The sequence below is a fragment of the Petromyzon marinus genome, chromosome 82 (assembly GCF_048934315.1).
Source record: "Petromyzon marinus isolate PM22_M1 ecotype Great Lakes invasive population chromosome 82, UKy_Petmar_22M1.pri1.0, whole genome shotgun sequence".
In the NCBI taxonomy this organism is placed as follows: Eukaryota; Metazoa; Chordata; class Hyperoartia; order Petromyzontiformes; family Petromyzontidae; genus Petromyzon; species Petromyzon marinus.
In genome coordinates this window covers 2295187-2367275 of record NC_133747.1, presented here as the reverse complement: position 1 = coordinate 2367275, position 72089 = coordinate 2295187, and positions in this window count along the sequence as shown.

The following is a 72089-nucleotide window of genomic DNA, read 5'->3' as shown; positions in this document are numbered from 1 at the left end:
GCATCATTCTTTAGAATGAACGGTCGCCCCTGCTCTGTGAGACATTTGAAAAGATTGTTGGTCTCAGGATACGATGCCGATTGGAGAAGCAGGATGTTTTTTTACGTATGTACGTTGAACCTCTTTAGCACCGTTGGAGGTGAGACAGCATCTTCGGTTAGCAAGGTAGACTACACACGTTGTGAAATAAGTTCAACACACATGGATACATTGGGATGAAGAACATCAGAAAGATTTGGACTCAGAATCTCATTGGTACCGACTCGGGGGTCTGCCGTCACGGCCACTATGAGCCACTCACCATGCCCATCACAATGCAGGTGGCAGTGAGTACGGGGGCACAACGAGCGAGAAACTGCTCGGTAGGCGAAACACTCTGAAGTGATCATCGTTTAGCCAACGGCTCTCCCCCCCACCACCGCCCGCTCATGTTAAAATCTGAGAAGTAAGTTTTAGCACTACACCTTTAGCACTATACGTTGATCAATTGATCGGTCTCCGCATGCCATGCAAAACATTTTTTTGCTCGTTTTGTGGGTTACAACAAAATGGGTACAAAAAAGTCAAATTGTTCGTTATCACTAATAATCATCAATGAAAGAACGCTCGTTAAACGAGGCAACGCCATTTCACTCACTGGACGTCTTCTCTTGAACTCCAGCAGAAGCGTTTATTCCTCCAGCAGACGTAAACACAAATTATAGCAGTCACAAAAAAAACAACAGCAATGATGATCCCAGCAATGGCTCCAGCATTCAGCCCTCCAGGTGTTGGAGTTGTGGTTGGAGTTGTGGTCGGAGTTGTGGTTGGAGTTGTGGTCGGAGTTGTGAATGTTGAAGCATCAGGATCTAATGAACACGCATCCACATGCATACAGAACATGACAGAGATTAAAGATCCCCCATATAACTTTAACAGACTGTTGGGTGCAAGTGCTATTAGCGAGTAGCAGCACCACGCTTAGCCACCGTTGTCTCCTCAGTGGCGATGTTTAGGTACTCATTTGAGGCCGAGTCGACCTAGGGGAGGCCCAGGACCGGTTCAGATCATCGTCACCAGTGTTGGCCCGGAGCAGGGAATCGAACTCTGGTCGCCGGATTCGTAGCACAGCGTGCTAACCGCTACACTACCACTCCCCACAAAGACAAAATTCTCCATATATAGCCTTAACAGACTGTTGAGGCAAGTGCTGTTATCGAACACCTATGAAGGCTGAAATGGCACACGAAGGAGTGGGTGGCCAGCACCATGCCTGGCCGCCTTTGTCTCCCAGAGTCGATATCTACACATTGCACCAGGTACTTACTTGAGGCTCCGTCAACCTATGGGAGGCCCATGACCAGTTGAAATAATCGTCACTGGTGTTGGCCGGGAGTGGGAATTGAACTCGAGTGAACAGCTCTGTAGCTCAGCGTAGCACTAACTGCTGAGCAACTTTCTCCCCTGAATTTGTATTCACAAGCAGAAGACACCACACACACACTCCCGTATTCACAATATTTGTACGTGTAGTGTCTGATTCAGAGGAGGCACTTTATTTATGAACAACTTTCACAGCTCATTGTTTTTTTCGGTAAAGTCACGTATGTGGAAATATGATAAAATTATATTAAAATAAATCAATCACGACGTTTCGACCGCAACACAAGCGATCTTCAACAGGTGTAAAAAACAAATCGACACCAACGCAACACATGGAGAGCGTCAAACTGCACGGAGGTAAATACAACAAGAGGATGAGAGACGATAATTCAACAAACCTAAGAAAAAAATTACGTGATGCACAACCAGTCAGGTCAACAACACAGACACTCACCTGGCGGACCACGAATTTCAGAAGAGTGCTAAATTTCGAGTTCACCTCTGGGTTGGACATACCAGCATAGACAGACATATTTCCACATACGTGACTTTACCGAAAAAAAAAAAAACAACTGAGTAATTTATGCAGTCACGAAAGCTTTAATTCTTTATTAACTTTCACAGCCTCGTTCGCACAATCTCCACAGTGGCTTAGCCTAGCCTGTACACAATTCTAGCCGTCTAAAACACTGATGGCGCTGACTGAGATATCCAACTACCCTCCTTCGCAGCGCGGTATCTGGCGGAGATGATTAGCCACGACGGCGACAGAACCAGCAACCTCGAGCCCCCCGCTCTCGGCTCCTTTTGTGCTACACGTGCAGCCTGGCTCTGTCGTGACCGCGCCTCCCTTCTGGAACCCACGAGCAGGTTCGAAGGGTCTCCAGATGGGGTCCTCCATAAGCCTTACCCGAGTTCCTCCGCTCTGCTAACGCACCGTGCACACCCTCACCGGCGTGTGCACTCTCTGTCCACCGCAGCTGCCGCTGCTGTCCAACAGCCGGCGCTATCACACTACACATACACGCGTGTACAGGCAGTGGCACAGTGCTTTACACCTTTGCTTTGCCGCAAGTCCAATTGCCCTCCATGGCTAACGTCAGTGACAAGTGACATCTAATGATGATGATTAATAATTACATTTTATGTAGTGTCATTCATGCTAATTGCATCCCAATCTCTTAAAACTCAACTTTTTTTTTTTTACCAAGTAGAGAGAACTGAGCTATAAAACTTTTTTTCAGAACGAAGGGGCTTATTGTGGAAATGTAAAGCGGTCAAATACTCTAAACTCGTGAAGTTGATTCTATATGTAGAGAGAAAAAAACGGACGACCAGGATAAAAATTCACATGGCCACGGGAAAGAGACACGCAAACTCCAAATATACAGCAGGTGTAGGGGTCGGGGATCGAACCCACGACCTCCTGTATATTGGGCGAGGTAGTTAACATTCAAACGTTGTTTTGGCTGCTGTAAATTTCCACGTGATAAGCCTCTTTGTTAAGCTATCATTTGTGACAAACAGGTCGCTTCTGAAAATAGCTAAATTACTCAGTGAGTCTTGATTTGAAGCTTTCGTGACTGCAGAAATCCATACTCTGTGGTTCTTTTGGTAAGGTCACGTAGGTTGAAAAATAAAATAAAATAAATCACGACGTTTAGATCGCAACACAAGCAATCTTCATCAGGTGGAACAACCACAGCAAGAAAAAAATGCTGAAGTTATTGAGAGAGCTGCCATGGCAAGAGATTATATAGGTAAGAAAGGGGGGAGGAACAAGGGGGGAGAGATGGGGGGCGGGGATGGTTGTGGGGATGGGGGAGAGGGAGCGTGAGCGCTAGGGGAAGAGGACGTGTGGCTGGGGGGGCGGGGAAGTTGGCGGTGCTATAAGTGGGACGCTGAGTGTGGACACAGGGGGAAACATAAAAAGGGTGCTAGTAGAACAGCGGGTACGATGCAAACAACCACAACCAGTTAAGGCATTACCTGGTTAATAACATTCTTCCAGATGTAGTGAGAGAGCACACCGCCGGGCGACGGAGGGCTGCATAGGCACTGCTGCATCGGTCATAAGCCAAATCAGGGCTAAGGGTTACAGCTGGGCCAAAGTTCGTGGGCGGAGCTCGCGGGTGCAGGCGGGAATCATCGGGAAGGCTCTGAGGGGAGCGTGGTTGGAGGCGGGGCTCCGCTCCGCCGAGAGGTGATATAAGGAGATGGCACGGGGGCGCCATCCTCGTCTCCACGCGCGGACAACAGCTGGCAATGCATTGCGGAGCAGCTGGACTCGCTCCGCACTATTCTTCCTCCGGCTGGTGACGCTGGTCGCATCGTCTAACGGTGACGGAACGGCCACAGGACATGTCGCCAAGGGGCGACGAGCAAAGGCCTCTTCAAGGGGGGATCTCGGAGGGTCCCTCCGATGCCACGCGGCAAGAGGCCGCGATCTTGGGCACGGCCGTTGAGATGCGGTCGGAGCCCCGCGATTTCTGTGGAGCCGCGTGGCGCGTCGCCGTGCGGGACTTCAGCTGCCGAATGCGGCGGAGTGGGATGCGGCCGCCGGCTCCCTCACATCAAGGGATTCGTCGTGGTGGGCGGCGACTGGGGCACTTTTACACGGCGGTTTAAGTCGGCGTTCCGTTCGGTTCAGTGGATGGAAGAGGAGGCCCTGGGTGCGTTACCTACCGTGCTCGATGACCAGGCACCGGCGGTGTTCCCGCTCGATTCCTCCGGACAGGAAGACTTTGAAGGAAGTGCACGCCGAGATGGCTGAGGTTTATGAGCCGCCTTCGGATACACCGCGGAAATTAATGCATCGTTAAGCGGGGGAGTAATGAGTCTCCCCTGGCCTATCGCGGTGCTTTTTGCTAGCATTGGCGGTGGCCGCTTATTCCGACGCCAAACCTGAAACACTAGATTCTCTCATCTTGGGTAAGGTGCTGGAGTCGGCTAAGGGCATGGGGCTTACGCTGCCGGTGTGCGGTCATGAGCTGCTGACTTCCCGCTGGGCCGCCAAGTGCCTCAACGTGCAAGACAACTTACAGCGTTGGGCCAAGATGGCTGTTTTAACGGGAGACCCGGCTCGCGACGGTGAGCCCAAAGGATGGTCGCCATTGAAGGTCGTCCACATCCCAGACGACGCAAGGGGACGGGGATCTGGCAGCCGCCGTTCCTCGTTGCGACCCGCGGCGGGGGGGGCTGAGTCACGTCGCCGGGGGTCCTACGGTCTGCGCGGGGGCGACGAGGGGGCTGCCGTTACGTGCTTCAAGTGTGGCTGCTTAGGCCACTTCGTCCAGGATTTCCGGAATCGTCCTCGTCCTCCGACGCCTCCCGCAGCTCCAGCTCCAGCTCCTCCGTCGGCGGATCGCAGCTCCGGGCAGGCAAGTGGGTACGCATCAGACACCCGGCCTCAATCGTCACCTCAGGCATCTACTGACGCGTGTCGCATTTCATCGCATCGCGATTCCGACACTCTTTTTGGGGATTGGCCGCTCTCGATGACGCAATGGAGAAAGCTAGTGCACCGCGTCCTGGCTGCTGCGGCAGGACCTTCGACGGTAACCCGGCTCCGTACAGGGTTTCGGATGTTCGGGTTTTGGTAGACACTGGCGCATCCGCCACTATTATCTCCGATGCGATTTTCCAGCTCCTATCTATCCCCATTTCACGGGTCCGGTCCGGCTTTCGACGCTTGCGTTGCTGCCAATGGGGGAAGTATGGGCATCATCGGTCAGGTGGATGGGCATATTGCCATAGGAAATGTCGCTGCATCAGGGCCGGTCTTGATTTCCAGATCCTTGGCGGTGCCCTGCTTGTTGGGCACTGATTTTCTCAGGAGAATGCCTGTTAAAATCCTCGTCGATCAAGGGTGTCTTGAGTTGCCCGAAGGACGTAAATAGTCCCTGCTCTGTCGTTCGCTGCCATGTGCTGCCGTTCAGGCGCTGGTGGATGTTACGTTCGAAATCCCTTCAGGATCCCAGATGTTCGTTCCATTGCGGTATCAAAAAGGGTTCTGCTGCACGGATACAGCGGCAGGATTACTCTTGACCCCCTCGAACACCGCTCCCAAGGGTATCTCTCATGTCGGCGCTCAAACAATTGTCTTTTCCGGGCAGGCCTCATTTTTACAGGTTCTAAATGGGGGTCCGGAAGGGGTTGTGGTCCCTTCTGGTATGGTTCTGGCTCATGCCACAACCGCTTTTACAGACCACAACGAGGATAGTTTATTGTCGGACGATCGTTGGATTGCCAAGCTATGCCGTGATAATTTATCATTGGTCGCTGATCAACGCGGGGAGCTGCATGCGCTGTTGACCGAGTTTGCTGACGTCTTTAGCAAGGATGATTTCGATTTGATTCACACGTAGCTTTTGTCCCACCACATTGATACCAGGGAAGCCAGCCCTATTCACCAAAATTACCACCAGTTGAGCCCCATGGAAAAAGGAAGGGTGCAGAGCGTGGTGGAAGAGATGCTGGCCACTGACATAATTTCCCCATCTAGCAGCCCCTGGGGGGCACCGGTTGTTCTTGTCAAAAAGAAGGATGGCAATCTTAGATTCTGTGTCGATTTTTGCAAATTGAATGAGGTGTCCGTGGCCGATGCATACCCTCTGCCATTGATGGATGACTCCCTCGATGCGTTGTGGGGTGCCCGGTATTTTTCCACTCTCAATTTGTCTTCCAGGTTTTGGCAGTTGCCCCTGAACGACGCTTTGAAGCCGAAAACCACTTTCCGCATGCCTTAAGGACTTTTTGCTACGATCACTAAACCTCTGCACGTACTCACTGCTAAAAATCAGAGATTTAAATGGGGAGGCTGCATTCATGGCCCTTCGCGATCGCTTGGCGGTTGCACCGACGCTCGATTACCCCAAATTTTCTTTGCCGTTTATATTGGACACCGATGCCAGCGATGCGGGAATTGGCGCCGTCTTGTCCCAATCTATGGATGGTACAGAAAAACGTTTTGCTTATGGCAGCCGTGTCCTGTCGCCGGCGGAGAGCCGCTACTGTGTGATGAGAAGGGAACCTTACCTACCTGTATGGCAGGAAATTAATCGTGCGTACTGACCATAAAGCTCTCCAATACTCCTTGAAAATTGAGCAACATTTCTGGCCAGCTGTCTCGCTGGCTTGAGACCTTACAGGAGTTCTCCTTTGACGTCATTATGGCCTCGCGGCACAGTAATGTCGACGCACTCTCTATATTTGTCACGCAGTTCCCCGTGCGCGTGTTCGTCGGGCACCAATCGGTGCACATGGGTCACCCCCGCCTCCCCGACCTGTCATGTCGGCGGTGGCTGATCCCGTGGTGCATGCGAGTCCGGGCCCGGCTGATGACGTCTTGCATCTTCCACGCTCGGTATGGGTGCGCGAGCAACTGCTGGACGACTTCCTCGGATTCCTTGCGGCGTCGTGCCGATCGCTCACTCGACGCCTCCGCTATGAACGATGCAGGACGAGTGGCGTTGCAGGATGGCCTTTTGATGTGGAGGGAGGGATTTGGTTGACCGATGGCGTGTGGTGGTTCCCGTTGCACTCCGGCACGAATTGGTTCGAGTGTTGCATGCCGAGAAGTTGTTGCACCTGGGCGTGCAGAAAACCTTGCTCACACTGCAAAGGGATTGCTTTTGGCCTGGCATGACGGCCGAGATCGCCAACGTTATCCGCGGCTGCCCAGACTGCGCATGAGGGAAACCAGCGCGGCAAAAATATATTCCTCCCTTAAGATCTATTTCTGTTACACGAATTAACGAGCTGGTGACCCTTGATATCCTGGGCCCTTTTCCACCCACCCCCCGGGGGTAATAAATTCCTTTTGGTGGGGGTGGAATATTTTTCCCGATGGCCAATGGCGTGGCCATTGCCAGATCAATCGGCGTCCTCCATCACCGAGGCGTTTTTTTTTAATGGCTACGTTATGGACGAAGGTGCCCCAGAACAATTGCTCACGGATCAAGGTCGGAATTTCACGTCCAAATTACTACGCGATGTTTGTGACACGTTGGGCATTTAAAAGATCAGGACTTCACCCTACCATCTGGTCGAGGGACTAAATCGCACCTTTAACGCCATGCTCTGCCACACTGTCGGTGATAACCAGGCCGATTGGGACTTGCATATGCCCGGCGTGCTCTCCGCCTATCGGATGGCCCCACACGGGTTCCACCAGATACTCACCATTTTTTCTCATGTATTTACGGGAGAATGTGCCGCCTATCGGTGCGCAGTTGGGGACGCTCATGAAGGGCCCCAAGCAGATCCTTCATACGGCGCATTGCTGAGGCGCAAGAGGCGGCGATAATTAACACGGCCAAAACTCAAGCTCGTGACGAGCGTTGTGCACGGAGGTCCAGTTGCCGGTTGATCCCCAGAAGGACTCTGTTTTACCAGAGTCCAGTTGCCGGTTGATCCCCAGAAGGACTCTGTTTTGCCAGAGTCCAGTTGCCGGTTGATCCCCAGAAGGACTCTGTTTTACCAGAGTCCAGTTGCCGGTTGATCCCCCAGAAGGACTCTGTTTTGCCAGAGTCCAGTTGCTGGTTGATCCCCAGAAGGACTCTGTTTTACCAGAGTCCAGTTGCCGGTTAATCCCCAGAAAGACTCTGTTTTGCCAGAGTCCAGTTGCCGGTTGATCCCCAGAAGGACTCTGTTTTACCAGAGTCCAGTTGCCGGTTGATCCCCAGAAGGACTCTGTTTTACCAGAGTCTAGTTGCCGGTTGATCCCCAGAAGGACTCTGTTTTACCAGAGTCCAGTTGCCGGTTGATCCCCAGAAGGACTCTGTTTTACCAGAGTCCAGTTGCCGGTTGATCCCCAGAAGGACTCTGTTTTACCAGAGTCCAGTTGCCGGTTGATCCCCAGAAGGACTCTGTTTTACCAGAGTCCAGTTGCCAGTTGATCCCCAGAAGGACTCTGTTTTACCAGAGTCCAGTTGCCGGTTGATCCCCCAGAAGGACTCTGTTTTACCAGAGTCCAGTTGCCGGTTGATCCCCCAGAAGGACTCTGTTTTACCAGAGTCCAGTTGCCGGTTGATCCCCAGAAGGACTCTGTTTTACCAGAGTCCAGTTGCCGGTTGATCCCCCAGAAGGACTCTGTTTTACCAGAGTCCAGTTGCCGGTTGATCCCCCAGAAGGACTCTGTTTTACCAGAGTCCAGTTGCCGGTTGATCCCCCAGAAGGACTCTGTTTTACCAGAGTCCAGTTGCCGGTTGATCCCCAGAAGGACTCTGTTTTACCAGAGTCTAGTTGCCGGTTGATCCCCAGAAGGACTCTGTTTTACCAGAGTCCAGTTGCCGGTTGATCCCCAGAAGGACTCTGTTTTACCAGAGTCCAGTTGCCGGTTGATCCCCAGAAGGACTCTGTTTTACCAGAGTCCAGTTGCCGGTTGATCCCCAGAAGGACTCTGTTTTACCAGAGTCTAGTTGCCGGTTGATCCCCAGAAGGACTCTGTTTTACCAGAGTCCAGTTGCCGGTTGATCCCCAGAAGGACTCTGTTTTACCAGAGTCCAGTTGCCGGTTGATCCCCAGAAGGACTCTGTTTTACCAGAGTCCAGTTGCCGGTTGATCCCCAGAAGGACTCTGTTTTACCAGAGTCCAGTTGCCAGTTGATCCCCAGAAGGACTCTGTTTTACCAGAGTCCAGTTGCCGGTTGATCCCCCAGAAGGACTCTGTTTTACCAGAGTCCAGTTGCCGGTTGGTCCCCCAGAAGGACTCTGTTTTACCAGAGTCCAGTTGCCGGTTGATCCCCAGAAGGACTCTGTTTTACCAGAGTCCAGTTGCCGGTTGATCCCCCAGAAGGACTCTGTTTTACCAGAGTCCAGTTGCCGGTTGATCCCCCAGAAGGACTCTGTTTTACCAGAGTCCAGTTGCCGGTTGATCCCCCAGAAGGACTCTGTTTTACCAGAGTCCAGTTGCCGGTTGATCCCCAGAAGGACTCTGTTTTGCCAGAGTCCAGTTGCCGGTTGATCCCCAGAAGGACTCTGTTTTACCAGAGTCCAGTTGCCGGTTGATCCCCAGAAGGACTCTGTTTTACCAGAGTCCAGTTGCCGGTTGATCCCCAGAAGGACTCTGTTTTTCCAGAGTCCAGTTGCCGGTTGATCCCCCAGAAGGACTCTGTTTTACCAGAGTCCAGTTGCCGGTTGATCCCCCAGAAGGACTCTGTTTTACCAGAGTCCAGTTGCCGGTTGATCCCCCAGAAGGACTCTGTTTTACCAGAGTCCAGTTGCCGGTTGATCCCCAGAAGGACTCTGTTTTACCAGAGTCCAGTTGCCGGTTGATCCCCCAGAAGGACTCTGTTTTGCCAGAGTCCAGTTGCCGGTTGATCCCCAGCCCTGCGTCGGCTGCATCTGATGCTGCACCGGAAGCACTTCCACCTCTCGCTGCGTCAGAGCCAGCGTGGCCACACATCGGTGCTGGGGACGGTCCGGCGTCGCGGACCCGTTCCAAGTCGAGCCGACTTCGTCAATCCTTCATATTCACGCTCGTTCTTCGTGTTGCGTCCGTCGCGTTCACTTTGCATTCTATTTTTGTTGTTCTTATTCTCGTCGGATTCTGCGGTATTGCTCTCCCATTATCTGGGTTAACCTTTTTTTTTTATCCCGGAAAGGGGGGGGGGGGGGGGGTGATGTAGTGAGAGAGAACACCAACAGGCGACGGAGGGCTGCATAGGCACTGCTGCATCGGTCATAAGCCAATCAGGGCTAAGGGTTACATCCGGGCCAAAGTTCATGGGCGGAGCTCACGGGTGCAGGCGGGAACCATCGGGAAGGCTCTGAGGGGAGCGTGGTTGGAGGCGGGGCTCCGCTCCACCGAGAGGTGATATAAGGAGATGGCACGGGGAGGACTCGGGGTTCAGTGTTGAAGCCTGGGTCCGGACTGCATCTCCGCCATCTCTTCACGCCACCGGCCACGTGTCTGGCTCAAGGGCCGATGCTCTTCCTACTCCCGGCGCACCGTCAACCAGCGGTGCGTGGGGAAGCGAGCGTGAGGGAAGCCGCGCGGGAACGGAGGAGTAGTGAGCGTGTGCATGCGGCGAGAGGGAGAGATGGCGACCATCCAAGAAGGAGCGCAGAGCTGAGCAGTCATCATTAATAAAGAAAGGACGCAAGTCTCAACCCGTCATGGAAGTCGTTTATTATATAATGATTGTTCAATTTGCATCCATCTTCTCAGTTGAAGTTACGTCTATGTTTGTATATCTGGATAGCTTCATGAACAAACCTTTAAAAGTAGCCCTACGGTTTGCAGAGTACCTTGGTTTCGGAAAAAAAACAATATAATGCGAGCCCACAGCGTTATAACAATGTTCAGCTACATCAGAGGTATTGGTTCTGCCGTGTTTCAGATCTTCCTTGTGTTCGCGGACACGGTCTGAGACATGTCGTTTAATTTTGCAATGTAACTGCTACCGCAGGTACAACTCAGTTTGTAGACTCCAGGGTATTGCATGTCAGAACATGCAATACCCTGCTGGATCGTGTCTTTGTTTAGGATTTTGGAAAAAAAATTGGTAACACCTGCTATGTATGGTAAACTGATGGCTTTGATTGGCTTCTCAGGAGATTGTTTCTCCACTGGCTAGGTGGTGTTGGTCGGAGATGCAGTGGGCCCTATGTTGTAGTGTTTTGATGAGGGAATTCTTCTGGGCCGGATGGTGGTGGGAATCAGGTTTCAGATAGGAATCTGTGTGGGTGGCTTCCTGTAGACAGCGTGTCCCAACGAGCCGTCAGGTCTCTTCTCAAAGAAAACGTCCTGGAATGGTAGCTTACCATCCTTCTCTACTTCAATGGTGAATTTGATGGATGGGTGTATGTAATTGATGTGGTTGAGAAATTCGTTCAATGCTGGCAAGCCATGTGGGCAAATGGCGAAAGTGTCATCTACATATCTCTTCCACGAGGAAGGACGTAGGGTGAATGTCTTGATGGCATCTGTTTCACATTTCTCCATGAAAACATTCGCTATCACTGGTGATGAGGGGGTACCCATGGGGGTACCTTCATTTTGTTTGTAGAAAGTACCATTCCAGGTGAAGTAAGTGTTGGTAAGGCAGTGCCTAACCAGAGTAGGTACATCAAGATTCACTCCATGTTGGACTAAATCTTCAATTATTGCTAAAGTGTCAGGTACAGGAACCTTGGTGAACAGAGAGACTACATCAAAGCTGACAAGCAAATCATCTGGAGACAGTGAGATGCCCTTGATTAGAGAGACCAAGTTGATTAGAGAGACCAAGTTAGGTAATGATCTGAACGTGGCTCTTTCACTCCAGCGCTGTCCTACCAGACAGTCTCGTCCCTTCACCTGATGAAGGCCGCTTGTGTTGTGGCCGAAACGTCGTGAGAATATTATTGTTGTGTTATTTTATTTTATCAATTTATTATTTTATTCTCATTCTACGTGACTTTACCGAAAGAACCAAAGAAGATGAATCATTGCAGTCACGAAAGCTTTAAATCGAAATTCAAGTTAGCTGAGTTACGTACTGCTGAGGTAGTCTTGCCCGTGAATGGAAGCAAGGTCTCAGACAGAAATCGGGCCAGTTAGTAGGTAGGTGAGTTGATAGTAGAAACGATGGGCCGAAGTGGAGTACCTTTTTCATGGATTTTTGGAAGACCATATAATCTGGGTGGTCTAGCAGCAGAAGGTTTAAGGGAGAGCCACTTGAATGGTTCGATTAGAGAAGTCGAACTGGTAATGATATTATTGGTTTAAGTGGCCAGGCGGTTGGTAGCATCTTTGTTAATTTTGGTGTGGCTGCCATCATTAAGAAGGTCGTGAGTTGTATTATTGTATGTGGTTTTATCCATGATGACAATACCTTGCCCTTATTGGCTGAGAAGATGATTATGTCCTCTCTCTTTTTCAATTTGGTGAGTTTAGTGCGTTCGTGTTTGCTGATGTTACTCATAGGTTTCTTAGCATTTTTAAGGATGGTGGCAATTTTAGATCTTGCCACGTCTGCTGGGATTTGTCCCAAGCCTTTGAGGGCTTCATTTACCTGGGCAATTATATCATCCACTGGGATGTGTTTGGAGGTGACAGCAAAATTCAGCCCTTGTATTCGCGAACACAAGGCAGATCTGAAACACGGTAGGACCAATACCTCTGCCATTGCTGATCATTGTTTTAACGCTGTGGACTCACACGAAATATTTTTTTTTTCCAATAGGGAGGTACTCTGCAAACCCACCGGCTATCATCAGATATTTGTTCATGAAGCCATTCAGATATATAAACAGAGACACAACTTCAACCGAGAAGATGGGTACAAACTGAGCAATTATTGGAAGGACGTTATCAACCAAGTAAAGTCTTAACTGACTGTGATGTTTCCATCCTAGCTACCTATGTCAGCTGTTATTTCCGACTCTCTGTGTGTGTCTCTCTCTCTCTGTGTCTCCCTCTCATCATGTGTACCTCTTGCTCTTAGGGTTTTTTTGTTCCTGTTGCCCGGCTCTCTGACATTGACATGCTAATCTCTCGCTGGCACGCCTCCGGTGGCTGGGCCCTCTCACATTGACATGCTGATCTCTCACATTTACATACAAATTCCTTATTTAGCTCTGCCCACTTACCCTTGGGTTGGGCCCACCAAGTGGCCCGTGGGTAACAATGTTAGCTGGGAAAGTGTCTGCTCTAGGTGTACTCTTAATACCTGGGTTAGATCACACATTTGTAAATGTGCCGTTGAACCCGACACCACCCGACACAGCCAATTATGAAGGTTTGTCACGTAAACAGAACATGCCAATTCGCAACGAGCACAACACATCGGTGTGTTGGACGCCATCACATCTATCGCTCTATTTAAGTAACGAAACACGAGCATTTCTCCACAAAGCTGGCTGTTGCCTGATGATGCCAGTTGTTATTACTGGCGAAACGTCGTACTTTGAAAATATTTTGGATTGACTTTCCAACGCGGTGTGCTGTACTAGTAATCAATTGGCATGTTCTGTTTACGTGACAAACCTTACTAATTGGCTGCGTCGGATGGTGGCGGATTTAACAACACATTTATATCTACGCGATATAACCCCCCCAAAAAATACTCTTATGGATGATATTGGTCGTGAAAGCCTACGAGTTGAACTGAGGCATACTTTTAACATCTAAATCTCGATGCGAACTAGAATTCAGAAGAATACACTAAAAACCCACCCAAAATATTGACTTTTGTATGTTCACAATAAAGTGAAGATGCATTTTACATTTGCATTAAAGGTATGTGGTAAATCGTAGTGTGTTTAGATAAAAAAATAATGCTGCATGCAGTTTGCAAACCTGAACAGATTTCTTTCTTGAGTTGTTGTTTAAGTTCATCAAGTGCAACTGAGTTTCCATCACAGTTCTTCAGTTGATCATATTCATAACACAATTTATATACGGGTATTTTGTTAAATGTATACATATGTTTTGTGTATTCATGTGTCCAGCATTGTTGAAATACAACAAATGCAAAGATGTCACCTAAAACAGAATACATTCAAGTGTTATTGTATACATATGTAAATATGTGCTGGATGTATTTCTAAATAGTTTAACAACTTTGTCTTGGAAGAAACAGAGAGAATAATGCGTAATTTTGATTCGGAGAGTAAACAGAGTTAACAGGTATATGATTATCATGTAGTCAATGCTTCTGATACTGAACATGGATAAAACATTTCCTGATGTTAAATGCAAAGATAATAATTTTCTCCTGAAAATGCACTTTAATTGGGCGTGTTACAGCATACATATCTTGCTGTCAATATTTTCCCATTGACAGTATTTTGTTTGAGTTGTCAACTGCAGGCTAAATGGTGATGAATAAATATAAATGTATTTTCTATATATTCAAATACATTTATTACCAAAAATATGCAGATTTAAATAGTGTGAAAATGGCTGTCCATAGACAATTTAATCTGAATATTTCACGAGGTTTTTGTTTTGCTTACCATATTTTTGGCTGGCAGTTGTTAATTCTTCAATATCACGAGAAGATGGATATATGTACACCAATAATTTGGGACCTATCTGATCAAAGATAATGCCATCATTGTTTAAAATGTTTTCAATTTTATAGTGTACATCGCCTGATCCTTCAAGAACACCTGGAATAACGAAAAATAAGTATTAATGAGTTTAATATTGCCAGCAGATTACAGAAACCACAATCAAAACAAATATTTTCATGATTTAAAATACAATAATAATTATGAAAAGTATAATGAATTATCCTTATGAAATTTGAATGTATTGGCTGTATTGGCTGTTTAATGTTACTCGGTCGGCGGGTGCCAGGCAAGGGCAGCCCCACGCGGTGGAAGAGAGGGAAGAACGGAGTGGAAGTTACGCCCCACCTTCCCCGTCAGGGCGGTGGGGTGGACGACGGGCCCCACATACACGTCAGAAGAGGTACGAACCCCCAGGCGTCAAAGGGAGAGGGGCGCCACACCCGCAGGTACGTGTTTATTGGGCAAGTGATACCATTGTGGAAATCATTTGCCCGGAACCTCACGTATGCAAGAGAGATTAATGGCTGGACAGACACGCAAGCCCTGCAGCAGTTAAATATGCATTTCGATGGGAGGGGAGTCAACTTTGTGAAGGCACTATCCACAAGTGCCCAAGCGCGTTGGGGTTAGTTAATGTACCGCCTCAGCCAACGCTTCGGTGTGTGCGACCATAAAGAGGCGATTGCAGCATTAAATGTATGCCACTGCCAGCCCGACGAGGACCTCCGCAGTTATGCCGAGGACGTGCGCTCGCTAACGCAAAGCGCGCACCTGGGGTGTGATGTCGAGATCATTGATCATCTCGCCGCCGAGAAGGTTTAGCGATACTTGACCAACACGGCGTGGTGACAGCCACATGCAAACTGTCTGCATCCTCCATTCAATAACTTTGTCGAGCGGGCACGTGTGTGTGTGAGAGATTCGCTCATGAGCACGCGCAGTTCCGAGAGTTGGGATGGGAGTGGGCCATCGCAAGCATCCTTCGCGAAGAGGGGAAAGAGGAGGAAGAGAGGAGCTCACCAGCGCTCGAAGGAGGGGGACAAGGAGACCCTGAGATCCAGCGAGGCCACCCCGGGATAGGTGGCGGATTTCCAGACCGGGATAGATGTTGCAGGCAATGTGACCCATTTACGCAGGTAATGTGACCCAATTACACGGGAATGTGACCAAGCTGCAGTCCACATTGGAGGTAGTCCTGGCCGAGGTGGGAGGATTATGCTGCATGATTGGGGGGCTAACCGGGCGAGTGTCTCAACTGCAGACAGAACGCGAACAGATGCTCATAGGCAGGTGAAGGGGAAGTGGGCATGGTGCCTCCTATAGAGCTACCACCCTTCCCCGTGCGTGCTACCTGTGTGACAGATGGGGGCATCTCGTGCGAGAGTGTCCCCAGATCGCCCACGCTAATCAAGCACCAGAGTTAAACTCCAATGTCCCCTAGATAGTAGACCACCTATGTGGGGGAATTAATGTGTTCCCAACACAAGTAGACAATAATGGCGAGCAAGTGACCGACCCCAATTCCTAAAACAACACCTGGGAACGTGGTGACTGTGGGCAACTAGCTGCCGGAGCTAGTGGCAGGGATCATGGGGGCCACTTCACAGGTGGAAGGGCAGGTGAACGGGCGTCGTACCCAGATTCTACTGGACAAGGGAGCGGTAGCCTCGCTTAATGAATGAAACACATTGCAGCATGGTCGGGGTCGACTTGGGCCGCCTACAGGGCCCCCGGACCACACGTTGCACAATGCGAGTGGAGCAGGGATGTGCCTACTGGGTAGAATCACGTTTGAGGTGGGCCTCGGACAACGACTGTGTAACGAGGGATCTTACGTGTCAAGCGTGTTATGCCCCGAGTGCATTGCAGGTACAAACCTCCTGTAAAAGTTAGGGCTCAATGTGCAGCCACGTCAGCAATGCGCCGCCAATGGAGGGCAGTGGGGAGAGGATCCCGATTTTGGGACAGGAAGCTGGATCACCTCCCCTTGGTGTCGCCCGTTACCATTGACCCCCTATCTGAGAATGTTGTTGCTGATGGTGATGGCCCCCCATCGACCCCTCTCACACTGACCATTAGGCGAGGTAATGTTGACCCGTCACCTGGAGTTAGCAGCACGGTACGGGATCGCGGGGTAAGCCACGTTTGTGAACGCTGATGGGGGGGCCGGCCGATTCTGAGAGTCTTTAACCTCCACAGCACCACAGCAAAGTTGCGTTGGCGCACCCGAGTTGGTTACAGTGCACCCACTACACGGGCGCCATCCGAGCCACTCAGTGTTTGTCCCTCTGGGCAGACGACCCTGGCCCGCCCCGAGGACAACCGGGACCTGGTGTGGCAGGTCGGCCCGGCCTCCAGAGCTGAGGTCGTACTCCAACTTGACGCACTCAATGTACTGTGGCTGGAATTAACCAAAGGTGGAGGCCAATCAGCTTGCGGGGGTTGCTGCGGGAATGCGCCGATGTATTTAGTGAGCACAATTTGGATGTTGGCCGGACGGACCCCTTCTTTGGTTCTTTCGGTAAAGTCACGTAGAATGAGAATAAAATAATAAATTGATAAAATAACACAATAAAATTCTCACGACGTTTCGGCCACAACACAAGCGGCCTTCATCAGGTGAAGGGACGAGACTGTCTGGAGGACAGCGCTGGAGCGAACAAAGCCACGCTCAGATCGCGACCTTTAAGCTGTGTGAGAAGAAACAAAGTGCCTTGACAAAGGAATTAGTATAGAATTTAGCATTGAAATAGCTGAGTGATTAGCTTGTGACTGGTCACAGAAATGGCTATGTTAAAGTCAAAGCATACACATTCACAGAGGCACCTAGTACAAATCAAACAGGAGAATTTAGCATTGAAATAACTAGGAGAATTTAGCATTGAAATAACTGAGTGATTAGCTTGTGACTGGTCACAGAAATGGCTATGTTAAAGTCAAAGCCTACACATCTGAGCTATTCACAGTAACTGGGTATACACTACACTATATAATGAATACTATATAGTAAACCAATAAAAATATATAAATTACCTCAATGTTATCAATAAACTCTATATATTCTCCAATCAGCTAAGCTACCAATATATTCTCCAATCAGCTAAGCACCAATTTGACAAAGGTATTGTCCGACCCACTAAGCTCCCTGCTTACTGAGTGGATGTGCCTGAGTGGGCCAAAATCAAAGAGGCAGTCGTGGATATACTTCATAATAACTAATCCCGCCCTCATCGAGCCCCTGGTCTGCCCTGGTTGTGCTAGTGACAAAAAGTATGGGTCGACACAGTTCTTTGTCGATTATCGGAAATTGAACGTAGTTACCCTCGGGGATGCTTTCCCCAGCTCCCACATCGATAACAGTTTTGACAGCCTCGCAGGGGCACGGCATTTCTCAACCCTAGGCAGGTGGAGATGGCAGAGGAGGATTGCCCGAAGACTGCATTCATCATCGAGTTCTGTGTGCTTCGGTTGGGACTCCAGATAGTTAACTGAGTCGGTGATGCGAGGCTCAAAGTGGGAACAGTGTTTGATTTATTGGTATGACGTGACAGTGTTCAGTAAATCCTTGCCCGAACACTGGTCCAGGTTGTGGGGAGGTATTCCATTGACTGCGAGCGGCACATCTCAACCTCAACCATGTAAGTGTTATATTGCGCAGCGCGAGGTGGGTTGCCGCGGACACCGAGTCAGTGAAGCAGGGGTGTACACCGACCTGGAAAAGGTATACTCCGTGGTGGAGTGGACACGGCCAAGGAACCTGACGGAAATCAGGTTTTGATTTAAAGCTTTCGTGACTGCAGTAATTCATGTTCTTAGTTTTTTTCGGTAAAGTCACGTTGAAGAGAAACAACAAAATAATAAAATATATAAAAAACAATAAAAAATTCTCACGACGTTTCGACCATAACTCACCTGAAGACGACCGTTTGAGTTATGGTCGAAACGTCGTGAGAATTTTTTATTGTTTTTTTATATATTTTATTATTTTGTTGTTTCTCTTCAACGTGACTTTACCGAAAAAACGAAGAATATAGAAATCAGGTTGTTCCTGGGACTGGCCACTTATTATCGTCGGGTTGTCAAGGGATTCAGAAATTTTGCATGTCCCCTAACCCAAATCACTTCTCCCAAGAATCCTTACAGTTGGACAGAGGCCTGCCAAACGGCCTTCAACACCCTCAAGGACCACCTCACCCATACCCCCCCCCACCTTGTCTTTCCCTGACTTTTCCACAGATTTAATCCTGGACACCAACGCCTGCAGCAGCGGGTTGGGATCCGTATTGTCACAGGTGAAGGATGGGGCAGTCAGACCCTGAGTGGGGCCGAGCTAAACTACTTTGTAACCCAGCAGGAACTGTATGCTGTGGTCTTCGCGTGAAAGCAGTTCCGGCCATACTTGTGTAGTGTAATTGCAGCTGGCTGGTGGACAGCAGCAGCAGCAACTATGGTGGACAGACAGTACACACGCCAGTGAGGGTGTTTTGGCAGAGCAAAGGAAAAAGAGCAAGGGTCATGGAGGACCCCTTCTGGAGGCTCCTGGAACCTGCTAGTGGGTTCGAGAAGGGAGGCGTGGTCAAGGTGGAGACAGGCCGTGCTGGTAGCATAAAAGGAGCCGAGAGTGAGAGCTTGAGGCTGCTGGTTTTGGGAGTGGACTTGTCTCGTTGCTTTCGTCTCGTCGTTGCTGCCTTCTCCGATTAATATTGTGCTATGAAAGCGAGTAGTTGGCTATCTCAGTCAGTGCCGTCAGTGTTAGACGGCTAGTGTTGTCTACAGGCTAGGCTAAGCTACCATAGAGAGTGTGTGGACGAGAGCGTGGAAGTTGTGGTTAATAAAGAAAGTGCCTGCGATGAACTCTGTCTCCAAATTGATAACACTACAACTGGTGTCAGAAGTGTTTGAAAAATTCGATAGGCATTAGGGTGTAAGTCACAATATAATAGCTGTCCAAGAAGAGGAACCCACCCGTAGTGTCAAAGGAGGACGAGGACGAGGACAGCGAGATGGTCATCCCTCTGACAGCCCAGGGACCCGGGTTACAAGCCCAGTTAGCGTGGGAGCGGCGGCTGTGGATCAGCGGGAGAGGGGCACTGATCCTCCAGAGTCGCGAGCCAAGGATGGGTGGCGCGAGGTGGTTGGCCACCTTAACCTGCTCTTTGTGACCATCGGCCAGCTGGTCGCACAGCTCTCCGCATCTGCACCTGCCATCCAGGGGATAGCGAGTGGGCCGCGAGGCTCGCCGGAGCTACCACCAGTTGCAGCGCTGTTGCAGACCGCTGTTTTTGCCTGCGGAGGGCACGGCTTGGCCAGCGGGTGCTATTGGGAATGGGCCGTGGGGCTCGTTGGAGCTGCCGCTTGCAGCGGCGATTCCCGCGGTGGAGACCACGCAGTTGCCAGGCACCATTTTGCCCACCGAGGACACTGCATGGCCAGCGGTCACCATTTGGAGTGGGATGCGTGATGACGCTCAGGGGGCTGCCGCGTGGGCAGCGCTACAAGGGGACGTGTGCCGCCGACAACGGGCTCCCTCCCGTTTGGGAGTTTGTGGCAACGAGAGGCGATTGGAGGGAGTTCCGTCATCGCTTCGAGGCAGCTTGGTTGTCCGTCCGGGGGGACAGAAGAGGAGGCCCTGTGAGCCCTACTCGAGGATGCGTGGGCAGCATTCCGGGCCATCCCGCAAGGTAACAGGTCAACTCAACAGCGGGTGTACGCCCAAATGGTGGTAAGCCTTCGACTCGTCGCACAATGCCCACGTGAGATTTTTGCTTTGTAGCGTTCTGCTGGCATTGGGGCAGGAGGCATATCCCCACATGGATCGGACTCCTTGGCAGTGGAGAGGCTGCTGTCGTTTGGCGCAGGAATTGGGGGGCGTCCTCATGATCGCGGAGGATGATGAGTTAGCATCCTTGAAGGTGGCCCGGTAAATTCAGGCCCACGAGAACATGCTGCAATGACCCAAGGTGGTGGATTGGATGGGGGATGCCGAGGCGAGGGGCTCATGTGCAGGGAGGTAGAGATGGTGGCTGCAGTGTATGGATATGGGCTGTGCGGGATGGGCTTCTTCAGAAGGCCGACGGGATGCAGTTGACAATCGGGGCAGCCCCTTCTGCCCTGGAGACCCACGGCCAATTGCTTCAGGTGTGGTCGGCCAGGCCATGTCACAAGAGAGGGCTGGGGTACCAGTGGAACGTCAGCAGCGTCACCGACGCTCCCCACCCTGCCGGCATTGGCTCCCCAAGCCCCACAGGATCCGAGCCTCCGGTGCCAGAAAATATGCTCTGCTTGTCCATCCAGTTGCGTTGCTGTGTATCAACAGAGACAGCTGTTTTGTTAAACAAGGGGGGAGGGTGATGTTGCGTAATAGCGTTGGCTGGTGGATAGCAGCGGCAACTGTGGTGGACAGACAATACACACGCCAGTGAGGGTGTGTTGGCAGAGCAAAGGAAATAGAGCTAGGGTAATGGAGGACCCCTTCTGGAGGCCCCTGTAACCTGCTAGTGGGTTCGAGAAGGGAGGCGTGGTCAAGGTGGAGACAGGCCGTGCTGATAGCATCAAAGGAGCCGAGAGTAGAAGCTTGAAGCTGCCGGTTCTGGGAGTGGAGTTGTCTCGTCATTGCTTTGTCTCATCGCCGTCATCGCTGCCATCTCCGCGAGATATTGCTCTATGAAAGGTAGTAATTGGCTATATCAGTCAGCGCCGTCAGAGTTAGACGGCTAGTGTTGTGTACAGACTTGTCTAAGCTCCCGTGGAGAGTGTGTGGATGAGACCGTTGAAGTTGTGGTTATTAAAAAAAACGTGCCTCCTATAAAGTCTGTCTCTGAATTGTTGACACTACACTTTTATGGCCTAGAGGTGTCATGTACGTACTGACCATTAAACCTTGCAATTATTCTTCACCTTCAAGGAGCTGCGGTGGGCAAATGGCCGGGTGTCTGACCTATCTGCAGTAGTATAACCTGCAGATCGAATACAGGGCTGGTCGGACGCACACGAATGCCGATGCACTGTCAAGGTGACCCGCGGCGGTGTGCCCCAAGACTCAGGCCAAGAAGGCCTGCCCGTGTTTGTTTTTTTTGGGGGGGGGGGGTGCTGCAGATAGCCGATGGTCCTCTTAGGGGGCCCAGAGACTAAACCCCCTATGCCAAGTGTGAGTGACGTGTGTGTCGCAGAGGTCCCTGCTGAGGAAACCGTGGTCCTGGTGAAACCGCCCTGTGGACGTGGACCCCGTTCCCATGGGCACGCTGGGACTCTCTGACCAACCCAGCTGGATCCAAGAGGATATCGGCTGCACGTTCCCTGGCTTGGATAATGAGCAACTACAACAGGCACAGCAGCAGGACCCACACCTGGTGGCTGTCAAGACGGCCCTTCAGGGGAAGGAGGCCACCTTACTGGGACCCTGGAGTGGGTTGTACTCACGGTTTGTGCGTGAAAGATGGGGTGGTACGGGAACTAGACGAAGCCGGGCAGCCGAGGTGTATGTGTTCCCACCCAGGTGCGACCCCACCTTCTACAGCTGGTGCATGACCACCCGCTCGGGGGCCATGATGGATAACGTTGTACCCGGGAGACCCTGCGTCGCCAATACCTTTGGCCCAAACTAACCCAAGACGTGGCCGCCTGGGTACAGGGCTGTTGCGCTTTGTCAACAGTGTGGGCAGAAACCGGCACGGTATCAGGTACCCTTGAGGCCGTTTCACGTAATGCCGAGCTAACCAGCTGGTCGGAGTCAACCTACAGGGGCCATTCCTGCGATCCCAACGAGACAACCGATACTTACTCGTGGCTGTCGAATATTTCACTCGTTACCCGGTGGTCATCCTTGATAAGATGGCCCTTGTGGTCGCATGGGCGTTTATTGAGCATTATGTGCTCAAACATGGGATTCTCTAATGAGTAATTACAGAACAGGGTGGTGAGTTTGAGGCAGAGCTATTTGAGGTGCTGTGCTGGGAGGTCGTAATCCAGAAGGACCGAACCACATCATACTACCTCCAGGCAAATGGTATGGTGAAGCGCATGGCAGCAGTCAATCATCACCCTGTTTGCCTACAACATTATGGTACACACTCTACTAGGCATGCCACGGTCCTAATCATGTTTGATCATGAGGCTTGCCTACCTGCAGACCTGTTGTTTGGCATTCCCCTGCCACAGCTGGAGCCAGCCCATGGAGCTCTTGATGGAGACCCTGCACGTGGCCTGTGGCCGGGCCGACTAGAAGGGGGAGGCCACCCGCCGGGGGCCAAAGCGGGGCACCCATCTCTGTGTGGAGCCCCCTTCTACAAGGCGGGCTCTAAGGTGTGGCTGCATACCCCACGTGCAGGGACTGGACAGGTGAGGAAGCTAACCACCAACCGCCGAGGACCCTGGACTGTGGTGTGGCAGATCTCCCCCTGGACGCTTGCTGATTCAAGGTGGGGAGACGGGTCGGGAGATGGCGGTAAACTTCCAGCGATAGAAACCCTGGAAGTCGACCCCTGCCAGAGAGGTGCCCGCCTCTCGGGTGCCACAAAACCTTGAACCCCCCCATGCCCCCCATATCTAATGGATTCACCCCATACATGGGGGCCTGCTAGGCCCGAGCCCCCAGCCAGCCCAGGCCCAGCAAGGAGGTGGCGGGCATGGCGGCAACTAAACCCCACCGTACCGGAGTTTGTCCCCCCAGACAGGTGACGTCGGAGGGCAGGAGGAGCCTCTGGAATGTAGGTGGCGACCACCGCCGGGGCCTAGTGAAGATGAGCTGCCACCCACTAGACCAGCAATGAGAATTGGGCAGATCCCATGGACTCCGTGGCACTACCTGGTTGGAGCGACCCAGGCGAGGTGTTCCAGTCAGCCCGGGACGGGGATGGGCACCTCGGGAGCTATGTGGTACAATGGCCTCGAAGCCACTCTGCCAGGCGCCACGACCCTCCCCCCCCCCCCCCCGGCCCCCACACGGAATATACACACATTGCACACACGTAGTGTTCTGATGTTGGGTCGCCTGGCAGTTGAGTTTTAATCCAATTATTCCTCTGGGGAATGTCCAACGGTTTCCAGATGCCAGGACATTGGCTCGACCCAGCAGGACAGTTTACCTCGTAGCTAACCTCAATTGGCTTAATAGTGTATGATGAGCGGTGCAAAGCAAAACAACCGTGTGTCTGGTGCCAATGGGGGGTGACGCGCTGCCGCCCGGCGGACGAGCTGTGAGTGCTGTTTGGCGATGTGGCCGTGGTGCACACCGCTTGCAGACTCAGCCTGACCCATCGACCCCCTGCCAACGAGGGCGCCGCAGCCAGCGGTGAGCCGCCAGCGTGCCGACTCAACAGCCACTCCAGCTGTGGACGGAGCCTGAGCGGATTACATGCCGCGTGACGACAGACACCCGCCGATCCATCGCCCCTTGCTGGGAACCGGATGTATTTTCGGTACGTAGATAATGGCTATCGCAAGCCGCCCACCGCTCCTGGGACCCCAGAGCCTCAATTGGTAGCACGATCCATGTGGGGAGATCGTACGTGGACGAACTCAAACCATACTACCCGCTATTATTATTGGACCTCGTGGTGACTGCCCCTCCAACACACACACAACGCGCATATTTCGGTACGAATAAGATTGTTCCGCAGTTTTGGTTCGCATAGGGTTGCCATTCCAAGGTGGTGGGTTAAGTATTAACTGGTCGTTGAGAAGCATTGTTCTGTCCCTTAAATTGCATGAAAACGGTCGTTAGAAGTATTTTATTCGTTTGTTTTAATCGCATATTCTTACCAATGAATTGATGTTCTAATGGCCAAATGATCTATTTTTCAAGTCTATACACTCGCATGAAAACTATTGATTTGGGATATTAGACGTTGTTTCTTGTAATCGCATAACCTTGCCTACGAATTCACTAGCCAATTGATAAGCATCTATTTTCCCAATCTATACACTCGCATAAAAACTATCATCGGGCACACATTTCTTTAACATGTTCCCTTATGACTATTTTAATTTTTAGGGGTTTCCTATTGTTGCATGTTGTCGCGTTACCATAAGAAGTTATCCTATTGTTCTACTACCCTGTTTAACAACATAACCATGAGATTTGACTATCGATGTTTTTTTGTACGGGTCAAGGAGTACGATATTAGCATGACTACTGTTGTGGTAATTCTAATAAGTGTGTTCGCATATGACTGTTTAAAGATATTAAAGTTGCTTAACAGAGAAGAGTGAGTGGTTCCTTCGTAAATTCATGCTCAATTATTTTTATTGTAAGAATTGTATCCTGCAGCAAGATTTGAATCCTTAGCCCCCTCGATCCGGCCGAACAAAAGCTATTTAGGCATGCGGTGACTGAGCATGCGGCTCCATGGCCCAGCTAACGCAGCCTTGCCTGCCAGAGGAGCTCACCGATGGGACATTGTCCAGATTTTTCAAGGATTTGTGAGCTGCTCACACAATCCAGCCTGGTTAAACCCAGGATGGATCGTAGGCAGGCCAGCCTAAATGTTTCTAACTGGCAAAGATGCTCCATTAGGGGGGTCTACGTTTCGCAAGTGCAGAGAAGGGAGGGAATGACTGTGGCCGAGTTAGACCTGAAGCTTCGTGCGGAGCAACAGACCAGGTAGCTTCCACACAGCATTACGCAACCGATGAAAAGATAATGCCGCTTGACTGATTCGGAGTGAGACCTCTGATGTTAAACCGGAGCCGGTCATAAGCACACTGCCCAGATATGCGACAATCTCCACTCTCTCCACAACTGCCCCATCACCAATTGGGAGTTGTGGGGGTGCAGTGTCCGATGGTACAGAATACCCTGGTAGGTGCTTAGTTTTGGTGTGGCTAATAGTAAGGCCCCACCTCTTAGTGGCAAGCTCCAGGTTTAGCAGCAGCACCTCCAACTCCTCCTCTGAGTGAGCAGCGATTACCAGATCATCAGCTTAAGTAACATGGCTGAGCAATAGGGAGCTATCTCTTGACCGCACCTGGGCATCGATCAGCCTCCTATTATATCTGTACCAGATGGAAATTCCTCTGGTACAGCTATTGAAGGCCTCACGAACTACGTTTTCAAAATAGATGTGAAATAATGTGGGAGCCAGAGGACATTCCTATCGCACCCCAAGGTGTACAGCGAATGGCTCCGACACTCGGCCACGTAGTTTTACCTGGGCTCACTCACCATTATGAAGGTCCTTAATCATCGTGAGCAGAGGGCCAGGGACTCCGAAAGCACGAAGAACAACCCAGAGCCCAGGCCTACTAATATCATAGGCCTTGACCAGGTCAATAAAACATAGATGTAGGTCTTGTTGGAATTCCCTATTCCTCTGCTGTAGCAGACGGATAGAAAATATGGCATTCGTGCAGGACCACCCTTTCCTGAAACCGCATTGGGGCTCCACAAGCCTCTGCTCAGCGTGCCTAGCAAGGTGATGTTGAATAATCCTTGCCGGGACCTTTCCCGCACACTGAGAAGTGAGATGCCCCTGTAGTTGTTACAGTCTGTGCGGTCCCCGTACCTCCTCGTGGTGCCGGACAGGCAACGCTGTCGTGGTCAGCGCCTTTCTCCTCATGGCGCTTGTGACTACTACAGTGGCTAAATGGGAGCTCTGGACAGGTGCGAGGGGCTGGTAACCCTTCCACCTTCAATTAAATTACCATTAAATTACGACGACTACATTTTATTAATAAGCATGTGCCGGAGGCCCCGGGGGGGCAGGCGTCTATGACATCTCCTGGCCAAACCCTATTTGGAGAAGCCAGGAGACTGATTCCTTACCCTCGGGGCTCCTCCAGAAACAACAAAAAACCACTACGTGTGGCCACATGGAATGTTCGAACGCTCACTTCGGAGGAGAGGCTGCCACTCCTCTGTCGGGAGCTGGACCGGTACTGCCTGGATCTCTGTGGTATACAGGAGGTCCGGTGGACCGGCTCTGGCTCCTGCCACCATGAGGGGTGGACAGTCCTCTACTCGGGGCAGCAGACTGCCAAACAACAGGGTGTGGCTCTTCTTTTAAACACAAGAATGAAGGAGGCGTGGGAGCATGGCAGTGAGGTGTGGGAAGCTGTTAGCTGCAGGCTACTTTTGGTTCACCTTCCTATCAACCAGAGGTGAGGAGTGGTGGTCGGGGTTACTCATTCCCCCACTGAAAATTAACATCCGTGGAGGGGGATGCAGGCAAGACCAATGAGTCAGATGCCTTCTATGACCTCCTGTCACAGGTGCTAGCTAAAGTGGCCCCTCAGGACAGAGTCATCTTGTTGATTGACTTCAATGCCCGAGTTGGTCATGATGCTGGAATCTGGTCTGGAGTGATTGGAAGGCATGGACCAGATCAGCTCAATAACAACGGAAAGAGGCTGCTAGATTTTTGTGCAGCCCATGGGCTTGTGATTAGCAACACGCTGTTCAGGCATTGGCGCATCCACACAACATCATGGATGCATGCCTGGTCCAAGCAAGAACATCTGCTGGACTATATAGTGACGGAACAGCGGGTGAGAGCCCATGTCCTTGACACCAAGACCTACTGTGGAGCTGATCTGCCCACTGACCATCGACTTGTCATCTGTAAGATGTGCCTGCCATTCTTCCACTCGGGTGGTGGGTGTACACCCACATCCCCATTCACACCCTTAGTGGCCTGGTCTCAGCTAGCTGTTGAAAGTTGCATGCGAGAATTTCATCATCGCTTGCGGCTAGGGTTGGCATCATCCCCCACTCACATACATTGATAATACACATACATTTTCACGGAACATTTTACACACATTTAATCACACATAAGATTGATCACATTACACTTCCAGTCAATTAACGTAAATGACACACTTTTCATCATTTATATTTTTTGGCATAATTTAATAAACTTGCAAAAAATGTGTTTTTTAAAGTTTTCATTCATTTTTCTGGCGGTGGGTGACCGCACAGTGAGGATGAACACGGGGTTGTGATCGCATGGTAGCTACCACGTATATACGTGTGTAAATTTTGTGGGTGGTTGGGCACGTAGCGGCCATCGTGTGTTAGCCACCCCTTACACGTGTAGTGGTGAACACCTGGGTACACACACTGGAGTTGGAGGCAACACGTTTATTAATAATTTCCCAACAGGGTAACTCTAAACATCAACATATAGGTAATACCTACACTGTTAACTATGTGAGTAGCGGGTTAACTATACGAATGGGTCAGTCAGCCGACATGTTGCCTGACCCACGATGCCGAGCGAAGACCAAAAACGACGGGACGCAGGACCAGGCTTGATTCCACAGACGAGCCCCGATTGCTGTCAAGATTCCCCTTCTGGAATCTTGCCAGAAGGCTCTCAGCTCCCCATCAAGTGTTCTCGAGCCCCCTTCTGGGCTCCCTTCGCTACCCTGTCTCCCGGACTACGCCCCCTAGGGCCTGCTCGTATGCCGCACTCACTCCGGCCCCAGGGAGGGGTTCCAGGTGCACAGTAGCACTCCTGTGATAGTGGCTGGTGCTAACACTCTCGTGACCACATTAACGTCACTACACTACCCCTCCCCTTTATAAAACACAGCCGACTTTACTGCAACCCCCCCCCCCCCCCCCCAGATTTGAGGGGGAGATATAAAGAGAACAAAAACTCAGCGGTATCATAATTAACGCACAGCCATCCCGACTGTAACTTCCACCCAGTTGTGAAGGGGGAGGAGGGGTGGGTGTAAGCCCGGCACTCGGCAAACCCAGAAATGTATGAAGTACAAGATGGCGCCCAGGCATTTAAGCATGAGCAGTTCCTGCGTGTGGACGTCCATTTACCAGACAGTGTGTCCACAATCCAGAGACCCCTTAATGTGCGTACAATAATCGCAAAAAAACAATAAGGGAAGAATACAAAGGAAAAGAGTTTCGAACAAAAATGTTTTTTTTCGAAACGAACCCGTCAACAAATTACAAAGGGTTCGAAAAAATATAAAATGTAGGCACTGCGAATCCATGAAAAACGCGCCACTACCAAAATTGTGGAAATACGAAGGTACTCTTTGGTTCTATTGGGTAAAGTCACGTAGGTGAAAATAAAATAACGAAAAAAATTAACAAAAAATCACGACGTTTCGGCCACAACACAAGCGGCCTTCATCAGGTGAAGGGACGAGACTGTCTCGCTCCAGCGCTGTCCTACCAGACAGTCTCGTCCCTTCACCTGATGAAGGCCGCTTGTGTTGTGGCCGAAACGTCGTGATTTTTTGTTATTTTATTTTCACCTACGTGACTTTACCCAATAGACTAAAGAGTATGGATACCATGTCTCCTTGATCAACATTCAGAAACGGCACAACCAGAATATCTAATCTAGTCTTTATTACAGTTTGACTTTTGAAAGCAGTATTATTAACCTGCTACATTTTTCGATAATGACTATGAATAGTCTCGTCTATGAACAGTCTCGTCCCTTCACCTGATGAAGGCCGCTTGTGTTGTGGCCGAAACGTCGTGATTTTTTGTAAAAAAAAAAAATGTTATTTTATTTTCACCTACGTGACTTTACCCAATAGAACCAAAGAGTATGGATCCTAGCAGTCACGAAAGCTTTAAATCTAGAAAAAGAAATACGAAAGTGCCAACAGAAAAATGTCGGCACACTGAACTCGAATGCGCCAAGAACGCGCCAACGCGACCTCCCTGCAGTAGCACAACCCCACCCCCGCATGTTAGTCACCACACACAGCGTGAGAGGCGCCAGAATCAGCCAATGACCCCTCCGGCTTGCGCATAATACTACAAAACACCGTATAGAGAATACTTGCTTGCTGACAAGGGTCACTTAAACCGTGCAGTTTTGGAGCAGTTCCTCATCGCCAGACCCCCAAGCGGGGGTGAGTGTGGGCTTGCTGGGGGTCACAGAGACAGGTGGAAGCCGGCGTAATGGGCGCGGCCCCTCCCGAGGAGGAGAAGAAGTATATTTGGCAAGAGGAGAAAGAGTGGATGACGGTCGCTCATCCCCACTCATTCCAGAACCGGGCGGCATAACCAGCTGCTCCAGAGGCTCTAGGTGCTTGGGTCCTGTGGAGGGAGAAGCAGAACTCCCCTGAGGAACAACTTCCGCGAACACGTGTTCCAGCTTGTCAGACACACCTGACACACAGCCCTTGGGTAGTGGAGATGAAAGGACGCTGTCAGGAGGACAAAAAGGTTGAGTCGCGACAAATGGACAAACCAGCGCCTGCGACTGAACTGAATGCGTACACTTTGCGGACTCTTAACCTCAATAATTTACACGGGGCCTCGCCAAAGCTAATGCAGTTTTGGGGACGTACCCACCGGAACTTCGGGGCAGTGAAACCAAGCCCTATCACCTGGTGACCATTTGGTCGCAGAATTCTGGAGATCATTCAGCCGTTCGTTTGCGGCTAGCTGCAAGGCCGAATTTCTTCGAGATGCTTCCCTAGCTTCCGACAAGCGCGTGAGGTTAGGCAATTTGCTATTTCTCAAACTCCGGGTTCAATTGAACTTCGATAGGTGGATCCTGCTCTCTCCCATAAGGAAAAACGGCGAGAAGCTGGTGGAAGCATGATAAGCTAATCTATACGCCTTTACAACACCAGGAACGTGCAGATCCCAGTCAGACTGGTCCTCATTGACCTGGTGGCACAGCATAGATGTCAGGGTCCTGTGCAGATGTTCCACCATGCCGTCAGTCTGCGGGTGACAGGGCGAGGTGCGAACCTTTTTGGTGCCCAACAAGGCGCATACCTCTTTGAGCAATTTTGAAGACATGTTTTTTGCCCTGGTCCGTGAGAAGACGTTCTGGGACTCCCTTATCCAAAACGTAACCATGGAGGAACGCATTAGTAATCATCGCAGCCCACTAGTCCGGCACGAGCCAGGCTATCAGCCACGTGAAAAGTACTCAACACCCACCAACAAATATTTATTACCCCGCTGGGTGGTGGGAAATGGACCGAGCATGTTGAGCGTCACAGACTCATTCACACTGATCGATTTTAGAGGGGGACAAACCGTTTTTGGTGGAGGTTTCCGACCAGCGCATTCCGTGCATCTCTTCAAAACATTATGGACATCTCTTGCCATGCCGGGCCAGAAAAAGTTAAGGTGGAGAGTAGACAAGGTTTTTTGGACACCAATATAAATCACTCATTCATGCGTCGACCAGATCAATTTTCCCCGCAAGACGGTGAGAACAACGACATTGTACTTTTGCAATTTCCCATCCCATCTCATCAATAGACCCCCTCTAAGGATCACCATGGACAAAGCTTGTCGGCTCCCGCCATCCTCGGAGTCCTTAACACGGCGTATTATTATTTTAATCATAGAGGCATCCGCCACCTGAAGTCGCTTCCACTCAGCATTGGTGAGGCCGAGTGTGTGATCCCGTATGTCAGCAGCGCCCGTGTGTGCAACGTCTGCTGCAGCAACAACAGCACTGAGGCAGTGCTGTATCAGCGGGCTTGCACAGTCCAGCGCCCAAAATGCACGCACACTGATCACTGGGTGGCATTTGTGACAGTGTATGAGCGTTTACATGGCAAGCACCCATTCTATAGGAGGCTACAAACGAGTACGCCTGAAGGACTTCAAGCCAACGGGAAGCTGACCTGACGGCTGTTCGACTCGCAGCACATACTGTAGAGCCGCGTGATTTGAGCGCACCTCAAACTTCCTTCCATAGAGGTACGAACGGTACTGCTGGATGAAATAAACAATAGACAGCAACTCACAGCACATACCACTGTAGCACTGCTCCACCGGAGACTCTTGTACGCAAACACCGGTTCCACTCCGTTCACAACCTGTGATAACACGGCACTAATGCCAGTGTTACTGGTGTTGGTATCAAGGATGAAGGGCAAAGATACATCTGGGTACCGAAGGGGAGGTACGTTGACCAGGCCATCTCGTAGCGTGGCAAATGCAGCCTCTTCCCACCGAAATTTCTGACCCTTAGCAGTGGAGAGGATTAGTGATTGTGGCGAATCCGGGACCAAAACGTCGATAATAATAGGCGAACCTAACAAAACTATGCACTTCACCCACCAACGTCGGGGTTGGCTATGTGCGCACGCACGCAGTTTTCTCAGGGTCTGTCGATATCCCGCATTCGCTGACAATGTGCTCTAGATACCGGACCGAACTTTGCAGCAAATTACATTTCTCCGGCTTAAATTTGAGTTCAGTAGTCTGCATTTTGACAAAAAAACGCCCGCAATCTCTATAGTTGTTCCTCGAACATACGTCCAAAAATAGATGACACCGTCGAAGTAAATTAGACATGCGTCTCATTGGAGCCCCACAAACAGCAACTCCAGTAACCTCTGGAACGAATTAAGTCTCGAACAATCCTTGTAGTGTTCGGAACGCAGTCTAAGGTATAGAGCTGTCATCCAAAGGCAGCTGCCAGAACCCAGACAGCAAATCAAGGTTGGAGAAGAACCGCGCCCCTGACAAGGCGACTAACGAGTCATCCATCCGTGGGAGCGGGTACGCATTAGCCACGAAGATTTTGTTAAGTTTTCGGAAGTCGACGGCATACCTCAGACTCCCATCCTGTTTTTTGACAAGCACAATAGCCCCCACGGACTGTTTGATGGGGAAATGTCAGCAGCCAACATCTCATCGACTGAATGACGCACGTGGTCTTTCTCTTTGGGACTCAATCTATATGGGTTTTGGCGAATGGGGGCAGAGTTTCCCATATCGATGTGGTGGTGTAACAGAGGCATGCAATCAATATCGAATTTTGTTCTGCTAAAAACATCGGAGAACTCCTAAAAAGTGCATGCAACTCGAGCCTAAGTGCCTCCGATAAATCCTTGCTCTCGGTGCAGAGCGCGTCCAGCCATGACTCATCCCCATTTTCACCCTGCACCATAGCCGCAGCAACTCCCGAGGTCCCATCGTTTTCCCCCTCGCAACACGCGTACGACGCGTGAGCCAGACCAGTACCTTCTTGTATTAGACGTGTCTGAACCGACGTTCAAAACCTGGATAAATGTATTTTATTGCGTGCCACCAAAGTGTACGCATACACTCAATTTGGAACATGAACCGCCTAGGTAGAGGGGGCTAATAACATCCCTTCCATGATCGTTTGCTGGTCGAGTTGTTTCTTCAGACGCAAGGGAACGAGCATCTGCGTACCGGGGGGAATTTTGACTGTCTGGTTCACCATCAAAAGGACCGATGCATTAGCCATGCGGAATAGAGTCGGTGATGACAAAAATGCCATTCAGTGGCCCAACGGTAACTCGATGCAGCCTTGATCTACAAAGAGCTTCAGCGGGATTTTTCCTACAAAATGTCTCCCTAACAGGCAGGGTACAGCTAGGGACTTTGAATCAAGTATTGGACCCATCAAGTGAATGTCACCTATGCTAACTGTAGCCGATATCTGGCCAATAATCCCTAAGGATTGTCCATTCACTGTAAAACAGGGGATGTCGACCGGCGAGATGGTGCGCGATTTTGGAGGCAAACAATAAAAATAAAAAATTCCGAAATGATGGTCACAGATGCACCAGTATCAATAAGTACTCACATCTCTACTCCCTCGATGGTCCCGATAATAGCGGATGATCCCGCCGCCGCGGCGATAATACGGCATGCCGGGGCCGAGAATTGAGCAGAACACTGCGGCCAACCCTCGCCCGCAAAAACCCGACCTACACGTAACACACTCCGACAAGAAACCGCGACCCGCAACTTGTCATTTGAATCCTATCAGAAAAAATGTCAAATCGACCTACATGCCCTTTTAAAAGTGTGATTAAATTGCACCGTGTTTGGTGATTATAGTCCTGAACCACATTTTAGTAGTTCCGGACCACCCAGTGGGTTGGTTCAGCTAATATTGGTAATGGGTGGTTTGGTACCAGTAAAATGTAGTTCAGGACTAACTTTAAAAATTGTTAAGCTTTTGAGGAACAAAAATAAACAAAAGGCCAGCAGAATGCAGACATATTAGTAAAAAGTGCATGCAACACATTGTTCTGTAATTCTCAGTGAAGATATATGGACTGGCGGAGGAGCTAGATAGTGCTCTACTTAACATGTTTACATAACACATAGAAAACAATCTTACGCACCTAAAAATGCCACGTATCCCTTCTATTTCACATTGGGCCAATACACTATTCTATATCTTGACTTAAAGCTTTCGTGACTGCAGGAATTCTTATTATTTGGGTCTTTTGGTAAAGTCACGTGGATATAACAATTAAATAATAATAAAAATAAAGTGAATAAAAAATAATAATAAATATCACGACGTTTCGATTGCAACACAAGCAATCGTCATCAGGTGAAAAAAGAGGGAGAAAGCTGCTGAGGCCGGCTGTTTTAAAGGTTTGAAATGGGCGTAGCCCAAGGGTCATAAACGAAGTGGGCGGGGCTAGTGATGTTAAAGTGAGAGAGATTAGAATGTCAATGTAAGAGATTAGCATGTCAATGTAAACGGAGGCTTTGTTAGTGTGAAACTGTTAATGCTAAATCAGAGAGTCGAAAATAACTGCTAACATTGGAAGGTAGGATGGAAACATCATAGCCAGTTATGACTTAAACTGGTTAATAACGTCCTTCAAATGATTGCTCAGTTTCTACCTATCTTCTTGGTTGAAATTGTGTCTGTGTCTATATATCTGGATGGATTCATGAACGAATCTTTGTTGATAGCCAGTGGATTTGCAGAGTATTTCGTCTTGGAAAAATCAATTTCGTGTGAGCCCACCGCATTAAAACAATGATCAGCCACGGCTGAGGTATTGGTCCTACGTATTTCAGATCTACCTTGTGTTCACGAACACGGTCCGAGACATGTCGCTTAATTTCCCCAGTGTAACTACTGCCACAGACACAGCTTGGTTTGTAGATGCCTGGGTATTGCATGTCAGGGATCACATTCACAAATGGGATCAGATCACGAATTTTATTACTGTGTTAAATCGAACCTGGATCTTGTGTTTGCTCATGATTTTGGAAATCATTTTGGTGACCCCTGCTATGTATGGCAAGGTGATGGTTTTGATTTCGTCCTCACATGGTTCTTTCCCAACGGTTGTGGTGAAAGCTTTACAGATTGTGTAGTCTGAATATCCATTCATCTTGAGGGTTTGGTGTACGTGTTCCAGTTCACTGGTTAGGTGGTGATGGTCGGAAATACAACGAGCTCTATGGGGGTAGAATATTGATGAGGGAATTCTTCTGGGCTGGATGGTGGTGGGAGTCAGGTTTTAGGCAGGCATTAGTATGGGTGGCTTTCCTGTAGACAGAGTGTCCCATTGAGCCATCTGCTCTCTTTTCGAATAAAACATCCAAGAATGGTAACTTTCCATCCTTTTTCACCTCAATGGTGAATTTGATGGTTGGGTGTATGGAATTGATGTGGTTGAGGAATTGGTTGAGAGTTGGTAGGCCATGTGGCCAGATGACGAACGTGTCATCTACGTACCTCTTCCACAAGGGCGGACGTAGAGTCAATGCCTGGATGGCATCTGTCTCACATTTTTCGATGAAAACATTGGCTACAACTGGAGATAAGGGAGAACCCATTGGGGTACCTTCAACTTTTCTGTAGAATGTTACATTCCAGGTGAAGTAAGTGTTGATGAGGCAGTGTCTAAACAGGGCCGTACATTCAGTCCTTGTTGGACCAAATCTTCAATAATTGCAATAGTTTCAAGCACAGCAACTTTGGTAAACAAAGATACTGCTTCGAAACTAAAAAGCAAATCACCTGGAGATAGTGAGATGTCCTTAATTAAAGATACCAAGTGAGCTGAGTTGAGTACAGCCGAGGTGGTCTTACCAATGAATGGTTGTAAGGTCTCAGACATAAATCGGGCCAGTTTGTAGGTGGGTGAATCAATGGTGGAGACGATAGGACGAAGTGGTGTCTCTTCTTTATGGATTTTTGGTGAGCCAAACAATCTGGGTGGTCTAACAGCAAAGGGTTTTAAGGAAAACCGATGGGTTGGTTCGATTAAAGAAGTCAAATCAGTGATGATATTCAGTTTAATACGCAGGCTTTCGCGACCAATAGTATTCATAATAAAGGTTTTGGGGTTAGATCGCGTTATTTATAAATGTGTTGCAATCCTCCACCACCGGACATGGCCAATCAGTAAAAAAATATGTCACGTTGACAAAACACAAATAGTTCACTACTTTAGTCCACCGGTGTGTTGAAGAGTGAATCCACAACATTTTACATTTTTCAGTACGACGATTCGCTGGTAATTATACAGCATCATTGGGCAATTTGCCAGAGCAGTAAAGCCCTCCACCTGCTCCCGGTCTTAAAAAGAGCAGCAGGGTGACGTCATCATTTAACTCATTCAGGGGCAGTGATTTGAGGCAGAGAGGGGGGTATTGTAATTATATAATAGATTAGTAATTAGTTAATTGTCATGATTAGTAATCAGCTGTAGATTAGTAATTCGTTGTAATGTGTATTATTTAATAACTGAACCCAATCACTATACCTAACGATGTGCAGAAATCAGAGGTGGCGGAGGGGGTTATTGTAATTATATAATAGATTAGTAATTAGTTAATTGTTATGATTAGTAATCAGTTGTAAATTAGTAATTAGTTGTAATGTGTATCATTTAATAACTGGACCTTATTCCAGGCCGCACTGAGCCTGTAGCTGTCAGAGTGATTCAAGTTAGTTGTATTTCTCTCAGTTTCAATGGATTCTCTAATTAGTATTGGCCAGTAATAATTATTTTTACCAAACACTTCAACGTTATCAATATAAATTGAGTGGCGTTGTTGGCAAGCATGTTATGCCACTGCTGATAGTTGTATTTGAGATAATTAAATATTTCTTTGGTGTTCTTTTAGTCTTACGCTGATGTTACGTCCCGCCTGTCCAATATAGCATTTGCCACATAAGCAATTAATCCAATATACACCTTCTGTTGATTATTTAGGTTATTCGTCTCTAGTACAATATACTAGTTTTTGAATTTTGTGTACTGTACCAAATCTTACTTTAATGTTTTGTTTTTGCAAAAAACGGGCTAATTTGTCAGTTCTTTGGTTCTTTCGGTAAAGTCACGTAGAATGAGAATAAAATAATAAAATAAAACAATAAAATTCTCACGACGTTTCGGCCACAACACAAGTGGCCTTCTTCAGGTGAAAGAGCTCTGTCGTCCCGACAGGTTTGTTCCTTTCACCTGAAGGCGACTTGTGTTGTGGCCGAAACGTCGTGAGAATGTTATTGTTTTATTTTATTATTTTATTCTCATTCTACGTGACTTTACCGAAAGAACCAAAGAAGATGAATCCTTGCAGTCACGAAAGCTTTAAATCGAAATTTGTCAGTTACTCCTGAGATATATGGTATTTTAATTGTTTTAATAATCTTATCACTTTCAGCAGTGTTGCTTTGTGATCGTGATTTGGCATTCAATGCTCTGTTAATTTGAGCATTGTTGTAGCCATTCTGTCGTAGTGCTTCTTTAACATGTTTAATCTCTCTCCCTCCACTTTAAACATCTGACACTGATTTACCCGGATGTATGAGTGTCTTGATAAGAGAGGACATCTGAGCTGGGTGATGATGTGAATGCGTTCCTTTACGGTAAACGCTGCGTGTTATTTTGCCATTTAGGCCATGTCCAAGCAAAATATCTGGGAAAGAGAGTGTGTGATTCACCTCCGCTTCCATGATCACGTAGGTAGAAAATAAAATAAATCACGACGTTTCGGGCGCAACACAAGCGTCCGTCATCAGATGGTAAATCTTTCCCACCTGATGACAGACGCTCGCGTGTGAAAGCTTTCCCACCTGATGACGGATGCTTGTGTTGCACCCGAAACGTCGTGATTTATTTTATTTTATACCCACGTTGAGGTGCAAATGACGATGCTGAGTCAGGTCTCGGTTAAGGGCTTTCACCACAGGCTTACACTCCCCAGGGGTAGGGGTCCTAATACTGGGTCCTTCCACACGAACCCCCACAATTTGTCTGTTCCCAGCTCGGCTAGCTTCAGGGCTCTCTCCGCCGAGTCGGACTCTGGGGGATCAGCCAACACCGACCGACCAGGCAGGGCAGCCACTTCTACCGCTATCGCCGGCTTCTCTCCAGACACCTTGAGCCCTACCCCAGGTTGCTTCTTCCACCCTTCACGAACCCCGGGATCCCACAGTGACCACGCTTTCGTCACCGGGTCCCCTTTAAGTACTTAGAGGGGACATGGCGTCATCGACCCCCCGCCCAGCGCGCATGACGTCACTTCTCATGACGTCATCGCACCGGAAGGCACGCATAACTCTCACGTCCCGTGACGTCATCCGCATGCTGTGACGTATCATACCGGAAATTGCGCGTGACGTAACGTTCCGTACTACTCCTCTACACCTACGTTAATTTATCGAAAGAACCAAAGAGTATAGTTGGATCTCGTTTAATTTTAATGTAGCTACTTTCCTCCAGTTTATATTTAATTTTATTATCAAACACATACTTATTGACTGATTACGAACATAGTATATAAATGCCATAACCTCTCCCCTCCGCCTTCTCTGATTTCTGCACCTGATTGGGTATGGTGATAGTTCATTTAGTTCATTTATTTGGTATAGCCCTGTGAGCCATTCGGCTCTTGAATCGGGTGCAACCGCAACAAACAAAAAACATGAACAAGAAAACATCTTAAAGTGATAATGTGACTGTGCAAACAGAAAATACAGGAAAAAAACATCAAAATATTCATGAAATAGCACCGTACACCAACGCTGTGTGCAAAAATCCCAGTGGGATGCAAGTCAAACAACAACAACCACAAGACAACTTAGATTAAGGCCATCAGTCTAACTCCATACTACAATAAACAAAAACATGGCCAAAATAAAAAACAACTTTTCGAAATCACCAAAATAAAAGCCATAAATCCAATGTAACAGTGATAAGGCTCAGTGATTAAATAATACACATTACATCTAATTACTAATCTACAACTGATTACTAATCATAACAATTCACTGATTACTAATCTATTATATAATTACAATACCCCCCACCCCTCTGCCTCAAATCACTGCACCTGAATGAGTTAAATGATGACGTCACCCTGCTGCTCTATTTAAGACCGGGAGCAGGTGGAGGGCTTCACTACTCTGGCGAATTGCCCGATGATGCCGGATGCAATTACCAGCGAAACGTCGTACTGAAAAATTGTAAATGTTGTGGATTCACTCTTCAACACACCGGTGGGCTAAAGTAGTGAACTATTTGTCTTTTTTTCAACGTGACACATTTTTTTACCGATTGGCCATGTCGGGTGGCGGAGGGTTGCGACACATATAAGTAATGCGATCTAACCCAAAAACCTTTATTATGAACAGTTATGATATTATATTCTTAGTTTTTTCGGTAAAGTCACGTTGAAGAGAAACAACAAAATAACAAAATATATATAAAACAATAAAAAATTCTCACGACGTTTCGACCATAACTCAAACGGTCATCATCAGGTGTGTCGGTTTGCATAAATTTATTTTAAAAAAAACGTTGGCGTCACGCGCAGCGATTGGCAGTTTGCCCAGGACTAGTCCATCTATTTTTTTTGAAAAGAGGAGGGGGGAGACGAAATTTTTTATAATGTATGCTGTCTGAAAGCCACTGTAAGCGTGAACAATCAATCAAGAACTTAAATGATTTATCAAATCTTTCCAATGATTGCTAAGATAGAATCCATCTTCTCGGTTGAAATTGTCTCTGTGCTTGTATATGTGGATAGCCTCATGAACGAATCTCTCATGGAAGCCAGATGGCTTACAAAGAACCTCCGTCTTTTTTTTATTGTTTTATATATATTTTGTTATTTTGTTGTTTCTCTTCAACGTGACTTTACCGAAAAAACTAAGAATATGAATTACTGCAGTCACGAAAGCTTTAAATCAAAAAGTTATGATATTGTTGGTTTGTGTAACCAGGCAGTTGGTGGGATCTCTATTGATATATTTATTCTTTCATTTGGATCTTTATCATTTTATTGTTCTAAGTGACTTAACCGAAAGTCCCAAAGAAAACTATTCTATATATATAAACTTTAGAACACATTGACTACAGATGAAAGACAAAGTTTCCAATTATCAACAAATATTAACACTTTATGAGACCTCCTTTGCCAGTAACAAGATATAGGAATAGGTTTTACCCTTTTAACTGGCACAAAAACTGACACCTTTTTTCAAGGCATCATGTTTGCAATAACCACAACACAAGCAGTATGCATTTGACTGCTTGTGTTGTGGTTATTGCAAACATGATGCCTTGAATATAGGTGTCAGTTTTTGTGCCAGTTAAAAGGGTAAAACCTATTCCTAAATATAAACACCTTAATCAGAAACCTATTAACAGCCTCTTACCAACACATAGCACGAAATAACTATCCAGCCATGCAACATTCATGAGGTGTAACGAGATAATGGGCCTCAGATAGTGCTCTGTTAAGCAGGGTGCATGGTATATGAGCTTTCAGTACTGGGACAAAGGCCAGCATTTTAGCCCTGGCCTGAGCCTCCGAATTTGTGGAAACTTTAAACCAGTTTAGCCGTTGATAATAGGGTTTCCCCCTTTTTTTCTGGAAACAACACAGGTCTTAAGATCTTGACTTAAAGATTTCGTGACTGCAGGAATTCATTTAGAAAAAATAAAATAAAATATAAAAATCACGAAGTTCCGATCACAACACAAGCAATCGTCTTCAGGTGAAAAATAGAGGGGTAATCAGCTAAGGCAGGCTGTTTATAATGGTTTAGATATGCGCGGGGCAGCTACAATGCCAATGTAGGAGCGAGTGATTGGAAGAAAAAACATTTGAGGAGAGAGAAATTTGCTTGTAAATGTAAGATTTGCTTGTATTCCCAACCATCACCACCTAGCTCGTGAACTGGAACACGTACACCAAGCCCTCAAAAAGACTGGATATTCAGATTACACAATCCGTAAAACTATCACTCCAAACGTTGAGAAATAACCATCTGAGGTTTGCATTCTGACCACAAGTATTGTGGTTAATGCAGACATGATTCCTTGTAAAAGGTTTCAGTTTGGTGTTTTAACGTCTTAACACCTGTTTTGTTACCAGAATATGGTAAAGGAGGTCCCATGATTTTAGCCGTTTTTGAAGGGTATGCCTGTAATAGTAAATTGTGTTTAGTTGATATTGGATGATCTTTTCAGAGTAATCATAACCCTCCCCACTTTTCAGAGAGAAGGACATATAGGGAAGGGCAGAAAGAAAGATAGAGATAATGAATGAACGTTGTAAGTATTTGTTTAAAAAAGAGTATTCAAAGGGCGAGTCCAACACCAACTAAACATTTTATTTCCTAACGAGAGAAATGTTTACGTAAGTTGATTCATATTTCTGCATTATACCTATGTAATTGTTTTGTGATAAGGAACGGACTTGACACTAAAATAGCATTTTATCTAAAATGCCCATTTGATTGTGGGAAATTGTTCCACTGTTATGTTTAAAAATAGCATAGACTAAGAAAGATCCTTTCCAAAACGCATTGTACAATCTCTGCATGTCTAAATATAGTCTTCGTAGCAGCAGTTTATAAAGGTACACACATATACATGTAGTTGCAGCACCTCTTTATACGTAAAAATGAACACATTTAACAACAAGAAAAAACTTTTACTTCATTATTCTTTATCTTATGAAGTTAATCAATTTGTATGACAACAGTAATATGCTTTGTATTTGTACAATATTTTTTTAATCGTTTAAGAAGGAAAACAATACTTACTCTTCATTCTTAGAGGATAGATTGTATTACTTTTCCTAAATTTTCGAAGCAGATTCATGATTTTTGCTTAATACATCAATTCTAAAAGCACACACTATAATTCTCTAGTGTATTTCCTAATATAGCATATGCTTTGTAAAGTACTCTCCTTGTTCTTACTCGAAATGCGAGTGTTGCATCTGGTACACCACCCTAAGAATGCCGTGTGGGAGGGGCAACCCAAAGTTATTCACGTATTGCCCAATCGTCTGACGTCATAGCTTGCATCTCGCATGTATGCACTACTATTAGTGTAATATAATGCAATCCGTGACCTATTTCATCCAGACAATTGGTTAACCATGCTTAAATGTTTACACCTGTAGTGTAGGGAAATTATATCATTGAAATACAACAGTCGTGAGTGATAGCTGAATGTATCATCAGCTATGATAAATACACTACTAAATGAAGGGATCCCCAAATCATCACCATCCGAACCACTAAGCACCTGGGCACAAGCAAATATCTCTCCATAGTTAATGTCCTATTGAGCACATACCCTCATTTGGCTGACACTTAATAACTTCTTGATCACGGACCATCATCGTGTTCTATGACGTGCCCTGCCAAAAGCCCATTTTTCTTTTCACAGTCATAACTATGTTTTTTTGCCGGCATATTTTCTGTAATCCATGTTTTTGACTCTCTCTCTCACCCGCTAAATGTGTATAGAAGTATGTACATTGTCATAATTCTTGATGTACTTGTTTTTGTTTGATACATCTTCAGTATTATTGATAATAAACACATCATGACAGGTAATTTTATATTGATTAAAAGGTTATTTACGCACGTTAGAATGCTTTTCATTATCAAGTTAGGTATTTCATAATGTGATCTTAGTCTGTCTTCAATAATTGTCCTGGATACACAAATGTTGCTGTATTTCCCAGTGTTGTTCCTCATAATGGAAGTTCATGACTATCTTTGGGAAAAGCGAAAATGTTAATGTTTTCTATATTTATGCCTTTGTTTAATCGAGTTCAACTTCATAAAAAATATATTCTAATGTTGTTATGGATAACTTTGGCAAATGCACACCACATTGTATATTATTTTTGTACTTACAGTAAAAAATAAGAACTCGACTGATCGACGAGCATCTTAAGTTATCTAACAAGAAAGTTGATTACATATTTAAAAATAAATTATCCGCTATTTAATTCAATTATTGTAATAATAAAAGGCTCTATGCTCTATGTTTTCCTCGAACCTTTGATTAGCACCCAGAACATCCGCTTCGCACGGTTGGCTACGCGCGAAACAATTTCAACAAACATAAATACATTCAACAAACACCAGAGGTCGCAATAATTTAGCAGGAGAAGGCCCATTACAATTGTAATTACGTATACTGTATACAGATACACTAAGCGATATTCGGTGTTATAAAAAAAAAACATACTAGAGTTATCTTGAAATCAGTTATTTATGTACATATTTACGAGGACAATGTTTGATACGTGTATTTATATAGCATTGAAACTAGACGGCATCACAAGATGCTGTACGTAGTGTATGTATGTTTAACTTATTTCGCACCATACGTAGCCAACCGTGCTAATCGGAGGTTACGGGAAATCGGAGCGTATGGGGGGAAAGGGCATATTTTATAGAGGCTGTCCATCACAGGCATAACAAAAGTGCGGTCTTGATCCTCAATTTGATGGGGGCCAGGTATGGATAGTACCGAGTTTTGGCTGAAGGGAGTTAACGAGGAGTAGAGTCCCAACATGATACCTTCCAAACCTTTTTAAAGCCCCAGTGTCCTCGGCGACCAGCCAAGTAGATCGAGACAGTGGACACATATCACACCAGCAAACATCTAATGCGATACCACGCTGACAAGAAGACATAATTTTTTTTATTTTAGCCTACCACTCTTCTCCCATTCCCACCATCTGGTTCCCTCATTTCTCCATCATTCTTGTTTCCTCTGCGAAAAAACATCCGACAGATGATTGGAACAGAAGAAATTTTGAGTGTCTGAATTTAAAATGTGCTCCCTCCCTCCCGCCCCCCCGACCTTTTTGAACTCTTACAACGACCGGTCCAGGTGCTCCTTGAATGACCGACCGTTTTGTGGCCATGAATCTGCAACATTAGGGAGTTGTCAAAATCCGGACGAGAGATCTAGTGTACTACGGAAATGTTGCACCTGCTAATGCATTCAACCAGTCATCAACACGTGGCAGGGGATACGCGTTTGCAAAAGTGACTTTATTTCAGCGTACGTAGGCTACATATATAAAACTTTAACCTTTCACTCAGATTCATAATTTTTCTGTCTTTTTTCAGCAGAAACACTCTCCTCTGTCATTGGATGCATGGGGACCACGATTATTAGCGATTATCGTATAAAGTAAAAACGCACAATAGCGAGTTCAGGTAGGGATTACTGCGAGGCTGAGAACAAAGCTGGCAGCCGAGGGGATGTGCCTAATCCTAACGGACGGTTTCAAATGTGAAATTCTTCATGCAACGTCCCAGTGTCAGCGGTCTCGCGCGTACACGCACGAATACTGGAGTCTGGGCGGGTCGTGAATTACGAATTATTATGCATTTAGTAACTCGCGCATATGCACAACTCACGAATGCAGAACTCGCACATAGCGAGGGTTTATACTGCATGGTACCCACTTGAACGGTGGAATCTGTCCCCACTATTTATCAGTAATATTTTTTTGAAATAAAAAAAGAGGGGATGGTACAGCATACGGCTAGACGGGGATGGGGGAACAGGAGGGGTCAAGCATAATGATGTCCCATTAACAAGCGAGTTAGGGCCCCAACACGTGGGGTGAATATAATAAGTGGAAGAGACAACCAACTCCCCGGGGAGGAATGGGCCAGTTGGGCACTGGGCTCTGCATATATTGAATTCGTAAGAACAGCAAACTCTATCCATTAAGGGCGGGTGTATTGCAGTAAATCTGAAACTTGCAAGCGACAAGCAGACTGCGACTTGATATGCATTGCATCCATTCATGTGCAATTTGTAAGGGTGCGGTGACGCAAACCTTTTGGTTCTTTTGGTAAAGTCACGTAGGTATAAAATGAAATAAATCACGACGTTTCGGGCGCAACACAAGGCAGACTGAAGAGAAACAACAAAATAACAAAATATATATAAAACAATAAAACATTCTCACGACGTTTCGACCATAACTCAAACGGTCATCATCAGGTGTGTCGGTTTGCATAAATTTATGCAAACCGACACACCTGAGTTATGGTCGAAACGTCGTGAGAATTTTTTATTGTTTTATATTGTTGTTTCTCTTCAACGTGACTTTACCGAAAAAACTAAGAATATGAATTACTGCAGTCACGAAAGCTTTAAATCAAAATTTACAAGGCAGACTGTTTTAAAAGGTTTGAAATGGGTGTAGCCCAAGGATCATAAAGAAGTGTCCGGGACTAGTGATGTTAATGTGAGAAATCAGCATGTAACTGTAAGATGATTATTAAAGCGGGGGGAGGGTGCTCCATGAGTGACGTGACCTGCTCATGATTATTAATGAAGGGGGCTGTTCGATGTGTAGTTACGTCACCTGCTCATTGTTATTGAAGAGGGGGGAGGGTGTTCCATGTGGATTGACGCCACCTACACATGATAATTAATCAGAGCGAGGGTCCATGTGAAGGACGTTACCTGTTCATGATTTTGATTTAAAGCTTTCGTGTCTGCAGTAATTCATATTCTTGGTTCTTTCGGTAAAGTCACATTGAAGGGAAACAATAAAATAATAAAATATATATAAAACAATATTCATGAGAGGGGGCTGGTCGACGTGGAGTGACGTCCTGAGTGATGCACACATACATTCTCGGCTCATACTGGTAGGAACCTCGTGGTTACACCACCAGCCCACAGGGGATTATTGTGTCCGTCCGTCCGTCGTGCATCCAAAAATGGGAGGGGTGGGGCTCGGTGGGGAGGGGCTGGGTGGGGAGGGTGGGGCTGGGTGGGGAGGGTGGGGAGGGTGGGGCTGGGTGGGGAGGGTGGGGCTGGGTGGGGGTAGGGATGGGTGGAGAGGGTGGGGCTAGGTGGGGGTAGGGATGGGTGGGGCTGGGTGGGGAGGGTGGGGCTGGGTGGGGAGGGGCTGGGTGGGGAGGGTGGGGCTGGGTGGGGGTAGGGATGGGTGGGGATGGGTGGGGAGGGGCTGGTCACCCCGTGGTGCCCTTATAAAACTCAACGTTTAATCTACTCACGCCGGCTTGTGCCCGCCCTCACAGTCGGGCAAATTGTTGCTGAACACACCACGTGGTGGTGCCACCGTTGTTGACCCTGGCCATTGACCGAGCAACCCAACGTTCCTACCAGCTCCCTTCCACAGGAGAATGTGTTTATAGTCGGTAATAATAATGGTGGGGGTGTCCATTTGGAGGACGTCACCTGCTCATGATTATTAATGAGGGGGGCTGTTCGATGTTGATTGACGTCATCTGCTCATGATTAATGAGGAAGGGTGGGGGGGGTGTCCATCTGGAGGACGTCACCTGCTCATTAATTTTAATGAGGGGGAGCTGGTCGATGTGGAGTGACGTGACGAGCGTTAAGGACATTCCTGGGTGATTATAATAGGTATTATAACAATGTGACACCCACAATAACTAACCCGATAAACCAATTAACACTTAACTAGAATCACAATCTAATTATAACTCCAGCTTTATTACTCACACAAATAACTTTAATAAAATTAACGATAGTAAATGACGAAAGAAATGAAAGGTTCGCCCTTTCTGGCATGAGTACAGGTGTTAAGAATTTCAAACATCAAATAAACACCTTTTAAAAGGCATCTGGTCTGCAGTAACAACACATACTATTGGTAAAAATGAATAAAATCGGTTTCAAGAAAAGTGCATACATTTTCAAAACAAGTTTGCATTTTTTTTATTAATTAGAGTATATAAACAATTGGAGAGATAACGTTAACAATAAAAAAGTTTAAAAAAATGTATTTACCAGGTAAAGCCTACTAGACTATTAGCTCATTTTTAGAATCAAACTGGCCACAAATGATAGGTCAACGAAGTGGCTTATGTGGAAATGTATAGCAGCCAAATCATCTAAAGTAATATTTCTAACTCTAGAAGGAAAAAAAAACGGAGGACTCGGCGAAAAATCCATGCGACCGCGGGAAAAACATGCAAACTCAAAATATACAATCATCAGGTGGATATCGCTACACAGAAATAGACATGCAAGAGTCCCCACAGATGCGTTCACGATTCCACTCAGTATATTGTGAGGTTTTTTTACGAATTTAAATGTTCAATCTAAACAGAACACACCCCAGAGGACGTTACTGTGGAGACAGAGTCCTGAGGTACATTATTTGTAGATTCTCATGAAATGTCTGATCATAAGACCACGTGGGATGGTGATTACATGGAGACGTTTTCATCCAGAATTGTGTAGATCATGACTTCTGATGATAATGAGTATCAATCACAAAATTACTTTTAACTGCTAATGCAGAACCCATGGTGTTGCCGATACCACTGACCTGATGACGACCGCTTGTGTTGCGATCGAAATGTCGTTGTTTTTCTTATTTTCTTTGACCCTATTTACGTGACTTTACCCAAAGAGCCAAAGAATACTACAGCAGGAGTTAGCTCCTCCCAACCCACCCTACCTGCCCCACCCATTCCTGAGTCAAATGGTGCCGCGTGCAAAACGTATTCATTTGTGGACGCATTTTCGAGAAACGTCTAAGTCAATGCAAATGGGAAATTCTGCTTCCAGCGAGGCTGCTCGGAAAGGTATGTGTACTTGAACCTGTTTAAACGTTTCAATACAAAGTATTTCACAATGCACTTATACATATTTAGATGCCGCGTTGAGATGACGTGAAATTACAACTATAGTAATAGATAAGGACATATAGGATTGCGTGTATAATTAAGAGGGGAAAACCAAGGATTACATTGTTGAGCTGGAAAATATGCAGATGTTGAATTTTCGCTAAATTATAAGTGTATAATGTGCTTTCCTCTCCATATAACACAACATAGCTTTTTGTTATGGTGAATATAAGTAACACAATACACGGGTGAAAAACGTCTCTTTCATTTATATCCTAACACTTAGAAAAGTTTGTTTTAATCGCAAGGCCTTTTGAGGTGAATTTCTTCAGAAGCATGTATTCAATATAACTACACTATGAACCGGTTAAGCACAGTGTCTCTTCAGCAAAGTCAGGCTTGGTTGTGTTGTTGATGGTGAACTGCAAATAGGTATAAGCAAGGATCCTCGTTTTAAGGAATGAGTCACAGTAGTAATGCAAAGTTATAAAAAAAGAAACACGAAAATAGCCATTTGTATTGTGGAGAATAGAAATGAGCACAGCGTGACTGCTTTAAACATCTTCTCCTTCACATGAACCAGAAGTTGTCCCCTCTATACATATGCCAACTTTTTTTGTCAATCTCCACGACACTTGCCATATTGCCTTCCAATATCTGTGTTGGTTTTCCTGTTTGCTTGCAAAAGTCTGACAATACATCCCTGACATCTGTACACCTTTAAAACAACGACTTCTTGAATCACTTCAGAGTCCAGCTCTCTGATCATTACAGTAACACAGATAGTGCCCCTACCTCACATGTCGTTTTTCTTTACACTCGAACTTACCTCTTTCATTTCCTACAAAGAGGTCACCCATGACCCTTACAAAACGACCTTCTAAAGCAATGCGCCTTCACACAACCCCCTGGATTACGGACTTTAATGCCTGATTATGGTACTCTATCATATAAACCTTTATTCACATACCAGGACTTGTGATCATATTAAAGCATCTTCGTTTATAACTACTGATATTAACTATTTCCCTGCGACTTTCTTGTTGTGAGCAGCTCTGCGTGTGGTTGGATGTTTGGTATGTGTGTATGAGTCTACATGAATTATTATTATAAATAAGCAAACATCAATGTATAATGATAAGTTATGGGTCTGCATCTATTTTTAAATATATTTTAAGTGAATAACTTATGTTAAATATTGTGTCACGGGGGTTATTGGGAACCTGAAAGTTGTGGGTGCTTGTGCCTATTCCCACTGCGACAATATTTAAATCACTACCAATTTTCAACTGGTGAGGTGGTTGTCACTGGAATCACTTAGGCAGACCCATCACATGCACCCACATATTTCATCCGTGGCAGATCCTCTATCACCATCCTTAGAGGCCTAGTGCAGGCGCGATATGTGGCAGCAAATGGATGAAGCATGGTCATTATGGGCTAAGTAAAGTCTCTTTTGTGAATTGGAGATCTATGAATATTTGGCCCAAGTTTAGTTTGGAGCACTTTCACGTGCTGTGCTTCCTGAGTTTTCCAGGAGTAATGCACACTTCATCAATGCAGATGTTGCACACTCGAAATGAAGGACGTGGGAAGGTGCTCCAAATCGAGGGCAAACACATTTATTGTGGTAAATCTGTAAAATGCAACAGCACGTGGTGTCACACGCAGTAATCCTCAAACGAGTCGCCATTAACCACGTGACCGGTGTACAAGTCAGGTTACTCAATAACAGTTTTTCATAAACCAAATTATACTACTGATAAACCATCTTTGTCTTTGACAATAACCTTTGCACTTCACTATTAGAATATTACTTTAATCCTAAGCTGTATGTCTATCTATATCATCCACTTATATCGGTATCTTACACGCATTACCTGTACTGTATGTGCACAGTATACGTACTGTATGTCACCATTGTACAACTTACTACTTTACATGTGTTCTATTCTCAATAGCATTGCAAGTAGTCATACTCTGGGTGCATGGGCATGGTTATAGAATAAACAGTATTAGGGTTTGAGAATTACAAGTATTAACTACAGAACGTCATCCTTTATAGTGAACAGTACTAACACCCCTCCTATTGAATATATCACAAACTAACAATTCAAAGCGAAGCTTAAAGTCTAGAACAAGTCTAAAACAAATCTTTAACGATCAAAACAAAATTCGGGTCTTTTACCTGTAAAATGCAACAGCACGTGTGTCACACACAGCAATCCTCAACCAAGTTGCCTTTAACCACGTGACTGTTGTACACGTCAAGTTAATCAGTAACCCTGCCAGGCACCCACAGGCTCAACTCAGATATCGCACACACGTGCATTGGTGTACTGCACAACACATAAGGACTTTTACAAAATCACACTTTACTCCTTTGCTTTGTTACATTCCTAATGTGCCACACAGGCATACAACGTTCTGGGCAAGACTGCCTCTGATACAATTTTAGTGTGTCATTGTGAGATACTATTTAGGAGGCAACAACATTTACTCCACACTTATGTAACACCGTTACACGCGGGTCTAAAGACATATTCTCACTTTTGTTATGCATAGGACTACATCAAACTATTCTCACTCTTATTCTTAGTTTTTTCGGTAAAGTCACGTTGAAGAGAAACAACAAAATAACAAAAAATATATAAAACAATAAAAAATTCTCACGACGTTTCGACCATAACTCAAACGGTCATCATCAGGTGTGTCGGTTTGAGTTATGGTCGAAACGTCGTGAGAATTTTTTATTGTTTTATATATATTTTGTTATTTTGTTGTTTCTCTTCAACGTGACTTTACCGAAAAAACTAAGAATATGAATTACTGCAGTCACGAAAGCTTTAAATCAATATTCTCACTCTTGTTAAGTGGCACAATCTATAATTGGGTCAGCGCAGCCACATGCCGCCTGCCCACAATGTCGAGACAGGGACAAAGACGAAGACGTAGCTCTTGGATTCCTCTTCACACTCAGACAGCCCGGATCTGTGATTGGGGCTTCCCTTTTATCCCTCTCGGCGTGGCCTGGCTTAACCCTCGGCCGCGCCCTACACCTAGAATCTTCCCGACGGTTCCAGGCTACACCGCATCTTGACTTAAAGCTTTCGTGACTGCAAGAATCCACATTCTTGGGTCTTTCGGTAAAGTCACGTAGATAGGTTCAAAGAAAATAACAAAAACAAACAAAAACTACAACGTTTCGATCACAACACAAGCAATCGCCATCAGGATAAAAAAGAACGGGAAAGCTACTGAGGCCGGCTGTTTTAAAGGTTTGAAATTGGTGTAGCCCAAGGGTCATAAACGAAGTGGGCAGGGCTAGTGATGTTAAAGTGAGAAATTTGCATGTAAATGTATTGTGAGGGGCTAGTGATGTTAAAGTGAGAAATTTGCATGTAAATGTATTGCGAAAGATTAGCATGCCAATGTAAGATCGCAGAGCCACCGCTACATCAAGGACACGAGCGATAGTGGCTGTATTAGTGTGATACATTTACCTGTTAATGTAAAACCAGAGTCGAAAACAAATACTAACATCGGAAGGTGGGATGGAAACATCACAGTCAGTTATGACTTAAACTTGTTAATAACTACCTTCCAATGATTGCTCAGTTTATACCCATCTTCTCGGTTGAAATTGTGTCTGTGTGTCTATATATATGGATGGCTTCATGAACAAATCATTGTTGATAGCCAGTGGGCTTGAAAAGTACCTTCGTCTTACAGAAATCTATTTCGTGTGAGCCCACCGCATTAAAACAATGAGGTATTGGTCCTACCGTGTTTCAGATCTGCCTTATGTCTACAAGCGACAATTGTGTAGTGATATTAAATGGATCATTATGGCGCGTTGCGCCAAGTGGCGTGAAACAGGTGCAGAGGCTAACACACCATGCAGTTTCGATTTAAAGCATGGTAACTGGGTGCTAGCAGGAGAAAGCCTGATGAGTCCTACCAACAGAGTAGGGAATTTCAGACTCCACCAGCGCCGCAGGGAATCACCACAGAGTACACGACTGTAAGAGTGTGGTGGGGAGTGGGTGGTGGTAGGGGCTATGTGAGGACAAGTAATGTGGGCCATAGGTGAACGAGGGGGCATGGGGGGGGGTCAGTAGCTGAGTACATCTAGAGAGTTCTCGATAGAGGCGTGGATGAAGGTGGAGCCAGAGAGGGAACGTGTGGTGTATATTATTGGGTCTTTCGGTAAAGTCACCAGGAGAAAAGAGATGTCACCTTTTTCCAGTTACTAATTGGAAATTTGTCTAATCTACCTGAACAATATATAACCTCGTGTTTCGATGCTTGGTCAAGGAGCATTTATACCAGGAATTGTCTAGGGCTAGATGGCTAATTAAAGAGCAAACCCTCCAAATGCCATATAGTACAATCTTCACCCATTACCTAGGACATGTAGTTAGCATTGAAGGGGATGCAAAGATGATGAAAAAATGGTGTTCATAATAGACTTGACCATATATTAGACCATGCCAAATGTTAGTTTAACACGTAGGCTTTTGCAACCAATATTAGTCATAATAAAGGTTTTTGGGTGAGATCGCATTATTTATAAATGTGTTGTAACCCTCCACCACCCGACATGGCCAAACAGTAAAAAATGTGTCACGTTTACAAAGGACAAATATTTCACTACTTTAGCCCACCAGTGTGTTGAAGAGTGAATCAACATCATTTAAAGATTTGAGTACGACGTTTTGCTGGTAATTACATCCAGCATCATCGGGCAATTCGCCAGAAGGGTGAAACCCTCACTTGCTCACGGTCTTAAATAGAGCAGCAGGGTGACGTCATCATTTAACTCATTCAGGTGCAGTGATTTGAGGCAGAGTATTGTAATTTATAATCGATTGGTAATCAGTCAATGGTTATGATTAGTAATGAGTTGTAGATTAGTAATTAGTTGTGATGTGTGTTATTGTGATTATATGCTACGTTAGTAATCCATTAATTATTATGTGTTTCCCCGATAAGAAATTGTAGTATGTACTATTTAATAATACGCTTCCAAGCCGCACGAAGCCTGTAGCTGTCAGAGCGATTAAAGTTATTTCTATTTCTCTCAATTTCAATGGATTCTCTAATTAGTCTTTGCCAGTAATAATTAGTTTTACACTACACTTCAACGTTATCAAAATCAATTGAGTGTCCTTGTTGACAAGCATGTTCTGCCACTGCCGACAGTTGTGTTTGAGATAATTTAATATTTATTTGGTGTTCTTTTCGTCTTATGCTGATGTTACGTCCCGTCTGTCCAATATAGCATCTGCCACATAAACAGTTAATCCGATATACACCTTTTGTTGATAATTTAGGGAAATCATCTTTCGGTAAAGTCACGTAGAAGGAAAACAATAAAATAATAAAAATACAAAACAAGAAAATTCTCACGACGTTTCGACTGCAACACAAGCAATCATCATCAGGTGTGAAAACCAGAAGAAGAAAATTTGAAAAAAGTGGCGGTTATTTTAACGTTAGCACCACGGAGAGAGATTTGACAGTTTGTTCAGATGGACGAGTCCATCTATGTTCGGAAAAGAGGAGGGGGGAGACGAAAAATAATGTATGCGGTCTGAAAGCCACTTTAAGCGTGATTAATCAATTAAGACCCGAAATGGTTTATCAAATCCTTCCAATGATTGCTAAGCCAGAATCCATCTTCTCGGTTGAAATTGTGTCTGTGTTTATATATGTGGATAGCCTCATGAACGAATCTCTCATGGTAGCCAGATGGCTTGCAAAGAACCTCTGTCTTGAAGAAGTCAATGTCATGTGAACCTACTGAATTATAACAATGATCTGCCACGGCCGAGGTGTTGGTCCTACCGTGTTTAAGGTCTGCTTTATGTTCACGAATGCGGTCCGAGACATGGCGTTTGGTTTCTCCAATGTAACTACTACCACAGAGGCAACTTAGTTTGTAGACACCAGGGTATTGTATGTCCGGAATCACATCTTTTACAGACGGAACCAGATCACGGATTTTATGTAATGTGTTGAAACGGACCTGGATCTTGTGTTTATTCAAGATTTTGGAGATCTTTTTTGTGATCCCCGCAATGTAGGGTAAAGTGATGGTTTTGAAAGGCTCCTCAAGAGGGTCCTTCTTCATGGTTTGAGTGATAGCTTTGCGGATTGTATAGTCGAACTAATCCATTAGCCTTAAGAGCTTGGTGTACGTGCTTGAGTTCACTGCCTATGTGTTCCTGGTCGGATATGCATTGGGCTCTATGATACAGAGTCTTGATGAGAGAATTCTTCTGTGATGGATGGTGGTGGGAATCCGGTTTCAGATAAGCATCCGTATGGGTAGCTTTCCTGTAGACAGAGTGGCTCATTGAGTGGATGAGTGGGTGGGTGAGTGGCTGAGTGGATGAGTGGCTGAGTGGGTGATTGGGTGGGTGATTGGGTGGGTGAGTGGGTGGCTGAGTGAGTGAGTGGCTGAGTGTGAAATGGACTCGAACCTGCACCTCTGCATTGCAAGTCCAGTGAGCTCACGGCCCGCGTGTGGAGGGGTAAAGTGTGGGTATGCCCAGAGTGGAAGAGGAGACCAAATACTCCACATCGCGGCCTCTAGTGGAGACCATTTCTGCCACGACAACAAATCTCTGGCGAAGGTGAGGAGCGGTGTGGTGGTGTGAGTCTGTGTGTGTGTGTGTGAGTCTGAGTGTGTGTGTGAGTCTGTGTGTGTGTGTGTGAGTCTGTGTGTGTGTGAGTCTGTGTGTGTGTGAGTCTGTGTGTGTGTGTGCCGGACGGGCAACTCTGTCGTGGACAGTGCTGTGGGGGGAGATCCAATTTTGATTGGCTCCTCCCCTCATGGCATATGTGTCCACCACAGGGGCTAAACGGGGGCTCTGGACGGGTGCGAGGGGCTGGTAAACCCTCCACCTTCAATTAATTACCACGAAACCACGAGTTAAACTGAAATATGTAACAAATAAGCTTGTTCCGGAGGCCCCGGGGGGCCAGGTGTCTATGACGTCTCCTGGCCAAACCCCAATGGCGGAGCCAGGAGATTGAATACCTACCCTCGGGGCTACTCCAGAAACAACGAAAAGCCACTACGGGTGGCCACGTGGAATGTTCGAACGCTCACTGCAGAGGAGAGGCTGCCACTCCTCTGTCGGGAGCTGGACCGGTACTGCCTGGATCTATGCGGCATTCAGGAGGTCCGGTGGACCGGCTCTGGCTCCTGCCACAATGAGGGGTGGTGTTGTATATGCCCCCCTTCCCATCTTAATATTAACAAGTAATTTTTCAATACATATAGATACATATTTCTATTGTTTCTTTTAATTTTAATAATGAATAAAAACACCAAACCAGGCCTCAGCATGGCATGTGGAGGTCATATTTACCTTGACCCACTAACACGATTTTGACGTTCAGAGCCCTCCCAGGGTCAGAGGGAGCAGATAGAGAGCAGAGCGCAGCGGATTGCAAAGGGGCTGACGTAAACACAAAGCCAGGGTCACTGGGAGGTTGCGTTAGCCTAGATCTAGTTAAGTCAAAAAAGCGAATTGGTTCTGCAATACTATTAAAGTAACTTAAAGTCGGAATTTAACGACAGGGTAGGCTAAAGTTATTGATCTTCACACCCACTTCAATTGAACCCTGCCCCAAGCTACGTCAATGTAACCATCACCCGTCTATTAATTTAATATGAAATGTATTTCCATATTTTAATAATTTCTATACGACTTGACCCGAAGCCTATAACAATCAGGTTTTCCTAAGTCAACATAAATGCTCTAGCCTCCACCCATACGCAAATAATAAGCAGGGTTAAAGTAAGAGTAGAGAGGAAAAGAAATGCAAGCGCACAGCAAAACTGCAACGTAAGCAAAGGGCGATGTTAAACCCAGGGTCGGAGAGAAAGGGAAATCCCGGCCGTCTTTGTATCCCTGCAGCGCGGGGTAGGAGTGTGTATACGCTTGGGGAAACACGAGTCAAACACCACAACGAGAAGCTGACTCAGACCTTGGATTAATACAGAATCATAACTATGGAACTCTGATGAAATGTTAACTTAAAACTTTTTTACCTTTTCTTTGTGCGTCGGTGAAAGTCGGAGGGAATATCGCCCCTCCCTCCAGGTTGTGCACCCAGACAGAGAGGCGCCTTCGAGACAATTTTTAACATTTGATTGTATTGCTTGTGGGTTTTATGGTAGGAGTATGACAACGGAATATACCGTGGGTGATGCACAAGGACACACACTGACACACGTACGGACAACAACAGCAACCGCCATTCGCCATTAAGTGGCGGTGACGTCACCACGACGCTTGCGCCAGGCTATGTGCACCGTGAGGCCACGTGAAGTGTCGAACGGCAGGAGGTCACTGGGCAGACCCAGGTGCCACGGGTCGACTGACTGAGATGACTGGCTGATGCACCACCTGTGCCCCCTACTGTGCCAACCTGCTGTGCTTTAGCCACCCGGCGCTCCGCTCGTTGTTGTGAGCGTCGCTCCTCTGCCCTCCGTTGTTGTTGGAGGGCGACTGCCTCCAACTGCCCAGTAGCATCCTTCACGAGCCTCCTCCACAGAGGCCGATCTTGACACTGCTGGTACCAGTCATCGGCAAGTCCACTCAGCTCCACGTCCTCCTGTACCACATCACTCCATCTCTTCTCTAGCCCGTGCCGCGCCCGCTTAGCCCCCTCAATCCGGCCAAACAAAAGCTGTTTTGGCATGCGGTGGCTGGGCATGCGGGCTACATGACCCAGCCATCGCAGCCTTGCCTGCCAGAGGAGCTCACCGATGGGACCCTGCCCAGATCTTTCAAGGATTTGTGAGCTCCTCACACAATCCAGTCTGGTTAAACCCAGGATGGATCGTAGGCAGGCCAGCCTAAATGTTTCTAACCGGCGAAGATGTTCCATTAGGGGGGTCCACGTTTCGCAAGCGTAGAGAAGGGAGGGAATGACCGTGGCCGAGAAGACCTGAAGCTTAGTGCGGAGCGACAGACCAGGTAGCTTCCACACAGCGTTACGCAACCGATGAAAAGATATTGCCGCTCGACTGATTCGGAGTGAGACCTCTGCTGTTAAACTGGAGCCAGTCATAAGCACACTGCCCAGGTATGGGAAACTCTCCACTCTCTCCACAACTGCCCCATCACCGATTGGGAGTTGTGGGGCTGGAGTGTCCGATGGTACAAAATACCCAGGCAGGTGCTTAGTTTTGGTGGGGCTGATGGTAAGGCCCCACCTCTTAGTGGCACGCTCCAGTCTCAGCAGCAGCGTCTCCAACTCCTCCTCTGACTGAGCAGCTATTACCAAATCATCAGCATACATAACGTGGTTGAGCAATAGGGAGCCATCCCTTGACCGCACCCGGGCATCGATTAGCCTCCCATTATATCTGTACCATATGGAGATTCCCCCGGTACAGCTATTGAAGGCTTCACGAACTACGTGGTCAAAATAGATGTTAAATAATGTGGGAGCCAGAGGACATCCCTGTCACACCCCAAGGTGTACAGGGAATGGCTCTGACTCCCGGCCACGTAGTTTTACCCGGGCCCGCTCACCATCATGAAGGTCCTTAATGATCGTGAGCAGAGGGTCTGGTACTCCAAAAGCACGAAGAACGACTCAGAGCCCAGGCCTACTGATGGTATCATAGGCCTTGACCAGGTCAATAAAGCAGAGATGTAGGTCTTGTTGGAATTCCCTACACCTCTGCTGTAGCAGACAGACAGAAAATATGGCATCTGTGCAGGACCGCCCTTTCCTGAAACCGCATTGGGGCTCCGCAAGCCTCTCCTCAGCGTGCCTGGCAAGGGATGCTGAATAATCCTTGCCAGGACCTTTCCCAGCACACTGAGGAGTGAGATGCCCCTGTAGTTGTTACAGTCTGTGCGGTCCCCCTTCTTAAAAAGGGGGACCACCAGGGCATCCTTCCAATCCTGTGGAACCCGTCCAGTGGTCCAGACTGTTGTTATGATGTCATATAGGGCAGTCTGTGCACAAACGCCACCCTCCCTCAGCATTTCGCTTGGGAGATCATCTCTGCCCGCTGCCTTTTCTGGTCTCAGACTCCGGATCGCCCTCAATACTTCCTCAGCAGATGGCACCTCAGCCAGCCACTCACAGAGGGTGACTTCTTCCAATATTTGAGGCACCGCAGCCTCAGCAGGGTCATCCTCACTTTGTGCCACGATGTTTTCCTGGCTGAGGGATTTTCCCTCCCCCAGGACCTCACAGAAATGCTCAGCAAATCTGCGAACCTGTTCCTGGGGGTGGGAGATTGGATCACCGTTTTTTCCCCTAATGATGGTAATAGGTGTGGCGCTGCAGGTTGCTTTTTTGATGGAGTTAAATAGAGATTTGTGATCACGGGCCACTGAGGCAGACTCCATCTCCTCAGCAACCCGCGACCACCACCCATCCTTGCAGCGCCTCACGGCTCTCCGAACCTCCGAGCGAAGGCTGCGGTAAGCCTCCTCATTCTCTGACGTGGGATTCTGTAGCCGATGACAGTGGGCCTGTCACTTTTTCTCAACCATCCTGAACACCTCCTCTGTTAGCCAGGGTCTCTGGGGAGGTCTGGACCGCGCACCCAAAGCAGCCATTGCAGCTGCATGAGTCACAGTCCTAAACCTCACCCATTTACCCTCGACATCAGGAGGAGTCGGGGACGATGCCAATCCCAGCCGCAAGCGATGATGAAATTCTCGCTTGCAACTTTCATCAGATAACTGAGACCAGGCCACTTTATGTTGGAATGGGGTCCTGGGTGTACACCCACCACCGGAGTGGAAGAATGGCAGGCGCATCTTACAGATGACTAGTCGATGGTCAGAGGGCAGATCAGCTCTGCCCTTTAATTACCACGAAACCACGAATTAAACTGAAATATGTAACTAATAAGCTTGTGCCGGAGGCCCCGGGGGGCCAGGCGTCTATGACGTCTCCTGGCCAAACCCCAATTGGCGGAGCCAGGAGATTGAATACCTACCCTGGGGGCTACTCCAGAAACAACAAAAAGCCACTACGGGTGGCCACGTGGAATGTTCGAACGCTCACTGCAGAGGAGAGGCTGCCACTCCTCTGTCGGGAGCTGGACCGGTACCGCCTGGATCTATGCGGCATTCAGGAGGTCCGGTGGACCGGCTCTGGCTCCTGCCACCATGAGGGGTGGACAGTCCTCTACTCGGGGCAGCAGACTGCCAAACAACAGGGTGTGGGTCTTCTTTTGAACAAAAGAATGAAGGGGGCGTGGGAGCGTGGCGGTGAGGTGTGGGAAGCTGTAAGCCCCAGGCTACTTTGGGCTCGCCTTCCCATCAACCGGAGGTGAGGAATGGTGGTCGTGGTTACTTATGCCCCCACCGAAGATGAACACCCGTGGAGGGATGCAGGCAAAGCCGATGAGTCAGATGCCTTCTATGACCTCCTGTCACAGGTGCTGGCTAAAGTGGCCCCTCGGGATAGAGTCATCATGTTGGGTGACTTCAATGCCCGAGTTGGTCATGATACTGGCACCTGGTCTGGAGTGATTGGAGGGTATGGGCCAGATCAGCTCAATAACAACGGTAGGAGGCTGCTAGATTTTTGTGCAGCCCATGGGCTTGTAATTACCAACACGCTGTTCCGGCATCGGCGCATCCACACAACATCATGGATGCATGCCGGGTCCAAGCAAGAACATCTGCTGGACTACATAGTGACGGACCAGCGAATGCGAGCCCATGTCCTTGACACCAGGACCTACCGTGGAGCTGATCTGCCCTCTGACGTACGGACACACACGGACACAGATACATATGGACGAATCCTGACACAGCAAAAATCGAAAGAAGCCCCGCCTTGTGGGCAGGATCCGAGTGAAGGGATTTTTGGGCATGAAATGAGGATCCTGAGCATTGAAACCTCAGTTCGACAGGAGGGGGTCGGCTCACCAGAGTTCGACCGGGGGGTCGACTCTCGGGAGACAGTTCGACTCGGAGGAGCAACTCGGAACAGTTCGACAGGAGGGGGTCGGCTCACCAGAGTTCGACCGGGGGGGGTCGACTCTCGGGAGACAGTTCGACTCGGAGGAGTTCAACTCGAGGGAGTTCGACCAGGGGGGTCGGAACTCGGGGAGTTCGACCAGGGGGGTTGGAACTCGGGGGAGTTCGACCAGTCGGCTCGACTCATCAGCAGTTCAAACTGAGAACGAGAGCAACAGGTCGCCAGCCGGCGAGCTGCAGAGCAGGGGGCGGCGAACAGAGGCCAAAGTGGCCCCGTCGCTACCCACTACTGACGTTGGCAAGACTCGCAGGGCAGTGAGGCGCCACCTAGTGTGATTTCCAAGAGCTGAAAGACAGAGTATTGCTGAAAGATTATTCTACATTGAGTCCAGCTGCAGAGCGACCAACGCACCAAGCAAGAGCTTCTGCAAACCAGAGCAAGAGCACGTGCGACTTGAGTCATCCAGCAGTGGAGAAAAACCTGCTTTCAGCAAACCAGCAACGAGCACGTTCGAGTTCTCCACCCAGAGAGAGGGAGCGTGCCGATGCAGCTCATCCAGCAGCGGAGAGAAACTGCTGTCAGCGAACCAGCACGAGCGTGATCGCGCAGCTCATCCAGCAGTGGAGAGAGGTGTCCACTGAGCAGAACTGAGAGCGATCAAGCAACTCTCCCCCGTGGACAGAGGCTGGCTGCTGCGTGGAGGAGGGCGGCGATTCGTATGATGCACTCCCACACACCTCACCGCTCTAAAGGGAGCGAGGCTACTTCTCCTACAAGCGATGCCAACTTCAGCATATGGCAACGCAAATAATTAATTCCAAACACTGACTATTCAAAACAATTCATATCACTCAAACATACACAGGTCCTTAACCAGAAGCGAACACTCAAGTCCGTGAACCATCTGGCTGTGGAAGCATCGATCGTGTGATAACAGTCCGTCATTTATAAGTATATTCATAATTTCCCTCTTTAATATTTTGTTTTGGACTGTACTTCTAATCGCATAAGTTACCAACCGATCCATCAATACGAATTAACCCTTGGCACCTTCGCCACGGAGCTACGCTCCCGGGGAGGAATCGTGCTAAACCGATTTTCTGATCATACATTCTTATTCACGAATTAATTAATTAATCTCCCGTGAGATAACACATTCTGCCGCATACCCTCACACTAAGCCATTTCGATAATCTTATAGTCTGTCCGGTGGATCTGTTGTTACATTCATGCCTTTGGAAATAATAACTGTTTGATTGTCTTTTTTATATGAATACCGTTGCATGTTAATCAGTCGCCTGTGATAATGTGCTGACTATTTCAAGCATAATGATCGTTCATATTATAATGTATAAGCTTTTGTGTAACATAGCATTTGCATATTCTGACTCTCTCTCTCACTAACAGCAATCGCTTTATGCGGGGTCCATGTGTTATCAAAGTGAAATCGTACAGTCGTTGATGATACTGTCTTGATACCTTGTGGATACCGTTTTGAAGTTCCGAGATTGAGAGTCACATACATATTATAGTTAAGGTTTAATTAGAAAATAAATTGATTAATACAGAAGTGGTCGTGTGATTCTTTCCTGAAGTTTTTGCATAAGATCTGTATCCTGCGACGAGATATGAACTCGGGAACCTAAACTATAAACACACCAATCCACACTCATTAAACTAAAACGAACGATGTGAACATGGGACCTAAAATATGAACACTCGGGGAGTGTTAAAGCGAGAATCATTGTATTATGCTGATCAATAATACGAAGTTAGACAACGAGGCCGAATTGACACTAGCGTAACGGCACACGATTGATTGCGTTATCCTGATTGATAACCCAACCTCGTCAACGAGGCGGGGCCTGATTATCATAAAGGCTATCATTAACACAGCCACACCCACTCGTATAAATTAATACGATTACCTCTCTAATTAGCATAGTTACACGCATAAGTACACAAATTAGCATAATTTCGGATTAATTATGCAAATTTCGAATTTCATTTAATTTTAATTATTTTTCATCAATTTTCACACACCCACATATACAACAGAGGCCACATGGAGCCAACCATGGGCACCCGACTCTTGGCCCCCACATGCAGGGCATGGAAGCAAGAAGGGGGACTCGGATTATGACCTCCGTGTGGGTAGCGAAACCAGCCAGGTCTCAAAGAGGTCATCTTCGCGGGCACCATCTTCTGCCAGGAAGACCTGTGGAGATTCTTCGAAGAGACCCACAGGAAACCAAACAAGGTGATGGAGGCCTTGTCAGGATGGCGAGCCAGACGCCATAGAAGTCTCCCTCAGACGCATCCTAGGGGAGCTCCAGCAGGAAGGACAACAATCGAGAGACCTGGAGAGGTCCAGGGTAAGGAGCCTTCTCAGCAAGGTGACTGATTGGAACAGGCGGGCCACTCGCTCACAATGACACTGCGCATCGCCTCCCTGAACATGAATGGGTGCCGAGAGGCGCTGAGAAGATACTACGCAGCGTCCCTTGCAAAGCAGCATAATGTCTCTGTGCTGTTCGTGCAGGAGACCCATCTCGCCATGGACGATGAGGTTGCCTGGAGGACGGAGTGGAAAATGGGAGCCTTTTTTCAGCCACTTCAGCAACACCTCCTCAGGAGTAGCAACCGTGCTGTCACCAAACTTTTCCCCCGACACCGTCAGCCAGGTGGAGGTGATCAAGGGGAGGATCCTGGACCTCACGGTGCAGGTCGGCGTCACCGCCATCCACCTCGTCAACGTGTACGCTCCCACCACTGACAGTGAGAGACCCGGGTTCCTGCAACTTCTGCGGAACCACCTCGGTGGCATTCCAGGGGACGAGTTTGTGGTCACGGGAGGTGACTACAACTGCACGCTGGATGCTCTCGACCACACAGGGAAGGGGCACTGCAACGCCAATCTCCGGGGAGAGCTCCAAGCCCTTCTGGACGCCTCCGATCTGGTGGACGTGTGGCGGCTTCACCACCCTAGGCGGCGAAGCTTCACCTTCACGCGGACACGGGGCAATGAACCAGCTACACAGTCCAGGATCGACCGTTTCTACATCTCCAGAAGTCTTGTCTCGAGCATTCTGACTGCTGACATCAGGGGCTGCATCACTAACAGACCACAGCCTGATCCTGCTGGACCTCAGGCTGCGTGGAACACCAAGTGGTGAGGCCTACTGGCACTTCAACAACGCCCTGCTGGAGGACAGTACTTTCACCGAGCTCTTTAGGAAATTCTGGGCAGGCATAGACGTTTTATCAGGAAAGAAGAGGTCACTATAAAATTCCCGGGTTATTGATATTATGTCCTCACTCTTTGTTTTGAAAGTGGAGGAGGAGGGGGAGGAGGAGGGGGAGGAGGAAAACGAGGGGGAGGAGGAAGGTGAGGAAAAGAAGGAGGCGCTGCAGCTGTTGAGCGTCTTGATAGCGAATCTGATCGCCGGCTACATGGCTCACATGGCGACACAGACGGAGTAGATGTAGGTGCAGGAGTAGCTGCAGGTGCAGGAGCATCTGCAGCTCCAGCAGCTGCAGAAGGTTCAGCCAGCACAGCTGGCGCAGGAGGTGGTCAACTGCCTGGGAGACCTGTTCCTCGCGCGGTTCAGAAACTCCGTTCTGGTGAGCCACGCGGAGGAGCGCGTGGAGCACTGAGGGCCCCGCCGGCTGCTCGTGGACGTGGCCTGGGAGGTCCTCCACGACGGCTCTGCGAGCCGGAGCCGCGTGGTGGTCCTGGTGGTGCTCTGCTCGCTCCTCCCTCGCAAAGAGGCTGGTGGACTGCGTACGTCTGCGCGACGCGGAGAAGACGGCGGCCGTGATGGACGCGGTGGCCGCCCTGCTGGTGAACGCGTGCGGGGCCTGGCTCGTCGAGCAGGGAGGCTAGGAGGGCTTCCTGCGAGCATTCGGGCTGGGGACGCCCACTTAGGAGAGGGGCTGCGGATGCGGTGTGTTAAAGTGTAGGTACTACTTCCTCTTCATCTGCCCAGTGTGGAAGAGTAGACCAAAACATCGAGTAAAGGGGTTCTCTAGAACTCCGTCTTGTAGAAATTCTTCCTGTCACCAGAGGTATGAGAAAGCAATTGCGGAATTGTGCCACCACTCCACAATAAACATTTTTTGACAGAGTATTCAAAGAATGCTGCTGCCCACGATACAGGTTGCTGCTTATGTATTTGACATGGGGGGTGTTTGGAGGCGGCTAAGTGACCCAGAGGTCATAGCACTGACCAGGCACCACGGAGTACTTGGGTTTGAATCCACACCGCCTGTGATCAAAGCAGGTTCTCAATTCTAGCGAGCTAATGATCTCAGCCCAGTCGTCATTGACAGCACAAAATAAACCATTACATGGCTGGAATGTGGTTCTGCACTTAATTTGGATAAATTTCATCGAAAAGAACGTTGTTATGACCAACGTTACTCCTACTTAAAGGACAGGTGGGAGGGTGCTGCTCTTTACTGTGGACCAGAGGGCGTTTGAAGGGTAATTAGAAGTAGCTCTGTGATATCAGCTTCAGTGAGCCATTCTCTAACACAAGGCCTGCAATGGTCTGCTAGAGACACGAATTAATAATTGGTTCCAGGACAGGATGGCGACATCCCAACCCAGGTTAAAATTTGGGAAAAATAAGAAAATGCAGGTTGATGAATAAAATGCGTTGCAGTTTTATTACCACTGCAGTGGCTTTTCGGCATGGAGCACAGAGGTAGGATAGATGTAAAGTTTCACGTCATTGTGTACCCCATGCTGTTTAACGACACAGTAAAGACTCGGAGTGAATGCACATCCACTCTCGTTACTATCCACGTACAAATACAGAACACATACAGTGCATGGAATTGTCCATGTCTCTGACAAGCTCGCAGGAACATTCTCCTGAAGCCGGTGCCTCGGATGATTCCTCTGCTGCATTCGGTCGGTGCCTAGGGCGACACATTCACGGTGGTACAGGTGTTCCACTACGTGGAACAGTACATCAAGCGGAGGCGACTTTACGATGAAGAGAGGCAGTACCTGGTGAGGTGTGGCAGGGACCCCCTGGAGGAGGTGTTTTGTCTGGAGGGATTCTCACTCAGAGATCTCAGACACTCGGTGGCAGCGCTGCTCATTAAGTTATTCTCCGTAGTGACGGCCGACAACAGGCGAGCCGGTGCCAGCGTCAACACCACCTCCACCACTGCCTCTCCTTCTTACACTCCAGCCGGTAGCGGTGGTGGATGGTGATGGTGTGGGTGGTGTGGTTGGTGGTGGTGTAGGTAGTGGTGGCATGGGTGGTGGTGCTGGTGGTGTTGTGGGTGGTGTTGTGGGTGGTGGTGGTGTTGTGGGTGGGTGCGTGGTGTGCCGGTGTGAGCCACGTAGCTGCACGTTGGTTCACGGCGACAGCGAAAACCTTGCCACATGCCGCCACTGCGTCTTCGAGTTGCAGCGGCGCGGCATGGCCTGTCCCCTGTGCCGCAGGGAGATTCACTCTGTGGTGCACACATTCCTGGTCTGACAGAACACAAAGATAAAGATCCCCCATATAGCTTTAACAGACTGTAGGGGCAAGTGCTGTTAGCGAGCACCTATGAAGGCCGGAACGGTACACGAGGGGGTGGGTGGCCAGCACCACGCCCGACCGCCTTTGTCTCCCCAGTGGCAATGTTTACACACCGCACCAGGTACTCATTTGAGGCTGAGTCGACCTAGGGGAAGCCCGGGACCGGTTCAGAAAATCGTCACTGGTGTTGGCCGTGAGCGGGAATCAAACCCGGGTCGCCAGGTTCATAGCGCAGCGCGCTAACCGCTACAGAACACACACACAGACACACACACAGACACACAACAACCGCCAACTTGCTGGGCTTTTTGGTGTGTGTAAAAACACTCTTTGGTTGTTTCGGTAAAGAAAAAAAACATAGTTAATGATTTAAGTTGTTGTTGTCACGTCTGCAGCGATCCTGGCTCTCTTCGAGCCTCGCCTGACCGAGCGCCAGGAGGAGGAGCTGGCCGACGTCTGTCAAGTTTGGTTTTTCTCTATGGACGAGGGCAAATCCCGCGGTGGCATCTACAACGATGGCTACGACGACCAAGAAAACAAATACATCCCTGTGAGGCTCACAGAGACCCAGACATCCATAGATACACCCATTGAGACACCTATAGAGACCCATAGATAACACCCATAACGACCCACAACTACATCCCTGTGAGGCTCACAGAGACACCCACAGAGCCCATTCAGACACCCATAGAGATCCACAGAGACACTCATAGAGACTCACAGAGGCACCAATCGAGACCCACAGCTATATATCAGTGAGATGCACAGACACAGAGATACCCACAGAGACCCACAACTATATCCCTGTGAGACTCGCACAGACAGACACACAAACACAGGCACACACACAAAGGCACACAGACACACAGGCACTACTGCTACTACTAACTACTAACCACTACGACCACTGCTGCTCCTACCACTAAGCGTTAAATATTCCCATCGTGATTGTGACTCTGACTGGCTGTGGCGGCGCTGCTGCTGCTTCGGCTGCTTTTTAGATACCCCAGGATCAGCACCAATAGGGCTTCGAGGTGCAAGAGAAGATTGGCTAGGGAGGGCAGGGTGTGGTGCTGCAGTGCGTGGACGACAAGATGGGATTCCTGGTGGCTGTCAAGATGCTGGTACTGCACGGAAAGTGGGTTGGGGCAGGGGTGATGGGGTTGGTGGGGGGGTGGGTGGGTAGTGGTGATGTGGCGTGGTTGGAAATGGTGTGGGTGGTGGTGGTCTTAACACAGTGGGAGCAGTCGTAATAATTATACATGAATAAAATAATAATAGATCATAAATGGTAGTAAATACAACATGGTTACAAAATAATGAGTATAATAGTAAACAACAATGATAATAACCTCCGTAAAACTCTCTAAATATAAACTGAAACTATCTCACTAAAATAATAACCCTCTTAAGACTACTATAAACTATAGACAACCATAGAGATCCATAGACACCCTTAGACACTCATAGAGACCCACAGAGACCCAAATAATTCATAATAAAGGTGTTTGGGTTAGATCGCGTTTATTTATAAATGTGTCGCAACCCTCCACCACCCGACACGGCCAATCAGCAAAAAAGTGTCACGTTGACAAAAGACAAACAATTCACTACTTCAGCCCACCGGTGTGTTGAAGAGTCAATCCACATTTACAGTTTGAGTACGACGTTTCGCTGGTAAATACATCCAGCATCATCAAGCAATTGATGATGCTGGATGTATTTACCATCATCAAGCAATTGATGATGCTGGATGTATTTACCAGCGAAACGTCGTACTCAAACTGTAAATGTGGATTCACTCTTCAACACACCAGTGGGCTAAAGTAGTGAACTATTTTGTCTTTTGTCAACATGACACTTTTTTACTGATTGGCCGTGTCGGGTGGTGGAGGGTTGCGACACATTTATAAATAAACGCGATCTAACCCAAAAACCTTTATTATGAATGATATTGGTCGCGAAAGCCTACGTGTTAAACTGACCCACAGACTTGCTGTGTGCACGCAGCCCTACCAAGATGGAGATGCAGAGGATGGAGCTGAAGGTGATCACGGAGCTGCAGGGGGAGGGCAGTGCTGAGCTGCACGGCGTCATCCGCGTCCTGCACTCGTTCCACTTCCGCGGACACAACTGCCTCGTGCTGGAGCTGTTGAAGTACGCATCATCACCATTGTTATTATCGTCATCATTATCATCATTATCACCATCGTCATCATTATCGTCATTATCACTATCGTCATTAAAATTGATTAACACAGAAGTGTTGTGTTCTTTCGTGACATTTATGCATAAGAACTGTATTCTGTGCTGAGATCTGAACTTGGAGACCTGGCTGAACACACTACCACATACTCAGTAAATGTTAAAGCGGGAATAATTGTATTATACTGATCGATAGTACAAAGTTAAACAACACAGCCGAGTTTAATCTGACATGCTCAAGTACCTGCATAACTGCATATGATTAATTGCATTATCCCGATTGAAAACCGACCCTCGTCAACGAGGCGGGGCCTAATTATCATAACGGCTCGCAGTAGCATAATCACACATACACTAGCATAAATTAATACGATTATCTCTTGCATTCGCATAGTTTATGCGCATAAATTACAGCAAATTAACATTTTTTCGGATAATTATGCAAATTTCAAATTTGATTTAATTTTTATTATTTTCATCAAATTTTCATAACCTACATATACAACAGACCGCAACCTCACCCCAACCGTGACGCGTGTCGGAGAGCCCTCATGTCGTTGTTGTTGACTCCGTAGTACAGGTTTTGTTTGGGTTAGATCGCGTGAATATATAAATGTTGTGTTGTTATACCTCGCCACCACCCGACACGGCCATCACCACACAGAGACCCATAGACATCGTCACCACACAGAGACCCACAGACTCACCACACTGTCAACCACAGACTCAGCCCCTTTACCGTATTCACCTGATTAAGAGACTCAGTTTTTTTATGTTCTTGTTACAACAAAGTATGGTTTGCGTCCTATAATCCGGTAGTAGGATAGATCGGATTGATTTAACTCACCCGTTTTGGGGTGCGTCTTACTTTACCCACTAAGCTATTCATTGTTGTTATGTTTGTGTTATATTTTAAATACAAAATGTTTACATTTGTGGGACCTCTTTGGCCCAGAATTACAATTACAGAATAAGGGATATGGTGTTACCACCTCGTGGAAATAGAAAAACTTCATCAGCAAAAAAGGAAAAGGAGGAGGGAGACACAGGGAGGAGGGAGACGGGGGAAGGAGGGAAACACGGGGAGCAGGAAGGAGACTGGGGGAGGAGGGAGACACAGGGAGGTGGAGGGAGACAGGGGGAGGAGGAGGAGGAGGAGGGAAATGAGGGGGAGGAAGAGAAGGAGGTGCTGCAGCTGCTGACCTTCTTGACAGCGAATCTGATCGCCGGTTTCATGGCTCACCTAGCGACACAGACGGAGTGGCTGCAGTTGCAGGAGCAGCTGCAGAAGGTGCAGAAGGTTCAGCAGCTGCAGGAGGTTCAGCCAGCACAGCTGGTGCAGGAGGTGGTCAACTGCCTGGCAGACCTGTCCCTCGCGCGGTTCAGAGACTCCGTTCTGGACTTGGTGAGCCACACGGAGGAGCGGGTGGAGCACCGAGGGCTCCTCCGGCTGCTCGTGGACGTGGCCTGGGAGGTCCTCCGCGATGGCTCCGCGAGCTGGGGCCGCGTGGTGGTCCTGGTGGTGCTCTGCTCGCTCCTCCCTCGCGAAGAGGCTGGTGGACTGCGTACGTCTGAGCGACGCGGAGAAGACGGTGGCCGTGACGGACGCGGTGGCCGCCCTGCTGGTGAACGCGTGCGGGGCCTGGCTCGTTGAGCAGGGAGGCTGGGAGGGCTTCAGGCGAGAATTCGGGCTGGGGTCGCCCACCTAGGAGAGCGGCCGCGGATGCCGAGCTCCGACGATTGGCGACGGTGGAGACAAAAAGAGAGGAGAGAGCGAGAACATCGCAGTTGGGAAAGGAAGAAACAATCCGTACGGAGGAGACGGCGCGACCTCACCCTCACCCCAACCGCGACGCGCGTCGGAGAGCCCTCATGTCGTTGTTGTTGACTCCGTAGTACAGGTCTTGTTTGGGTTAGATCTCGTGAATCTCATAATGTTGTGTTGTTAAACCCGCCACCACCCGACACGGCCATCATCACACAGAGACCCAGAGAGATCGTCACCACACAAAGACCCACAGACTCACCACACTGATACAACAAAGTTTGGTTTGCTTTCTATAATCCGGTAATAGGAGAGATCGGATTTATTAAGCTCACCCGTTTTGGGGTGCGTCTTACTTTACCCACTAAGCCATTCATCATTGTTGTTATGTTTGTGTTATATTTTAAATACAACACGTTTACGTTTATGGGACCTCTTTGGCCCAGAATTAAAAAGACAGAATAAGGACACACTGCAAGCCTCGCAGAGTGCTCTGCTACTGTGGAAGAGGCGTGTGGTAGCATTCCACCTGCCACGGCCCCTGGGGGAGGTGTTGTATCTAGGCCCCTTTTCCATCTTAATATTAACAAGTAATTTTTCAATACATATAGATACATATTTCTATTGTTTCTTTTAATTTTAATAATGAATAAAAACACCAAACCAGGCCTCAGCATGGCATGTGGGGGTCATATTTACCTTGACCCACTAACACGATTTTGACGTTCAGAGCCCTCCCAGGGTCAGAGGGAGCAGAGAGAGAGCAGAGCGCAGCGGATTGCAAAGGGGCTGACGTAAACACAAAGCCAGGGTCACTGGGAGGTTGCGTTAGCCTAGATCTAGTTAAGTCAAAAAAGCGAATTGGTTCTGCAATACTATTAAAGTAACTTAAAGTCGGAATTTAACGACAGGGTAGGCTAAAGTTATTGATCTTCACACCCACTTCAATTGAACCCTGCCCCAAGCTACGTCAATGTAACCATCACCCGTCTATTAATTTAATATGAAATGTATTTCCATATTTTAATAATGTCTATACGACTTGACCCGAAGCCTATAACAATCAGGTTTTCCTAAGTCAACATAAATGCTCTAGCCTCCACCCATACGCAAATAATAAGCAGGGTTAAAGTAAGAGTAGAGAGGAAAAGAAATGCAAGCGCACAGCAAAACTGCAACGTAAGCAAAGGGCGATGTTAAACCCAGGGTCGGAGAGAAAGGGAAATCCCGGCCGTCTTTGTATCCCTGCAGCGCGGGGTAGGAGTGTGTATACGCTTGGGGAAACACGAGTCAAACACCACAACGAGAAGCTGACTCAGACCTTGGATTAATACAGAATCATAACTATGGAACTCTGATGAAATGAAATGTTAACTTAAAACTTTTTAACCATTTCTTTGTGCGTCGGTGAAAGTCGGAGGGAATATCACCCCTCCCTCCAGGTTGTGCACCCAGACAGAAAGGCGCCTTCGAGACAATTTATAACATTTGATTGTTTTACTTGTGGGTTTTATGGTAGGAGTATGACAACGGAATATACCGTGGGTGATCTACACAAGGACACACACTGACACATGTACGGACACACACACACGGACGCAGATACATACGGACAAATCCTTACACAGCAAAAATCGAAAGAAACCTCGCCTTGTGGGCAGGATCCGAGTGAAGGGATTTTTGGGCATAAAAAGAGGATCCTGAGCATTGAAACCTCAGTTCGACTTGGGGGGGGGGGGTCGGCTCACCAGAGTTCGACCGGGGGGTCGACTCTCGGGAGACAGTTCGACTCGGAGGGGTCGGAACTCGGGGAGTTCTACCAGGGGGGTCGGAACTCGGGGAGTTCGAATCGGAGGAGGTCGGAACGCGGGGAGTTCGACCAGTGGGTCGGCTCAGGAGCAGTTCCAATCGGGAACGAGAGCAACAGGTCGCCAGCCGGCGAGCTGCAGAGCAGGGGGCGGCGAGCAGAAGCCAAAGTGGCCCCGTCGCTACCCACTGACGTTGGCAAGACTCGCAGGGTAGTGAGGCGTCACCTAGTGTGATTCCCAAGAGCTGAAAGACAGAGTATTGCTGAAAGATTATTCTACATTGAGTCCAGCTGCAGAGCGACCGACGCACCAAGCAAGAGCTTCTGCAAACCAGAGCAAGAGCACGTGCGACTTGAGTCATCCAGCAGTGGAGAAAAACCTGCTTTCAGCAAACCAGCAACGAGCACGTTCGAGTTCTCCACCCAGAGAGAGGGAGCGTGCCGATGCAGCTCATCCAACAGCGGAGAGAAACTGCTGTCAGCGAACCAGCACGAGCGTGATCGCGCAGCTCATCCAGCAGTGGAGAGAGGTGTCCACTGAGCAGAACTGAGAGCGATCAAGCAACTCTCCCCCGTGGACAGAGGCTGGCTGCTGCGTGGAGGAGGGCGGCGATTCGTATGATGCACTCCCACACACCTCACCGCTCTAAAGGGAGCGAGGCTACTTCTCCTACAAGCGATGCCAACTTCAGCATATGGCAACGCAAATAATTAATTCCAAACACTGACTATTCAAAACAATTCATATCACTCAAACATACACAGGTCCTTAACCAGAAGCGAACACTCAAGTCCGTGAACCATCTGGCTGTGGAAGCATCGATCGTGTGATAACAGTCCGTCATTTATAAGTATATTCATAATTTCCCTCTTTAATATTTTGTTTTGGACTGTACTTCTAATCGCATAAGTTACCAACCGATCCATCAATACGAATTAACCCTTGGCACCTTCGCCACGGAGCTACGGTCCCGGGGAGGAATCGTGCTAAACCGATTTTCTGCTCATACAATCTTATTCACGAATTAATTAATTAATCTCCCGTGAGATAACACGTTCCGCCGCATACCCTCACACTAAGCCATTTCGGTAATCTTATAGTCTGTCCGGTGGATCTGTTGTTACATTTATGCCTTTGGAAATAATAACTGTTTGATTGTCTTTTTATATGAATACCGTTGCATGTTAATCAGTCGCCTGTGATAATGTGCTGACCATTTCAAGCATAATGATCGTTCATATTATAATGTATAAGCTTTTGTGTAACATAGCATTTGCATGTTCTGACTCTCTCTCTCACTAACAGCAATCGCTTTATGCGGGGTCCATGTGTTATCAAAGTGAAATCGTACAGTCGTTGATGATACTGTCTTGATACCGTGTGGATACCGTGTTGAAGTTCCGAGATTGAGAGTCACATACATATTATAGTTAAGGTTTAATTAGAAAATAAATTGATTAATACAGAAGTGGTCGTGTGATTCTTTCCTGAAGTTTTTGCATAAGATCTGTATCCTGCGACGAGATATGAACTCGGGAACCTAAACTATAAACACACCAATCCACACTCATTAAACTAATGCGAACGATGTGAACATGGGACCTAAAATATGAACACTCGGGGAGTGTTAAAGCGAGAATCATTGTATTATGCTGATCAATAATACGAACTTAGACAACGAGGCCGAATTGACACTAGCGTAACGGCACACGATTGATTGCGTTATCCTGATTGATAACCCCACCTCGTCAACGAGACGGGGCCTGATTATCATAAAGGCTATCATTAACACAACCACACCC